At 47.0% G+C, this 71,313-nt stretch overlaps 3 protein-coding genes across 3 annotated transcripts in view; 2 read left to right on the top strand and 1 right to left on the bottom strand.

Annotated features, from left to right (window-relative positions):
• Positions 1–14,252: 14,252 nt before the first annotated feature.
• On the top strand, positions 14,253–38,919 carry LOC149346893 (mucin-6-like). The gene is made up of 6 exons (XM_089586754.1): positions 14,253–14,644; positions 18,451–18,663; positions 21,469–21,705; positions 28,916–29,152; positions 31,447–31,669; positions 38,780–38,919. The coding sequence occupies exons 1-5, from the start codon at positions 14,572–14,574 to the stop codon at positions 31,644–31,646; spliced, it is 960 nt and encodes a 319-aa protein (XP_089442880.1). The 5' UTR covers positions 14,253–14,571; the 3' UTR covers positions 31,647–31,669; positions 38,780–38,919.
• Positions 38,920–49,383: 10,464 nt separating this feature from the next.
• LOC149346892 (ixochymostatin-like) lies at positions 49,384–58,967 on the top strand. The gene is made up of 4 exons (XM_089586755.1): positions 49,384–49,594; positions 50,701–50,937; positions 53,909–54,131; positions 58,829–58,967. The coding sequence occupies exons 1-3, from the start codon at positions 49,537–49,539 to the stop codon at positions 54,106–54,108; spliced, it is 495 nt and encodes a 164-aa protein (XP_089442881.1). The 5' UTR covers positions 49,384–49,536; the 3' UTR covers positions 54,109–54,131; positions 58,829–58,967.
• A 5,962-nt stretch (positions 58,968–64,929) lies between these two features.
• The window catches only part of LOC149346891 (ixochymostatin-like), a 6,595-nt gene continuing 211 nt past the window's right edge, over positions 64,930–71,313 (bottom strand). Inside the window, exons 2-3 of the mRNA XM_089586744.1 lie at positions 67,328–67,561; positions 64,930–65,323 (exon numbers count right to left, since the gene is read on the bottom strand). Of these exons, the coding sequence (XP_089442870.1) occupies positions 65,124–65,323; positions 67,328–67,561 (434 nt within the window). The 3' untranslated portion in view covers positions 64,930–65,123. The remainder of the gene's footprint in view (positions 65,324–67,327; positions 67,562–71,313) is intronic.

The raw sequence follows: 71,313 nt of genomic DNA, 5'->3' as shown, positions 1-71,313 counted from the left end.
ACCCACAGTGTGATATCGTACGCGTAGATGGTGTGCCTGACGTCTTCGATGTCCGCAAGCTTCTCGGCCACTCCGATCATTACCAGGTTGAACAGCATCGGCGAAATGACCGATCCCTGCGGTGTGCCGGTGCTCCCGAGCTTCTTCTCTTGCGTTTGTAGGTCGCCTGCTCGTAGCTGGGCGGTCCTGTCAGTGAGGAAGTCATTGATGTAGTTGTAGGATCTTTCGCCCATGTTGAGCTTAGAGACTTGGGACAGAATCGCCGAGTGTTTCACATTATCAAAGGCGCTCTTTAGGTCGAGACCCAGGATTGCCTTGTTGTCGCGGGCGCTGCCGCCATTGTCTATGATTTGGTATTTGAGCTGCAGCATCGCGTCCTGCGTGCTGAGGTGCTGTCTAAAGCCGATCACCGTGGCCGGATACAGCCCTTCTCGTTCCAGGTAGTCTTGCCACCTGTTAAGCAGGACGTGCTCCAGCACCTTGCCCACGCAGGACGTGAGCGAGATGGGCCGAAGGTTGTCCGTGTCCGGTGGCTTCCCCGGCTTGGGTATCAGGATAGTCTTGGCTGTCTTCCACTGCTTTGGTAGCGCGGCCGCTCTCCAGCACTTGTTGAAGTATTTTGCGAGGTTCTCAATCGAGCTGTCGTCGAGGTTCTTGAGCGCCTTGTTCGTGACGAGGTCCGGGCCAGCTGCCGACCGGCTGTTGAGGGCGTGCAGGGCCGCGCGGACCTCCTCGACGTCGATGTCACGATCGAGCTTCGCGTTGGGTAGGCCGCCGTACGGCGCGTGTTGTTCGGTGGGCGTAGTGGGCAGGTATTTGTCATTGATGCGCCTGGTGACTGCATCGGCGCCCTGTACCGAGACAGCCCGATGTATGAGCTTGGCGAGTCTGTCCCTTTGGTGCGACTTGGTCTTGGTTTCGTCGAGCAGGTGCCGCAGCAGGTTCCACGTCTTCCCGCTATGCATCTGCCCGTCTGCCGCATTGCAGATCTCGATCCACTGTTGCGTGCATGGAGCGCGGCAGTGTTCCTCGATCGCTCGGTTGACCTCCGCCACCTTCCTTCTGAGTCTGCGGTTGAGCCGTTGGTTCTTCCAGCGACTGAGTATTGACTGCTTGGCTTCGATGAGATGCGCTAGCCGGCTGTCTACTTTATCAATCGCAGCGTCCGTTTCAATTTCTTTGGTCGCGTCGCGTACGCTCTTGGTGATTTCGGCCATCCACGTCTCTATGCCATCGATCTCGCCGTCAGCGTCTGTCTTCTGGCTTCTGGCGTCTCGGAAGGCATCCCAGTCTACCCATCTTTGTGTTTTGATGCTGGTGTCGTTGTGTTCCGGTATTTATTTATTTATTTATTTATTACCTCAAAGGCCCCGGTTGTGGGGCATTACATGAGGGATGGGCGGATTACATGCAGATTATATAAAGATTACAGAGTACATAAAGATCAGGATACATAAAGATTACAGGATACATAAAGATTACAGGATACATTAAGATTACAGGATACATAAAGATTACAGGATACATAAAGATTACAGGATACATAAAGATTGCTGATTACATAAGGATGGCCTCAATCTTTTTTTTTGAAGTTTTTTGAAGCTGATTTCCACGATGGTGTGGTCGCTGCCGAGGTCGGTTCCCATGTTTCGCCAGGTGATCGCGCCCCGGACGTCGTTCTTGACGAACGTGAGGTCCGGAGTGGTGTCCCGGGACACAGAGTTACCGATTCTCGTCGGGTGCGCCGGGTCCGTGATGAGGGTGAAGTCGAGTTCCATGGCGTCTTGGTACAGGTCGCGGCCCTTTGCTGTGTACTTGTTGTAGCCCCAGCGTTGAAGTCGCCGCAGACGATCAGCGTGTTGCGGCCTGCCGCGGTGCTGGCTCTAGTATTGCTTTGAATCTCTGTTTTCTCTGCGATGGGTTACTGTACATGTTGAGCAGAAAAATGCTTCTTTTTATGCGAAGCATACTAAAATAGCCCAACCCAGCTCCTCGAGCGCGGCGGTGTCGTTACCATTGACCTTTCGTGACCTCCATGTCATACCACATGATGCGTGACGTCACAGCAGATGAGAAACGGGGCCCCAGCTCGCGCCGTCGCGCGAGGCGTCGCGCCCAATGTGTTTCCTGCTTCTGCCGCTAGGTGCGCTGTAGTGAACACGTGATGCTGGAGCGGCGGTATACAAGGGGGTGCGCCTGCCTCTGCTAGGCGTACACGGGATAGAGATGCCTCCTGGAGACAGGGCTGCTCGTTGGAATGAGAAGCAAAAGTTGCGGCGTGTTACAGAGACTGATGAAGAGGGTGAAGAACGTCTAGCCAAGCGGCGTGCTCGATATGCAACTCGGCGACAATATGCTTCGCATCTGACTAGGCTTAACCTAAGCTAAGCCTCAGCCATTTTTTTTTCTCTTCTTGCCCGGGATGATTTCGGTGAGTGTGTGCTCGATCTTGATATTGCTTTGCAGCTCGTGCTCAACGAACGTGAGTCCTTTCCTGACCAGGGTGCACAGGCCTCTCCCATCGGGCTGGCCCTTGTGCACTCTGTAGCCGGGCAGGGACGGTGCGTCGGTGAGTGTTTCTTGTAATAGGATCGTCTGGTTTGCGCGCGGCATGTGCGATGTGCTGTTGGATGACTGCCTTCTTCCTTCCGAGGCCGCGACAGTTCCACTGCCACGCTGTTACGGCTGCTGCTGTTGTTGCGTTGGCAGCCATGGTTGCGTTGGTGTGTACGCGGTTCCCTGGTTGGGTGGATGTTGCGCGAAGAGGGGCGCAAACGTCGGGTGGCTCACTATCGGCTGTAGGGTCCTTTCGATGTAGGCGAATCTGTTCGTGTTCTCGACTTGGTAGGTCTCCATTGTTTGTTTCATTGCTGTCACTGCTGCGATGTTCGCCGTGATTAATTGTTCGAGTTTGGTGAACGTCGCTTCGAATTTGGCCTCGGGGTTGTCGATTCGATTGTTCTCTGTTTGCTTGCGCGTGGCCTCGACGGCTCGCTTCTTAGGTGCCGGTTCCTCTACGGCTGTCTCCTGGGTGTTCATGGTTGTTTCGTCGGTCGTGCTTGTGCTTGGCGTAAGTCTCTGTGGAGGCTCGTTGTTGCATAGCAGCAACTTACGGATCTCGGCGATCTCTCTCGTGAGGCTGTTGATGGTCGTGCGCAGCGCCGCGTTCTCTTGTCTTAATGTCTCGTTGGCTTCTCGCATCTTGTTTATATCGTCTTTCTTCGTGGCTTCGGTGATTTTATGCGCGTTCCTTATATTGTTCCCTTTAGCTGCGTCAGCCCAGCTGACTCGCTCACGTGATGGTGACCTTTTCCTACTGAGGCTTCTCTTGCAGCTGCTGTCTATGGAATTTGGCGCGCGGTTCTCTGATGGAGTCCTTGACTTTCCCGCAGCTGGCGGCTTGTCGAGTGGCGGGAAATCGCTCTCCGACAGAAGCTTGCGTTCGGCCTGTCGGCGCTCCCATTGTCGCTTGCGCACTACGTAGGGGATCTTGTATTTCGCCTTGCACGTTCGGTCTCCGGTCGGGTGTTCGTCCCCGCACAGCTTACATTTAGGGGTACAGCGATGGTCTTCTTTGGGGTTGGCGAGTCCGCAGGCCAGGCACGTCTTGATATTGGGGGTCGGGCACACGTCCTTTCGGTGTCCCACTCGGCCGCACTGCTTGCAAACGTCGATCTGTTTCCTGTAGAGGCGGCACGGTATCAGGGTGACTCCGTATCGGACGAAGTCCGGTACCTTGGGTCCCTAGAACACCACGATCGCGGTGGTCGTGCTGCCGATTCTCTTTGCGCCCACTGCTAGCGGGTTTCTCTCGTTGACGATGTTCCTATCTATCTCGTCGGTGCTCGCATCGATGGGGATGCCTCTGATGACGCCCTTTACGGTGTCGTGAGGAGCCGTGCGATATGCGCTGACTTCGTAGGAGTTGTCTTGAATATAGATTTCCTTGATTTTAGCGTACCTAGCCGCGTTGTCTTCGTTCGGTGTACTGAGGACGATGATGTTCTGTTGCGTGTTGGGGCAGATGGTGTCCGCGGCGCTTTCCTCGCTCGTGATCTTGGCCGCGGCGAGTATGGCCGCAGCGACGGTGGTGGTGCCCGTCTTGGCGATGTCCAGTCCCCCTCTGGGTCTGACGACTATCTTGCTCTCTTCCAGTGGCATGGCTGGCATGCGTGCTGCCTTGATGGCCGAGGCTCTGACGTTCTTGTGGAATTTCAAATTCGGGCTTGTTTGACTCCCGCCGGGTCCGTCAGGCTTGCCGCCGTCGGGGGTCCGCTGGCGCAGCCTCGACATGCGTTCCCCCGCGAGCGTCCATCCGGCGTTGTTGTGGTATTCCTCTGGTGATATCTCTTTGCCTTGAACTTGAACGCACATTTGGTTGTCCACGATCATTGTAGACGTAGCGGACGCCTCCCTCGTCGTAACGAACGCCTCCATCTCGGCCGCCGCCGAGGAGTACGGTTGAACTTGAACGCACATTTGGTTGTCCACGATCAATGTAGACGTAGCGGACGCCTCCCTCGTCGTAACGGACGCCTCCATCTCGGCCGCCGCCGAGGAGTGCGGCAGGCGGCGACCGGTGCGACGGTGCTCGGCCTAGCGTCCGCGGGACAAGCTTAGGCCTAGCACTCTTTCACACGGCAGCGGTAGAAAAAGTCAAAAAATTTGGCAAAGAAAAACACACCTCTAGGGTCAGCTGGTATCGGTCGATGCCGCTCGCCTTCACGGACACATTGGTGCAAGGAAAACTTTGTTTCGAGGCAATTAGCACTGCGTAATTGGTTAGCAGTGACAGAGCCGATGTGAACACGTCTGCTCCGGCGGCATGGAGCCAGCGTTCCCCCGCTTTGTGGAGAAATTGCAGACCTGTACTGCACGCTATGGGCCTGCCCGAAAAACAAGGCAATAACCCCCGTCCCTTCCCGAAACCTCCACCAGTGGGAGGCCTCCCTGCTCAACGAAGGCTAAGAGGGCTAGAAACGTTTCGTAAGTAGGGCCACCGTAGCAGCTTTAACCAATAGAATGAAATAGGGAACCGAACCACTGTGTTCATGCTCAGTTTGGTCCATAAAGCTTTTCAATAAAAGTGATAAAATTTTAGTGCCAGGCAAGCATAAGTAGAAATATTGGGCTGGTTTCGGATAACAATTTTAACATGTCAACTACTTTTGAAGTAGTCAACAGGAGTCAAATGGGAAGTAATGTGATAATTAGAAAGAGTAAATAAATCTACTGCGTTTGAGAATGCCACCAGGCGATCTTCAGGAGTCAAATGAGATGTAATGTGATAATTAGAAAGAGTAAATAAATCTACTGCGTTTGAGAATGCCACCATGCGAATTCTTAATCGTCATAATTTAAACTTTTCCATAGAACTGTATACCCTCTTAACCTCTGAGTTCAGCCTCCTAAATTGTGACTTAAACAGTTCTTATATGTTCTTAGCGTGTCCACACTCCGCACAATATGGGCTTCATCAACACATCAGCTGACTGCAATTTACATGCTTTGAAACATCAGGTCACGCATTATGCTGCGTTACATGGTTTCAAGGAGAGTCGCAGGTTGCTTGCAGAAATTCCTGCTGTATCAATGCTTGAAAATCCAGTTATGATGTTTAGGCACCACTTCGCGACCTAGGCAAGCGTAGCGTCAAATAATTTGTTACTGTATCGCAGCCACACGCAATTCTTATTCCATGATTTCTTTGTTATTCTTGCTGTTTATATCGTTGCTTCAGCTTTGTTCACTAGAATACTGGCGTCCATAACGTCCGGCCCTGCATGTCTTACATATTGTGTGGTAGTTATGCATAAGGTCTGTTTTATGAACCACCTGTGGTGCATAAAAGACAGCGCCGAAGGATCTTGGAACATTTTGGGCTGATAAATGCTTTATTTCTCGCACTTTCCTGTCACAGTTCTGATGAATTTGCTCAAATTAACGAGGAAAACAATAATTAAAAAGCAAAAACAAGACAACTGAAACTGAAACAGGGTTTAGACTGAAGTGAGACGTCACGATGTTATAAAGTATGACGTCACGGACACTGTAAAAAAAAAAAACCTTTCCCGTGGGCATCGATTGGCCAAGCTGGCGACTGTAATTGACAGCATCCATCTTTGCTAGTCTGAAATGACTAAAAACGAGCTTAATATCTTTTCTCTCCGCAAACTCAGAGCGCATACCAACGGGCATGTAGCTGTTGACTTTACACACGCATGGTTGCCTGTAGAAATCACCTCGACTGACACCACGGATGATTTAACATTAATTTGCGCCGAAACACATCGCCTCGCGGCTGCTACAGTTGGCACAATGAATGAGAAGACTTCTAAAACCTGTCGTGAAATTCTCAGTATAATGCTTAGAGCTAGGTAAACAACAAAGGCAGAGTTGACCCTCAACATGCTCGGACATCGTGGTGCTCAGAGGCGCTTCTGTTTCACACCTCCATTGCAGTGCAGCCGCTGCGGTTGTGATCATCTATTCGTCCTATCTGACTGTAGCAACTTTCTTCACGGAAGTCATGCTTCATTTCATTCGGGAATACACTGTTATGTCCAACATTCTGGCACAAAACATTTGAAATTGAGAAACTGTAAGGTACTGGTATAGAAATATTACACGTAAAGGTGCATTCTTCCGGTATGTTGCAAAAGGTTTCTTTTATGCGAAGCATATTAACGTAGGTTTCGGGCCTTCGCGCGACGCCCGGCGGTGGCCACCATTGACCTTGAAGTGAGATCACATGATGTGACGTCATGTGATGACGTCACACCGGCTGCAGATGGGGCCTCATATCGCGCCGTCGGACGTCGCCCGGCGGAGGCCTCCACGCTTCGGTTCGCGCCGTCGCGCGCGACGCGGCGGCGGCGCCACCATCGCTGCATCACGTGATATGTGACGTCACGCCAGGGATGAAGCGGCGCGCCCCGCCGTCGCGTGAGTCTCTGTGCCCGCAACCGCTCCAGCGTCTTTGCGCCGGGCGTGTATGCGGTCAAGATGCCTCCAAACGCTAAGGACGTTAATAATAAGAATGCAAAACGAAGGCTGCTGCGCATCCACTGGGCTTAACCTTGATAAGCCTCCAACTTTTATAGTGTTTCCATCGCTCGCGTCGAGCAGTTACTATTGCCTTAAAAGAACAATAACTGAGTGGAACCAGGTTCCTTTTCTGCACTGTTAAGCACTGAGAGCATTGTCAGTTTTTTATAACGACTTTTGTATGCTATACTTCCTGTTCTGCCGAGACATTGTGTTCAATTTGCCTATTTTTTTTTGTTCTAATCATGCATGTGTTGTCTTTGTTTTGTTTATCTTTTAGTTTGTGTGCTAAATGTTACTTTGTCTTGTATCTCACTGTATTACCTCTCTGGCCTGGGCCTACTAAGGCTGGCAGTATTGAATAAATAAAAATAAATAAATAATGGGGAACGCTTTTGACGATAGCAGTGACGTTAATCACAAAAAAAACTCAAGCCTGCTGACGGGAGATATGCGGACGTATTGTTGAGTGAAATCTTACAATGTATGAAAAAAATGCGCTCATAAACTGTTTCTCATTCAAAAATGCTTTTTTCCAGAATTGTTGGGTATGTACCAGCCGCATTCAATCTACTTTGGGCTTTGTTGCGTGTTACTTTTCGCCAAGCGAGGAGTGGTGTGCGTGGTCTTTCAGTTTTGTTGCAATAACCACCCTAACGGTTGCCAGCATAATGGGTACAGAATCCGACTGATATGCGACAGGTTCGGGCTTCAATCCGCAACGCCACCGGAACACTTCGGTTTTTCGATAGCTGCTATTTTTCTTCCGGTTTCTTAAGCTTTTCTAGGGTGGAATGCTTGTGAAAAAAAAAGGATCTTTTACACTACACCGTGCGCACCAAAAACTTTAACCGCATTCACTGTTCGGCGAAGCTGCCCTAGGGCAGTTAAAACGAAACAATGGCAAACCAATGGTTTGCCATGGATTGCCTGCGAAAACACCCTTATCGTAAAGAAGCTCGCTACATAGAGCTGCCATCGGGCTCTCAGTTGGTCACTGGAGAAAGACTTTCTTTCAACTGCAAGTTCATCTGCTCTGTGGTTTCTTACTTTTCTTGTACGGTAAGTAGTTTGGTTCTATAAGCTAAGCTTATGATTCGCTCTCGTTCCAGAGTGAAAACATCGCAGCCCCCCAGCTCCCATTTTTCTTCCTTGGGGGGCGAGAGGGTGGGGAGGGGGGAGCGTTCTGTGCCTCGTAGCGCTAACCCGGAGTTTTCAACCTGGACTTAAATGTAGCCTGCAAGCGGACATGGAAGAAGCAGTCGTTTGACGGCGATACAAAAATAGTTGACGAGGCTCCAGGCCACGAATAGGCTCGACCATATGCGAATAGAAGGAGGCACTCATATAGAGAAATTAATGTAGACCGGTCAGAAACAAATTTAAGATGCAGTACATTGTTGTACATAAAAAATTTAAAAATAAGCCCATTAGTATACGATATAGAAGGCCATACAAGCAAGGACAACGGTGGCAAAGGAGAGATCAGCATAATAGAAACATGCACATGCAATTCAACTCTCTTTGTTTCTTGCGACGCATTATGGCACGGGAATATCACTAAGTATGCAGATCAAGATATCTCCTGTGACTGCACTGTTCTGCTTTTGTTTTTTCCTATACTGCGATGCGCCCCTCCTTGGTGTTCGATGCAGTGGTAGCCGGCGTTTTGAGCGTTCGCTTCTTATGCAGGACATGTTCAATTTGGTGCCCAGTGCTCCGAGTACTTGCCGCTTCCCGACTTGGTGCAAGCTTTCCCCTGGCCTGGTGATCGGCTTCCTTGTGGTGAAATGTTTGGAAAACGTTTCTTTACCGCATCTCAAGTTAGGCTATGAGGGACGCTGTAGTGAAGGGGTCCGGAAATTTCACCCCAGGTGGTCGAAATTTCCGGAGCCCTTCACTACAGCGTCCCTCATAGCCTCAGCCACTTTGGGACGTTAAACCCCATAAACCAAAGCAAACCTGATCAACAACCGTTAGCCGTGCACGATCATTGGCCATGCTGCCCACGCGTGATTAAAATGAAATCATCCTTATCATCATAAAGATGGTCAGGGACATCATCATCATCATCATCATCAGCCTGACTACGCCCACTGCAGGGAAAAGGCCTCTCCCAAGTCTCTCCAATTAACCCTGTCCTTTGCCAGCTGCGGCCACTGTATCCCCGCAAACTTCTTAATCTCATCCGCCCACCTAACCTTCTGCCGCCCCCTGCTACGTTTTCTTTCTCTTGAAATCCACTCCGTTACCCTTAAGGACCAGTGGTTATCTTGCCTCCGCATTTCATGCCCTGCCCGAGCCCATTTTTTCCTCTTGATTTCAACTAGGACGTCATTAACCCGCGTTTGTTTCCTCACCCACTCTGTCCACTTCCGATCTCTTAACGTTACACCTATCATTTTTCTGTCCATCGCTCGCAGCGTTGTCCTTAACTTAAGCTGAACCCTCTTTGTTAGCCTCCATAGTGACATCACTATGTTTTAAATGCATAAGGAAATGATAAGTGCTGAGTCGCACATGTTTCTTTGACACACAGCGACGCAACATCTGGCTTCTACTAAGCAAGACCTCTGCGGAGTCATTCAATAGCTTGCCACGCCTCTTCCATGTTTGACAGGAGACGTCCTTGAAGCCAAAGCCGCATCAATATTTTTTTCTCCCGTACGAGTGTCCGTGGGCACGTGTGCGTATTTTCAAACTCTGCATAACCCTTCCCCTACGACTCGGAAAGCTTGCCCATCGTCCGGCGCAATTAATTCCGCTATTTGCGAATCACTTGTGGGGCTGTACGCGGCGGTTGCTGCTTGTCCTTCATTACGTGTGTGTATGTAAAACGACGCCTGGAGCGTTCATATGCGGAACCTGGATGATGGGAGCTGTAAATAACTTCCTACAGTTAGTAACTTTATTCTTTCATTGACGTGAGCAAACATATAGTCACGGTATCGCTTTCTATGTCTTCAAATCGTGGGGGCTGAGCCGTTGGGTTGCGTGTGGTAATACTTGGTCTCGCCTCGTACCTATCGCCACCACAAAATAGGAGTGCATTATACTTGTTGTTAATTTCCTGGCTCCGAAGGTCGTGAATTAATCGGACATAGTGCTTACCTGAAGTGCCGAGTCGGCTGATGCCTTATTGAAATTGTCCTTTCAGAAACACGAATAAAGGAAATAAAATTTGACGAAGTTCGCTCCAGCTGTGCTATATGAATAAAAAGATTAACAATAGCTCGGAAAGAATATCATGGGAAATATTTCGTAGAAACCAAATGGAAGGACGAGGTTCTTGCTAAGCCAGAAAAAGCAACTTTAATATTTAAAAAATATTAGGTTTAAAGATAAAAAAAAACACCAGCACCGTCTGAATACTGAGCTCCTGGCTTGCAGAAACGAAAAAATACCTCGAGGAAACCAACACATGATAGCCCAAAAAAGAAAAGCTGTTGCCACAGAAAAGAAAAAAGAGTAACTAATGCTGGAAAAATAAAAGAACGAAAGAATGAACAATAGCTGTCTCCTCAGTGATGTAGAATACTCTCCTAAAGAAACAGGGTTGGCGGTTATTTTGTGTATTTCCTCCACCGCTATGTACTCCAACGTCTTTGGGTGTTATTTTATATTATCTAAATAACTAACTGAAATAAAATAGAAATAAAATCAAATGTTTCGATCAGGTCAACAGGCTCCGGCACACTGGTTTTTTTAAAATTAAACAAAACGCTAAAAAATACCTACGACATTCATTTAAACCCTGTCCTCTTATTAGAACGGCGGTAGAGATTGCGTGCAGAAAAACGATAAGGCACCGCACTCGTGTTTTACAATTTGAGGAGAAGGAAGCATTTACTTTATCTTAGCATAAATTAAATATGTGAATTGATGATGATGTCTAGAACCTATAAACAAAATGACCAATGAAGAAAAAACTATATTGCAACAATTCAGTACTCAAAAAACGCGCGAGTGTCACGCCAAAACTAATTGCTGTGAAATAAAAAAAAAATCTAGGAGTTGGCAATTAGCTAGATTTTTATATTGAGGATATATGCCCACAAAAATATGAGAAAAAAATGTTTTTTTTTGTACGAAACGCCATAGCAGAGAGAGAGAGAGAAAAATGGACGGGAAGGCAGGGAGGTTAACCAGGCGATGCCCAGCAGGCTACCCTACACTTGGGGAGGGGAACAAAGAAAAAAGAGTGGCAACGAAATGAGTTTTTCAAGTGTCCATTGACCACTATGTCAAGGGGCAGAGGGTGCGCACTAAAAACTTAAAGATTATAGACGGGAATACAACCTCGAGTCACAACGCCATAGCAAGTGTTCAGAAAACACTGCAGCTTCGTTACTTTGTTGTTGAATTATCCGCATTTTGTCCTTCTAATTGTGGGCGAACTAGGCGTATGCACTACATGAAGGGACTGTGGGAAGTGCTTGCTTTCCATGCAGACCAGCGCCACATTTCCTATTGAGCTGAGGCATTCTGGCGGCACTAAACACACCTTTTTGTGCTTTTGTTTCCTGATCTTAACGGAATCTCTGAAACCAGAGTAGAATTCAGTTTGAAGCAGTTCCACCAAGATCTTCCACGCAGGGGTTTGCATCCACACTTGCCAGGATAGGAGTTTATGAATCGACCGCTGGAGAGGAAAATAACTAATATTTTTTTGGTACGTTTCCACAATAATAGCACGCTAAAAGCTTCACCAAATATAGAAGAGCGAAGATGAGAAGTCTTTTTCCTTGGATGGCAACTTTGCAAGCGATAACCGCCCTGTGGTTTGCACTCAAGGGCAAATTTTTTTTCTTATGAGAAGCATCACCGAGAGAGGATGATTCCTCAGTGCTTAGCGACGCAGTCCAGATTTTGCTATTCTGTGTCATAGTTAGGGAGAGACTCAAAGTTACGCATCCGCAATACAATCGTCCTGAAATTCAGCGTTCTTGGTTCTTTAGGCAACGAGACTTTCGTGTAATGCATCCAAGGATCCAAGTCTTTATTTGAGGTTGAAATAAACGAGCTTTAAGACCTCTACGCCTGCAACCAAGAATGGCGTCTCGTTAGGAAACTATCAGTGTCTCTAATCTACAGGAAATTAACTACAGCTAAATGTGTAACTTTTCAGCCACGCCGAGCTGGCATATTTTCGCTCAGCGAGCTCTGACCAAGTATTGTGTGCTGCATGTCACACTCAACGCGCGATTACAGGCTGTGCCAAAAGTGACCCAACCAAATGGTTCGTTTCTGAATTGAATTTTCTGGCTACTTATGCATAACCCGCGTTCCAAATCTGTTTACGTCGAGTGGATTTCTCGCCTTCACTGCTGCAAAACTTGTAGCTTACACGTACGCTACAAATGCCTCACTACATGTCTTAGAATGACTTACAAGAAAGCGGCTCTTTACTTTTGACCAGGTCTGCACATCCCTAACGTCTCTAGCTCATCAGATGTTGCTAAAAAGTGAACTGATCTTCCGACTGAAATGATACGAATGCTTCGAGATGAATTGCGCTCAGAACACTTGGAGTAAGCTTTAATGAACCCTTATCCTGGGACATCCACATTGATGAATAAAAAGTGAAGCTCTCAAAAGCGTGAGGAGTTATTAACAAGTTTAGGCACCTGTTGCCGCAGAATATTTAAGCTACAAATCTGTAATTCAACTTTAAACTGTCATGTAACCTACGCCCACATAGCTTGCGACACCCCAACATACAGCAATGCAAATCAGAACCAGATGTTGCAAAAAAAGCCATTCTATATATAAGCAACCCTGCATATGAGTATGCGGCTACACAGCTAACAAATTTATGCCAGCAAAACAATTGTATGAATATGTGTTGTACTACAGTGCCATTAGGAAACTAAGACGTAGCACAAAAACAGACTACTGAGTCACATTCCGCTGTTGTACATTCCTACCGGTCGAATGAGTAATTGTCAACGAAGAACTCAACATCACTTGCGCTACACTGTGAATAAAATACTTTCCGCAAACATTGGCCTCAGTTTCCTTTCAGCCAAAACATGGAAAGTGCGCCGCCTTGCATAGATGTCGCTCTACTGCGTTACTTCTTAGCTACTTCCTTCCTTCTTGTATTTTTATCCCTTGGCGCGGTTTGCCTCTTTATCGCCTATTTTTGCAAATTTTTGTGTATGCAACCAAAGCGTTATTTTTTGAATATATACGCTCCACGGGTGAGTGTCTGCATAGAATGTAGTTTATTACATCACATCCTTTGATTGTTCCGTATGCTTGAATTGTTCATTCTTATCCATTTTCTCGGACTACTGCAGTTCTGTGCAGTGTAAAAAATGCGAGGGTGCTGCCGCCGCCACTGATGTCTTTAACGGGGCCATGGTAATCGTGATGTCAATAACTTCGCTAGATTTTTTGACGTGCCCCAGTATCGAAAAAAAGGCATCAATTAAATTTTAAATGGAATAATGACAAAGATATTGCATCCCCACGCATGAAAACATCTGCTACTGGTACTTTTGCTTCTTTGCTGCGAAGAACGGTGGTCGTTCTGCGGTACCTGCGGCCATTCTCTAGCTACTCACCTGCGCTTTCTCCTAACCAAGTAAGAAGTTTATTGGCGAGACAGGCTCCAAGCCGCACTTTTTTCGCAATATCAGCATGAAAACAGATGGTTGAAATGCAGTCGAACTGAGTCAATCAAATGACCTTTCTTAATTTATCAAGGTCATGTACAAAGACTTTAGTTAGCGCACAGTTTCATTACCTGATCTATGCAATGAATATGACCTATTACCGGATAGGCTCTCCGAATACAAGCCTTTTCTCAGGGCTGACTTACTTCCGCTAGTGGCAGAATATGAAGAACGTTTCTTTTATAAAACGTATTCATGTAGGTGGATACGGTGGCCGCCGCTGGCAAAGGGCAGAGTTAATTGCTGAGACATGGGAGAGGCATTTGCCCTGCAGTGGGCGTAGTTCGGCTGATGATGATGATAATGATTTGCGTAGACGCACTACCTTGCGTTCAAAGGACATAAACACGAAATGCGCATCTCCTCGTGTGGCAACCCGTTTCATACGATGTGTCCCTTGGGCTGAAAGAGTGCCCTGCTACTAATTCAAGGCTGACCCCTCCCGGAGCTTGCGACACTCCCTTGCAATTCTTTTGATGCGGTGGCAGCAGCTAGGCCTTCGCCTTTTGTGCTGTTGGCTGAAGTTCGCGAGACATGCATCGTAGCCACGGTAGCAGCGATTGAAAAGACGCGTTTTGTCTTACTTCCTGGTAACTCTCCTCTCTAAGGAGTCAGACTGGCGAGACGTCCGACAGCCTTGGTACAAGCCACGCCCCCCCTCGGTGTTTGTATAAGCCGCCGTGTACATCGCCTTTTAAACAGAGAAGCACTAAGCGTGCAAAGGATTACGAGGAAGATATTTGCGCAAGCTGGAGTCACGGTCATCGGAAAGCCGTCGCGTCTGCTTGTGTAGCACCAGACCCGCAGATAGTGAGGCTTGGAAATCTGCGTGGTCGCGTCAGTCATGAAGTCACTGTGGTTCGTCGCAGTCGGCGCTGTGTGCTGCCTGGCCCTCTCCAGGGCTGAAGAGAAGACCGGTGAGTCTCTGCTTCGAGAACGGCTGCAAGGAAGCAGTTTACTTTATTGACTTCAGTTCGGCTAATACATCATAATTGCTCATTAGAGACCAAAAAAAAAATAACATGGAAGGCACTGGTAAACAATAGTTGTAAAGAGGTATTAAAGGAACACTGGGGACTAACTTAATTCGACCCGCATCGAAAGATTACGGCGTTATGATTGCAAAGCGGCTATCGCTAACTGAAAACGGAGACTTTATGCCTGGTTAACAGGCGCTAAAGAGACGACGACGGCAGAGAAGAAGACGACAACAAGGGCTTGTGTTGTGTTGTCGTCTTCTTCTCAGCCATCTTCGTCTTTTTCGCACTCGTTAACTGTGAATACGCACTAACTAGCCCAACTTCTCATGGAGATTTTATAATCTGGAAAATACCAAAAAATCGCATGCCGGTATTGGCATCGCCGTCACTTTTCGTAAACAAACTGCAGTGACCTCAAGACAGTTTTTAGCTCCCGAATCCCTGAGGCTAGTCTAAGCCGTCATTAACTTCTAAATGCTCATCATGGAGTCTCTCGTCGTTTTGACGTTGCGAGTTTGAACCGAGGAGTAGGAACAACATATTATGCGCTTAAATGTTGCTTTGTGAGCCATAAATGCGTGTTTTGCTGGCAAACGAACATCATCCTAGTACCACGAAAAAAGTGTCCTAGAATGTATCGTTACCAAGAGCGAAAATTGGATGTTGTTCTTAGTTTCCCTGGAAACGTATAACGCAGCAATACGGAGTATTGAATTAGAATAAGGCGCAACATTGACAACATCAAGAACGAGGCGACAACGATAAACACTATTTGCGACCTTAAACTGGCCCCATCAAAGCACGCATAGTTATAACCACAGAGACACGCCCAAATAGGCGCTCACAGAACTCTTTTTTTCTGCTTCTTCATTCGCAAGTAGCTGTATGGAACCAGTTATCGCCGCGCCACCTTATGACGTTTTTTTTTTCAAGTAATCAAACTGGGTGGTTCGGTTGCGTTCAAGTTTATCGAAGCATCGCATATGCATAAGTGCCTGGTCTTTATTTTGTGTGAGAGATAACACCATTTCTTGGTAGGAAACACACGATAAGGCGGTCCGGCGACAGGTGCTTGCATAGGAGTAATGGTAAAAAAAGAAAAAAAAAAGGAAGTGACTTAGGTATCTGTTCTGGCGTGTCTCTGTAGCTAGGAACATGTCCAACATTCTTGAACAAAAATTTTGACTATCGGAAAATTGTACGGTACTGTTATGGAAATATTGAAGGTAATGGTCCATTCTTCCGAGGTGTAGCACAGTCTTTTCTTTTTAAGTGTTTTAAGACTTCCATAGAAAACCAATGGGGAAAGCTTCTGACGATAACAAAAACGTTAATAGCAAAAAAAATGCAAGCTTGCCGATGTGAGATATGCGGACATATTTATTGTTATAGTGAAATCTTACAATATGTAAAAAACTGCGTTCATAAACTCTTTGAAGTTCAAAGATGTTTTTGTCCAGAATAGTTGAGTATGGAATGCTTCGGTGGGGCATCAATTGGCCCGGCCACGTACAGCCGCGGACATAAGCAAAATGAGCACGCGATTCCGTTCTAAATGCAATCAAGCCTTCCCTATCATAGATGATGAAATGTTGTTTGGTCATGATAAAGCGTACTGGAGTACCCCGCCTTCATAAAAACGCCGTAGCTGGCAATTTAAATTAGACAACGCGTGAAAGAATTTTAGAAGGCATTAGCATGCTTTGTTTACTTTTGTCCTCATCTGTACCTTACAAAAGAGTGTGTTGTCTGATACATTTCGCATGTGGCCATATGCTGACAACGTCCATACGCAACAATTCTGGTCAAAAGCATTTCTGAACGGGAGAAAGTTTATGAGCGCAAGTTTTTCATATATTGTAAGATTTCACTTAAAAAGCCAATACAATGCAGATCTCCATCAGCAGGCTTGAATTTTTTTTTTTGCTCTCGACCTTTTTTCTGTAGTCAAAAGCGTTCTTCATCGGCCTTTTATGGCAGTCTTTACTGCTAGATGCGAGTGATGGAAACATTAGAAAAGAAAGATTTTGCTACACATCGAAATAATGAACTATTACCTTCAATGTTCCTGTACCTTACAGTTTTCTGATATTCAAAACTTTCGTCCTCAGCTCTAAAGGTCAAGGTCCAAGGTCAAGGTCCAAGGTCAAGGCCAAAGGTTCAAGTCAAGTGACCGCTCTTCATCGCTCACGTTGTTGCTGGTCATTAGCTATGACCATACCGAACAGGCATATCGTTGCTATGCGCAGCAAGACACATAGTCATGCATTGTTAGTCGTCAGGATGTGTGCTTGATTTGACCTTGGTCATGGTTCAAGGTCAAACGCGCAAAGCCAGGCTAAGCTCTGAGTTGTACCTCGAGTACTAGAGCTATCACTGTAAAAACATTTTCTGCTGCACACCATATCAACGCCAGTTCAGAAACCCCGCGAGTCTAGGTGAATTTAAATGGTCTTATCGATTTGTTTCTTAGGTGAAACGAGTCGAGTTAAACACTAAGTTAAAGCTTAACATATGTCCCTTCCACCAAACAGCACAGGACTTTTGACAACGGTTTTATGAAGCAAAAAAAAAAAATATTATCCGGACACACGAAAAACGGTATGCACAGCGGATGAAAAAGATAAATTAGCACTGATTACCGATGAATGCGTGTGAATTTTGCTACGAGGATGACTTCGTAATCGTCTTCGTCTACTCCTTTAGAGATATCCTAGAACACATGGATAAACCATTCTGCAGCCGTATGGCTGTGCCTGGGGGGATGCCAATGAGCATTTACTCCCTTATTACAAATCTACTCTACCTTCGGGGATCCTTCTAAAGCATTTGATCTTTTACTTAAAGCGGCGATGCACGGTAACCACGGTTATAAAGACACTGGTAGGCTTTACTTTTTTTTAGCGGAGCTCTGGCAGTGCGGACGGTAAAGTGGCAGAACATATGCCGAGGGATGGGCAGAATGCACTTAAGCATTGAAATAGACATGAAAGTGCTGTGCGCCTGCAGACTGTACCAGCGTCCCAATTTCAAGCACAGATGTGGAGCGTATTGAAGAAAAAAATACACAATAAAGCACAAACAGCACACAAGCAGCGGTGCTCGAACAGCGGTATGCAAGAGGTGCGCAAAGAAAACAAGATGTGCAAAGATATACAAAACGTAAACAAAAATTGGAGGTGACACTATGAGGCAATAGCGTAAGTGAGTTAATGGCCATATATGCAGAATTCGTCATTCTAAACTTTACATTCATATGTCCCTGGGAGTCCTCATACCGGTCCTTGCGCAGTGGTGCAGAGGTTAAGGAATGCGTTACTGCCCTGCGATGGCAGGTGTTGCTACCGGCTGGACTTGTGCAACACATGCTGCTCTTCCCAAGCAACCTCTCGCTGTAAACCATTAATTTAACTGGCACCTGCCAGGGTGGTTAGGTCACGTGGTTAAGTCACGCATCCTAAGTCACGTGACCTAAGATGCGCATCTAGGTTGCTTCTTTTCGGGTGGCTGCCTGCGCCGCCCTATTCATCGCTCACAACGCTGATAACTCCAGGGTCAACATCGCCAGCGTCGATACGCCGACATCGACTAAGCCGACGCGGACAATTCCGACGCTGATGCCCGCTTTTCTGCGCAAGAGGGCCTTTTAATGCTATAGGACTAAAACACACACGTAAGATACACAATATAAACAGGAAAGATACACAGCTCCGTGGGGCTAAACTGCATTCCTTTCTTTCCAGGCGACCAGCCCGAGTCCCCGAAGAAGAAAGACTGCGGCGCCCACGAGGAGTACCGGGAGTGTCAGAGCAGCAGCTGCGCAGAACTGCGTTGCGGGGAAGTGCGCGACCCGCTCGGTCCGTGCACGGCCGACTGCCGGAGCGACTGCTTCTGCGCGCAGGGCTTCTTCCGGCACCCGGACGGCACGTGTGTCGCCCAGGAACAGTGCCCTAAAGGTGAACTGCTCTGCGGCCAACCACGACCCACACAGGAGGGATGAGCGAATGGGAACTACGGAAGGGAAAGCCTTGCGCGTATTATTAACAATCGGGAAGAGAGAACAGTGGGTCATGAAGAAACGCTAGTTAACGATGCCCTAGGTTAAATCAAGAAAAGGGGATTGGCTTGGGAATGACATCTAATGTGAAAGGAAGATAACTAACTATCTATAGGGGTTAGCCGTATGAATCACAAGAGAGGGTAAGTGTAGTCGGGTTCGGAAGAGTCAAGTGGGCGGTTGAGATTACGAAGTTTGCTGGGATACGGTGACCGGATCTGGCACAGGACAGAATTAAATGTAGGTCGGTGAGAGAGGCCTTTGTCCTGCAGTTTGCGTAGTTGCAGTTGGATAATGACGGTGAATGACTGTGCGATTGAAAAGCTTTACTTCGTATTCGAAACGAATAAAAGTATGCCAGGCGAAAAACTACAAGGCGGTATCCAGCAATTTTCAGGAACCTTCCGATGCGGGCCCAATAATTTATAGAACATTAGAAAAACAACAAAAGGTATGTGTACTGATGCTATCAGAATTAGAACAGCATAATATTTCGAGACCGCTTGTAGCACTTCCGAATGCGTGCATATACAAATCAAGCAATGCAGTAATACAAGGTTTGAAGGCCTGTAATTAGCAGGAGACGACTCACAGCGAAAGAACAAGATTAATCCAAGTCATGATAAAATGTGCTTTAAAACGCTTGTGATTGGGTGGTTGATGACCGGATCTCTTCACTGGCTGCCATTGGCTACGATATGCAGCCAATGATGAGGTGCATCGCATCGCTTTGTCAACAGCAGGCGACCAGACATTATCACTGGCTGTCAATGCGTGCGATGTGCAACCAAGGGTGAGGTCCGGCCGCCAAGCACCTAATGGGCAGGGTCGCTTACCACGGACGCTTGAAAGCTGCGGGTATATCTTAGTGACTAATGGCAGAGGCCTCGATGGACGGGAAATAGATAATGTAAAACGCACAGCTTATAAAATACGGTCTTTGGCCTCCAGTTGTTCATCCTGGAATGGCTTTGAAGCCTGCCATATGTTTTTAAAGGTGGATGTGCTCCGACTGTTTCTTGCAGGCACAGCTTTTGTTTCATACTAGGCGGCTGGTAAGAAAGGTTTGTCTGGTGACCCTACCTCAACATTTATCCACAGTATAAGGGGCCACTGAAATGAAACAGAGGAAGTGTCCGGCGAAGCGCCTTTGCACGCACGCTTTTGCCGAGGTATTAACGGCTAGACATATTGGAATGGTTATGTGTTCATGGTCGATAGTACCGCCACTTGGTCTTATCATTTTGTGACGTGACAAGCGACCAGATTTTTCTTTCATGGTTGTAGGCACACGCAGCTACTTCTGAGATAGTCGGGGCGGTCGTTCATACTTTCCATGCCTTATCTCGAATGTTGTCTGTGAACTTAAGTTTGAGCGCGGTTGAGAGCGGCGGTGGTTCAGACATTGGTTTGGTTTTAATGGTATTATTGGGGCTTAATGTCCCAAAGCAACTCAGGCTCTGAGGGATACCGTAGTGAAGGGCTCCGGATAATACCGACCTCCTGCGTTCTTTAACGTGCACTGACATCGCACAGTACACAGGCCTCTAGAATTTCGCCTCCATCGAAATTCGACCACCGCGGCAGGGATCGAACCCACATCTTTCGGGTCAGCAGCCGGGCACCATAACCACTGAGCCATATTCTGACATTCGGAGACTGCTAAGCGCAGTTTCCGCTAAAGCCGCTACCGAGTTTCTTCACTCCTTGTGGGCACACGACTGCCCAATAAACTGTTTGTAAGCCTATGGCTGCTTCCCTTCCTATTGGACCATCGTAACAACTAAGTGACATTATGAAGCACTTCCGTCCACCGCGTGAGCATGAGCATGACTACCGCGTGATTGTGTAAGGTAAGCTGACGGAACGAGTGAATGCACGACTAGGCGTGGGTTTGTCTCCAGTATATTTGCCCTTTCCGAGATAGCACCGTTGCGTGTTCTATTTACATTAAAAAAAAGTTGTTATAGGTGATGTTCCTTCAAAGAGAAATGATTTCACACTTGGGGAAATCTAAAGGCAAACGTATTCATTATCTTGCCTCCTGGCGGCGCATATAGCATATAACATTGAGTGAAATAAGGGTTCAACGAAACTGTATAAGGCTGGCATATACGCCTTTCGCCAAAGGTACAGAGCCCAAGGAATTTGCTTCTTGGTCATTCTACGGGTCTTGCTATGCATCGCCAGCATTCCAAAATTTTTAACCTGAGAGAAACTCTCGTCCTTACCTCTCTAAAATTAGGACTTCCATGGATGCTGCAAGAGAACCACTGCACGGCTTAGATGCCGCATACATGACCTTCTGATAAAGCCCTGAAAAAACGATGTATCAATACGTAAAAGTGAATCCACTGTTGCAAGCAGGAGAGAATTAATGTCATACTGCGTTGTCACGTGGTCTTAGTAGACTTTTGGCTACGTGGTCTTAGAAGGGAGGGCGGGGGTTTGTGTGTACAGCTTTTTACTTCTGACGAAGGTTGTATATGCATATGAATGAAGCTCCAGCAATTTTCATGGTAGTGACCAACTGCAAGCAAGAGTGGACTAACGTCATACTGATGATACCATTCAGTCTAACATTTAAACCATGGCATCTTCGCGAGTGAACGTTCAAATAAAAATTTGCAGAGCTTTAAGGAAATCCAGCAAGAAAAGGGGTGCGGTATTCAATGTAAGCTCCTGGGCGACCAAATGCACGCAGATGGCGACGCGGTGGTGTTCAAGTTCCCGCCCGATCCCCAGCCTTGCGCCGCCAACGAGGTGTGGAAGGAGTGTGTGGGCAGCAGCTGTGCCGAGACGACCTGCAAGAAGCGCACAATCGGACCGGGCTGCACGTATGACTGCCGCTACGGCTGCTATTGCGCCGACGGGTTCTACCGAAACGACGCGGGCAACTGCGTTACGCTGGACCAGTGCCCGCCCGAAGAGGAACCTGTGGGTACGTCTCGATGATGATGATTTGAATTTAATGGTGCGTAGACAGCTTTGCCACAGGTCACCACGGCTTACATGTTTGGTGTGCTTGAGGTGGGATCAGATGCACATTTTGCCAAGCCCTTCAGTTCAGTCAAGAGGAGGACAAGGCCAGTGGAAAATTTGAGTGTGCAGTGCTGAATAAAAAAGATTAACACAAGTGACCGAGGACCTGAGCAGCGGAGGAAAAGGCCATCGCCGTCTGGAAGATGTTAAGTAACGAGCATTAACTATGCCGGCATTTCGTTCCCTGATTCCTTACTCACATAGTTCCACCTCTATCCACTATATTGAACCGTGACGTCATCAGTGGCATGCGAAAGGTGGTTGTTTCTGCAATGTTATTGTAGATGGCGCTACAAGTGTCATTGCGAGATGTGCTGTTTTCTAGCTGCCGCCACAGGTGGCGCTGTGATCTCAGGGTGGTAGCAGACCCCACGGAATCTCGAAAAGGGGCGGGTAAGAGCTAACGCTCTTGAAAGAAAAAATAATAATATTAATGCTACAGCGTTAAAGGTCTGGTGACGCAGAAAATCAGGCGTCGGCGTTGTGAGAGACCTGTCACTTGCCAGTATCCTGCTACTTGTCGGTGCGACAAAAAAGCAAGGTCGTTAACTTTAGGAGGAGAAAGGTGCAGTGGAGTCCGTACATATGGCGCACGCAACTATCTTGCTGAACTGCGAACAAACAAAAGCAGAACTGAGCGCAAGCCGACATGTGCAGATGCGGACATGAGTAAATGGCGCGTACTGCTCTGTTCTATAGCTGCGAATACACGTTTCTTATTAGAAAGGAAGAACCATGGTGTATTCGTTGGAAACCGCACCAGCTATGAATACCAGCCTGGATGTGTCATGTCTCTCTCTCTGCATTACACATTGGGTAATTAGGGTTCGAATGCTATAGTGCACTTAGCTTATTTTTGCCCCCACCTATACAAAACAGAGGAAGTGTCAAGGCAACGCATATGCCACAAAAGGAAAAAGAAAAGAAGTGCCTTTATCACTTCTGCCATTCGTTGAGAAATGCGAAACGTTTCTGACTTTCCAAAGCATATTTTGCCTTGCCGAAACACTGTAATGCGGTCCAACCAGATAACATTGAATATAGCAGGTAGTTGCGAATGTGAAAGTTCCTGCACTACGAGAACAGCGTAAACGCTTGACCAGGAAGAATTCGCCGATACGGACCTGGCAGCCTGCAGAATTTCTTCACGACTAACATCTTGTTCAACAGCCAGAAACTTGGAAATGTCCCCTACGTGCCCACAAATCGCAGTTATGCCGCAGACAACCTCCGGTTCAAACTCCCTCACAACTATCTTTCTGTTTGAGACAACAATCGATTCCACAAGCCCCGAACTCACTCGCATCCCCTCAGAAAGCTTGCCTCCCCCTTGTTCTTTTTCAGGCACCATCTTCCTCCATCGCGATTTCATGTACGTGTCGGTGGTGTCCACCTGCAAAATACTCTGCTTTCGCGCACTATTTCGTGCTTCGCAATGCTAAACCAGTTGCCATTTTTTTTATGCCGCCGTTATTTCTTCATTGTTGCTTGTTTTTTATCGACATTGATTGCGCAAATTGTAGATTTTAGTTTCATACTGCTGTCCTCAAGATATGTAAATGTAAGAATAAAGAAATATCCATTGATAGAAAGAAGATGTTGCAGGATGATTTCAACTTGAACGCGGCTCTATCATTATAAAAGCTTAATAAATTTTACTGAAAGCAAAATATGCAGATTAAACGCTAGCCTTCAGAATCTCGCCGTGTTTTCTTCTTGATATGCAGTATGGAGTCTGGCCGGCTAATTGGTTCGATAACAAACTTCCTTTGCAGGCGTTCAAACCTAATTGTCTTCTGCCTGGAGCAGGCCAACGCCTCCTACTGTTTTCTTGAAGGCACGTCTGGCTTGAGACCTCGCACTAAAGCAGGAAGGCCACAGCTCGCCGCTAGATTGTAAGAAGGGCATGCTTCCTGAGTGAACGACACATTTTGTAAGGGGCTAGAGAAATCACCTAAAGGCAGTACTCCGACGCAACGCCTTGCTGCATGAGATCTTGCCAGGGTACAGTGTACTTCCGTTGCGAGCAATTACGATGCCAGAAACTATGCGAAGGAGAGATTAGAAAGTTCTTTCTTTTTTCCGCTGGAGACTCAGTTCCTTCAGTGGTGCCTTCGAGAGTTAAAAAGGCGTGACCTTCAAGCGAGACACGCCACTTGCCTCCAGAAGTTTGAGACAGCTAGGGCAGTGAAGACAGGTTTAAACAATGAAGTGCCTTCTCGTACTGCTGGCCGTAGCGGCTACTGCCTGCGCCGCCTACCCGGGTGAGAAACGTTCGAGTTCTATGAGCAGTGCGGCTTTCATGCGAGTACACTTAAGAGGATGCAAGCGAGGATGCATGAGTGTGTTGGTTTAAGGGAACTCCTATCGCGTTTCTGCGCACGCTTTACGGCTTCAGGTCGTAAGAAGGGCGGGTTACACTTACTGTTCAAGCGATGTACCGACTTGAACTATTTATTTGAGCAACGTAGTGCACTGAATACAACAGGGGACTCGCATGCGTAGTGATTTGTTTTTGTCGCGACAGTGTGCCTTGTGGCATAGTAGTAGTAGTAGTAGTAGTAGAAGACCTTTATTCGACCATAATATACAGGTCGAGCGTGTCGACCGCCTGGGCGACCAGATGTCGCTGTTCTTCCTGCCCTTCAGCGCCAAGCCAGTCGCATAAATCACGATTTACATATATAGATACACGCCGGATTTCCACTGGAAGTCCAGCAAGATCCGGTGGATCCGTCCGAATATCTAGTGCCCTTTAATTTCTGAACAGGAGCTTAGAGAAAGTGGAAAGCAGATGGAAGGTAGGTCTGCAACCACTGGTTGGAGGAGTAGCGAAGCGCATTTTCTTTTTTTCTCGAGCTTCCTGTCATTGCCAGCTAGCGCTAACACTGGGTGGGGAACTTTTACGGAAATGCGCCTTCGTGCCTGGGCAACACAAGTTCACAGAACGAATGCCGGCACCGTTGAACGACGGCTCACAACCCTTTGCCGTTGCTTATTCTTGGCCTCAGGAGAACTCCTCTCAAACCTATAGGTTACCCGGAGTAAGAGTAGAACCGAATACAGGATGCACTCATCGAATTGCAGTGGCTAACTAGTTGAACAAATCGTAATAATAAAGACGTGTATAACGTAACTGAAACAAAGCGCTAAAGAAAACGTCTAAAAATATTTGTCACATAGCGCTAAAAAGACACGGACACGAGGGAGACACACAGGACGGGCGCTGACTTACCACTGAAGTTTATTGCATAAGACCAGGCAGTATAACAGAGAAGAGGAGATAAAAACATTTGAAGAAAGGAAGCAATCAAACAGCGTTATCGTCAGACAGGATTTAAAGATTAGCCGACATGAAAAGCATTTCCTTGTCAGAAAGAAACACTGAGGCAGCACTGACGCACATATCTTCCTTTTGTGAATGTATATTGAAGTTAGCGCCCGTTCTGTGTGTCTCCCTTGTGTCCGTGTCTTTTTAGCGCTATGTGGCAAGTGAACCATCACCAACTCGCCCAAGCTCTAACTCTGTCTAAAAATACTACATGTAGCGCAAACGAAGCGAAAAACGCAATTCATGTCAAGGTAGAGAGAGAGAGAGAGAGAAGGAAAGGCAGGGATGTTAACCAGAAAGGATTCCGGTTGGCTACCCTGCACAGGGGAAGAGAATGAGGGGAATTAAAGAGGAAAGAGAGAAGTAACGGGAAATAATCACAGTCTGTCAATTAAGGCAGTCGCTCTCAAAAAGCGAAAGAGTGCCTTGTAAGCCTTGATGGCAGTTGACTGTTGTGGCCACGGACCGAGGATCTTGGCCTCTGTGAAAGGACGAGGGTCCAGGCGGTCCAAAGCACATCGCAGCCTATGTATTTCGGCTACAAAGGCAGGGCACTCACACAAGATATGGGCGATTGTCTCATCACAGGCGCAGTTCACACAAGAAGGGCTGTCGGCCATCGCGATCCGTAAAGCATACTTATTCGTGAAGGCAACACCGAGCCATAGACGACACAGTAGTGTTGCTTCACGACGCGCTACATTACACGGAAGACGGAGGCGCAGTCCAGGGTCCAAAGTCCTGAGGCGACGGTTGCACAACTCACCAGAGTTCCACGCTGAAAGTGTGAGCTCCAGCCTCAAAGAACGAAGACCACACGCTGCGTCAGCTCTCGTTACGGGGATATTAACGGGGATTCCATCATTGTGGGCAGAACGGGCAGCTTCGTCAGCCTGGTGATTGCCATGAATGCCGCAGTGGCCCGGCAGCCACTGGAAAATTATGTTATGTCCTTTCAATGTGGCGTCATGGTAGAGCTTGCGGATTTCGGCAACGAGTTGTTCGTGTGACCCACGGCGTAGTGCAGTTTGCAGGCCTTGAAGGGCTGCTTTAGAGTCGGTGAAAACTGTCAAGTCATCTGCGGATTCCTGACTAATGAACTGAACTGCAGCCCGTAGGGCAGCTAGTTCTGCACCAGTTGAAGAGGAAAGATAGGTAGTCTTCACCTTCATTAAAATAGACCTGGCCGGTATCACCACAGACCCAGCAGAGCTTGTTGAAGTCACTGAGCCATCTGTGTAGACATGTATGCGGTGTTTATGGTTAAAATGCAAATGATGCAGTGTCAGTTGCTTGAGAGCAGGCAATGATAAATCAGATTTCTTATTAATTCCAGGAATAGATAGGTGCACCCGGGGTTCATGGAGACTCCATACGGGTGAGCATGATCTTGATGGGTGGGCGAACTGCGAAGGAAGATAGGCACGGTGAGCTTGAATTACATTTGCAAATGCAGTATGTGGTCTGAGTACGGGAAGAGCTGCAAGATGATGACTCGGAACTCGCGTGAGGTGCCGAATGTGTGTTCTCATGGTTTCAACAGCAATGTATGAAGTAACAGGATGCTCCCCAGCGACAAGAATAGTGGCTGCCGTGGAGGCACATTTAGGTAGCCCAAGGCAGATTCGTAGAGCTTGCGCTTGAACACTTTGAAGTGTCTGAAGGTTTGTCTTTCTGATATTGTTTAAAATGGGAAAGCTATATCGCATGTATCCCAGGAACAGCGAACGCTACAGTTGAAGCATCGAGCGTACAGATGCACCCCAGGACTTTCCCCCGAGGAAGGAGAGAATATGAACAATCGCTGTCAGTTTCTTTCGCATGTCGTAAAGATGGGGACTCCACGAGAGGTTCCTATCGATAACAACGCCAAGGAAGCGATGGTTTTTCTCATAGGGAATGGCGTTGCCATTAATATATATGGGGTACCTTGTCATTTTTTTTCGCGTGAACGCCACGAGGGAACACTTCTCGGTTGAAATATTTAGGCCCTGCTGACGAAGGTATAACGTCAGTATCGTTGCCGCTTTTTGTAGTCTCGCACGAACTTGGGGACGGGTCACGCTTGATGCCCAAATACAGATATCATCGGCGTATATTGAGATCTGGACTGATTGTGGCAATGAGTCAACCAGGCCGACGAGAGCTATGTTGAAAAGAGTTGGGCTCAGCACTCCACCCTGCGGGACTCAGCGCGAATTTAGATGCGAAGAGGTTGGTCCGTCTTCAGTCTGGACAAAACACGACCTCCCTGACAAATAGCTGCGTATCCAGCTGAACATGCGCCCTCCAATCTGAGCAGCTTCTAATGCGTCCAAAATGGCCTGATGCGTTACGTTGTCGTAGGCGCCCTTGATGTCCAAGAATAGTGCCGCAGTCAATCTTTTCAAGTTTTTTTGGTGCTGGACGGACGATACAAGGTCAACCACATTGTCATTGGAAGAGCGGCCACGTCGAAACCCAGACATAAATGCAGGGTAAATTCGGTATCGCTCCAGGTACCATTCCACGCGTGTTAACAGCATTCTTTCCATGACTTTCCCGACGCTGCTGGAGAGTGCAATTGGTCGTTATGCTGAAATGTCGAGTGGTGATTTTCCCGGTTTAAGGAGTGGTACGAGACGACTGGTCTTCCATGCATTAGGAACTATGCCCTCGCACCATGACTTGTTGTATGTGTCCAGAAGAACCCGTCGAGCCTCTTGGCCAAGGTTGGCGAGCGCGGAGTATGTCACACCATCGGGCCCCGGCGATGACGACCTTCTGCAACAAGCCAGCGCAGCGTCAAGTTCCTCCATGGAGAACAAGTTATCCATTCGTGAATCCCGCGAGGGTGGAACATCACTGCAGTGCAGCGTTGTGGATGGGTTCGGTTGGCCTGTTATCCTTGCGCAAAATTCTTCGGCTACCGCGACCTCGCTGCGTCTTTGGTGGAGCGCGAGGGATTTAAACGGGTGGCGCTGTTGAGGGGACGTACGAAGGCCACGGATCACATTCCAAACGCGTGACAAAGGCTTTCGTGGGTCAAGTGTCTCGCAAAATGTTCTCCAACGTTGTGTCTGCAGGGCTTGAATTCTGCGCTGGATTTTCTTCTGCAGGCGTCTTGCATCTCTGAGGTCTAAGCGCGACTTTGTGCGTCGGTATCTGCGCTCTTCCCTGCGCCGTAGTGCCCGCAGTTGTTGTAATGCAATATCAAAGTCGGTGTACTTTGCGACGGGGTTGTAGCAACACGTTGCGCTCTCCATGACCTCCTTAATTTTTTGTTCAAGACCTGTCGAGAATCCTTCCATGCATGCATCCTCCATACGCGCTTTAAAAACTGTCCAATCAATGCGCTGCATACGTGTGGCAGAACGGGACGTGCAATGGCCGGTAAAAATCAGGTAGGTTGGGATGTGGTCACTGCCATGGGTTTCTACATCCAAAAACCACTGGACGTTGTTAGTTAGGCATCGCGAAACGAAAGTCAAATCTAGGTAATATGTTGCAAGCTGCTATGAGGTGTCTTCACAATGATGATACAGTAACGTCTTGTTATTTCGAACTTCCAGTTTATTCGAAGAAATGCATTCGCTCCGTCAACGTCAAGTGCACTAGAAAGGCACTCCGTAATCCTGCCTCTTCTGGTTCGAATCGACGAAATTCGGGAGACTAATGCCATAACCACTGCGTAGGCATGGGAAAACTTTGAAGCAGTTATTTGTAGACAAGATAGGGTGAGCAGTGAGGAAAGGGAACCACACTCGACGAGGGCGTCTCAACCACCGATTCCACGCAGATGGCGACTCGACGCAGTTCAAGTTCCCGCCCGAACCTCAGCCTTGCGGAACCAACGAAGTGTGGAAGCAGTGCGTCAGCGGCAGCTGCGCCGAGACCACGTGCAAGAAGCGTGTCCTAGGTCCCGCCTGCACTGCCGACTGCCGCTACGGCTGCTACTGCTCGGAAGGATTCTACCGGAACGGCGAAGGGAACTGCGTCACGCTGGACCTGTGCCCGCCCGAAGAAGGACCTGTGGGTACGTTTCGGGAAGTACTGGGCTGGCCTTGTGCGGTCTTAACGAATGACTTCGTCCGATGATATCTGGGGTTGGTGGGATAGCGCTCTCGGAGATCCGCTGGAACAAACAGCGAGAAAAAACACAGACTAAAGAAAGGACAACACAGGAAAAAACGCTGGGCGCTCTTTCTGTGTTGTCGTTCTTCAGTCTTTGTTTTTTTTCGCGCTGTTTGTCGCAATCCCTCGTTACCAACTCACCCAACTCGTTCTACTTCTTCGGCTCTCCAAGAGGTAGGCGGCGTTGGCGTAACGGTACACTCCAAGCCAGAAACAGCTGAAAGGGATGTCTGGATTATCCTTGTAGGGGCTTGCTGCATTGCCAGAAACATGAGGTGCTCGAAGAACAGCTATTACTGCTCAAGAGGCGAGATGTAACGCGGTCGTAAGCTGCAGTTACTACCCACATCGTTTTTCCGTTCGGCATAAAAACTACATGTGCAGTTAATCTGATATTATAGATTAAAGAAAGCATTCCATGATTCACGAGAGTGTTGTACTGGTGTCCCCTGGATATGGCGCCTTTATTAAGAGTGGTGCTGGTGTAGGCATTTAGTTGGAAGTACAACTGGTCAACATTGGAGTTCGCTCTTTTAAAGTGATATCGACGCTGTTATGCAGCTGTCGGCATAAATTTTCCGCCGGGAGATCGACTGGTGAAAAAGTCTGATTCAGAGAGCTTTGAGGCCGAAAATGCCATCGGTTGTGCTTGAATGCGAATTAGGTGGAAAAAAATTAGAGCCCGGATTCTCAACAAACAATGCAGGTGGACCTTAGACGAAGAAATTAATCGAATTTGTGGCAGTCGCAGTAGTTACCTGACGACCTAAAAACGGATCCCGTTTCTGCTGGCTGTCCTTAGATTACGCCTCACGTTCTTTGCCGCGCTGCTTTTGTACGAGAGAGGACATAAGAGAACATGCCCTCGGCCTGCCCAGAGAGACGAATAACCCGATAGATTCGGGGCACCTAACGGTCTAGTCTGATGCATGCGATAGCGTACGCTTACGGCCTGAATGCGTTTTTTTCATAAATAACAAAAGCAGCATAAAGCATGCTTCGCTACTGCCTCCGGCCATCTCTTTGGATGTATTTCAATGTTCGCAATAAATTTCAGAACATTTAAATGCCACAGTCTTTCAAAGTTAATGTACGCATTTATAACAACGCGACCACGAAACTCGTTATGGACGTTTTTGCTCTTTACCGTAAGTGTTATTGTAATCAGAAAGTCTGCGAAAAGAAAAATGAAAATGAAGGCGATGCGTGTCTGACCGTGGCCCACTCTTTGAATGCTGTGAAGCACTTGGAAAGCATTTGTTGGTTCTTTATCTCTAAGCTAAGGGATGCATGGAGTGATTGCTTTGTTTTAGGCGTAGGACCTCCAACGCAGAGCTGCGCTTAGCACAGAGCCTTAACACTTTAACTCTGAGGCTGCAGCGGGCACTGGAAAGTAACCGATAACATTGCAGGCACTGCTCATAGCGAATCTTTGCGTTCGCGCATTGCGAACGTGAAACAGGCCTGAATAGGCTCTTTGAATAGGTGGCGGGCTGTTTAAGGCTGCGCCGCAGTGCACATGCTGATAGGGATTACGGAAGGTATAAAAGAGAGGCTTGAGTGGTCTTGCGTCGAATTATTTGTTGGTCACTCGCTGATCGCCAGATTACTACCTAGTGGGTTCAGGAACGCCCCGCTTGTGGGGTTAGTATTTCGTTTCTAAGTGACAGCACTTATGGCGATGACTATCCTTATGGGCAGCACCACACCGCCTTCTCCTGCCATTTCTTTACCAGCCATCTCGGCTCATTTGGTGTAAGACTGCGCTTGATGAAATCAGCCTCCACCCTCGAACCAGGCCGGATATGTTGGAACAAGGATTTGAGTACCTAAATTAACAGCGCTACGAATAAGAGGAAGGATGAAGGGAAGGACAGACATAGTATCATCTAGCCCGACACTTTGCTCTTGTGAAAGATTTGAGGTGTAACGGGATTTTCGCAATGCCCATGTAGGTGCATAGAGCAGGGCGTTAATACAGTTGTTATCTAGTTATCTGACGACACTTCGCCTCCGGAATTACACATCCTGCTGTAGGGTGTCTAGCTGCACATATTCATGACCTCAGAGAGCATGCCACGCGATTGAGACTGGCATTAAGGACATTATGTGAGGCCGAATATGTCTTACGAACTATTTGTTGAGTAGTGGTAAAAACGAAGTATTTCCATGTCTCTATCTCTCCTTTCTGTGCAGATGAGCCCCACCCACCGTGTGGCGCCCACGAGGAGTGGAAGGTGTGCGTGAGCAGCTCCTGCGCCGAGACCACCTGCGAGAAGCGGACCATCGGCCCCGCCTGCACGGCTGACTGCCAGCGCGGATGCTACTGCTCTGACGGTTTCTTCCGCAACGCCCAGGGCAACTGCGTTACCGTCGACCAGTGCCCTGCGGCATAATGCCCGCGCCGCGTGGTCCATCGGTGAGCACCAAAAAAGAACCATAGTCGGGGTGTCCACGCGGGTACAGTGGGCAACACGGGGTTTTCAGTGTCATTGCATTACAATCGTCGTCACACCAAAACCCCGCCGATGGCCGGTGACATGAAATTCGTTCATTGGTCGAGAGATGTCACGTGACCTTGAGGCGTCTTCCCAACCTGGCCACCGGATTGGCGCAACCTGCCCACCGTGGGAGGCAGAAAGTAAATGACTAGATGAGAAATGTCCCCTGACCTAATGAAGTCTCTATAACCTGCCCACCGGGATGTGAGCAGCCTAGTTTCGGGACCGCTGCCTAGGTACAGAATAAAAAATAAGGAAGTAGAAAAAAGCTGTGATATATCAAAAAGGTCGCTACCGTTACTGCATAGGGGATACCTGATACTGCAGTTAGCAGCCCGAATATAGTGGTTGGCGATCCAATAACTGCCAAGAAACGAACGCAAATGCGGAAAGAAATTCCAACAGAAGCTGCGAAAGATGCGAAATATAATGCGGCAGCGGTCCCCGATTCGAGCGTCTCATAGGTTTTCAGACGCGAGAAAACGACCCCGCGGAAGCTCCAGAGGGAGCTTGAGAGATATAGGTCAAGGAACAAATGAACTTAAAGTGGCAGCAACTTGGAACGAAAAGAGAAGAGACATTATTTGTTGGTAAGAGAGGTGATTGCCTGGTAATGTATTTGACTAGGCACTGGCAATGAAGATTATCAGACCTGAAGTGAAGTATAATAGCGGTAACCGTCATAAAACGGTTACTGATTTGTTAGGTAAGATTGAATGACAACCGTTGAGATATGTTCATTTCACATTGTATTGAGGAAATGATTTGGTTTGGTTTGGTTTATTGGGGTTTAATGTCCCAAAGCAACTAGGCTATGAGGAACGCCGTAGTGAAGGGCTCCGGAAATTTCGACCACCTGGGGTTCTTTAACGTGCACAGACATCGCACAGTACACGGGCCTCTAGAATTTCGCCTTCATCGAAATTCAGCCGCCGCGGCCGGGATCGAACCCGTGTCTTTCGCGTCAGCAGCCGAGGGCCGTAACCACTGAGTCACCGCAGCGGGGCTGAGGAAATGATTTCGAGAGCGACATGCATATATGCATAGGTATAGAGCGCTTTTTTAAATTTTCCACACATCCTCGTACTTCGGTTAGCGATGCTCTCCAGACAGCCATTCTAGGTTCAGGTTTCGCAGGAACCACCGCGGACAGACCGTGCTTCATTTCTCTCCTTCCACCAAACCCTCTTCCTTCCGGGGTAACCATCCTCTGGTTGGGGATTCCCCTGCTCTCGCCTTGCCCGCCTTGCGAATTCATCCGCTCCCCCCCACCTCTCCGGTTACGCACTTTTACGCTCTCTCCATACCCACCTCCTTCCGCGGTAATAACCCTTCGGATGGTTCCGTTGGCAACCACACTTCCGCTACGCGTTGCCCTCCGAGTGGTTGCCAAGGCAGCGCACCCACCGGTTACGTGTACTACTAGTACTAGCACTACAACTACTACACAGATGTGAAACCCAGTAACTGGTATCAGTGGCTTAGCCAGAAATTTTGTTCGGGGGGGGGGGGGGGGGGGGGGGGCTCATGTTGTAGCGCGGTGACCTCACAGAATTTTTGGAGGGATCAAACGCAAGAATAATAACTGCATTGCCATATTGGCAATGTCATTGTGTATTAGATAACGCTACGCACTGTGTAGACAAGCGAAATATGTATTTTTTTAAAATAAAAGAATGTGTTCGTATGTCGTAAAAACTGTGGCAGACATAACTGATGCCAATACTTTCATGCTTTTGCGTATTTAATAAGTAAAGAAAATATCACCCGAATTCTCGAACTATATCAATCCGAAACCAGCAAAGCAGTGCATGCCGCTGATATGAAAAGCGTAAAGGCCATGAAATTAGCAATTATAGGGGACAAATATTTTAATGAATCTTTGTCGTTCAAGATCGCTTACATTTTTGTACATACGCAACGGCCAGGAAAAAATCTCAACGAAGCTGTCCTTCGTTCCGGTGTACTGCGCAGCAGCAGCTGTCACCGGTCATGTATTGCGAGTAATTGCACCGAAATTTTAGTCGCAACAACGAGCACATGTATAAATGAGGAGTTCTGCAAAATATGCGTTAGAAGTTCGAAGATAAAGTGGGGTATTAGAAATGCGAAGATACAACTTGATAAAGGACAAAAAAGTGTCAACGGAAACAAAGTCACTGTATGTATACACGGAACCTCGCAACAAGATATTTAAACACTCGTATGTCCATTAAATCTACGTATCTAAGCAAAAGTCACTCTATATAATGCGTCAAACAAGGCAAATAAACATCCTGCGCAATCACAGATAGTAAACTTTACACACGGAAAGACAGACAATCTAGGCAAGAACAAAACTATGATAGCAGAAGTCGCGATATGTACTTGGGCCATGCTGCAGTCGCGACAGCACCATATGGTTAGAATAATGGAGGAACAATGCAGAAATCAATACGAAAGTACGCATTTTTTAACTGCCTGCACAGCGACAATTATTCTGCACTTATAATTTATGGGGGTCTATTCTTGTGATAACGCTCAAAGGGCTAGAAGCAGTTGTCGCTTTCTAGCACCAGCGTGCCAGCCCTAGCAGTCAGAGCTGTGACCCCCAACCCGCGGTGCGGTGAGTCGCAACCACGGCGGGTTCGGGCCAGAGGGGACAAACACGAGTATGCTACTCGGAGGAGCGTTTATTGCTCCCGAGCAATACAGTGCAGCAGCAACAATACAACCGCCGTAACGAGCGAGGATGTTCCGCTCGCGTACGGGGGTGGAAAACACAAAGGGCAGAACGCACGCAAAAATGTGGGGGAAGTAGGTTCCGCTCACCTCGCGTGGTTCCTCGCTCACGGCCCGCGGCGGTCAAGTCACACACGGTGGCCGGGCGATAAGGGCAGCGGTCTCCGTGGCAGATCTCCGATCCGTGCGTGTGCACGGCTCCCGCCAGAAGACAAGCGAGCCTCGGGAGAAACGCGTCTCCTTCCCGGGCTGTGGAGAGGAGGTCTCTCCGTTGTGAAAGGGGAAAGAGGGAAAGTCCCTGCAGCGGCGTCGCGGCGGGGCGAGTAAGGAAGCGGGGGCGGCGTGAGTGCCCTCCCTCGCAAACCTTCCGAACGGCGCGCGCATAGCATCGCGTGATAATTACGCGCGGCCGTTACAATGGGGCAGGGGATTCATGTGTATCCCCACATCCCCCCCTCCTTAAAACTGCCCTACGGCCAAGAAGAGACCGCGTTCACCGAAGGGGTGTACCGAGTGGGGCCGGCGAAACGCCGTTTAACTTTAAAGACCAATAAAGAAAAGATTCAGCTCACAGCCAGCAGTGCAGTCGTCGAAGGCCGTGGACGCCAGGGCAGGAAGGCAGTGTAGACGACCGCCATGGACGACCGTGGAGCCCAGGATTGAAGGGGGTCGATGGCCGCAGGTCCCGTGAGTCGGCCAGGGCAGCTTTGCCGGGACGCACGGGCGGCAGGCAGGCTCGGGGCAATTACGCATAGCGTGTCGTCCCTCTGCACAGCGTACGGCAGGCCTCCCCTCAGCTGGTCGAACGCTCGCTCTTGGCTCGATGGCCCTCTTTTCCTTTCGTTGGAGGGTGACAAAGGCGCGCCGACCCATTTTCCCTCTGCCGCAGAGGACTTGCGAGGCGGGCCCAGCGGGGCACCAAGCTTTTCTTGCGGGCGAAGCCGCTGCCGCGGGGACAGGGGGACTCCAAGGCGGCCTCTCTGCTGCAGTTTTCGCCATGGTAGACACAGGCCCCGGTTTCCCCGAATTCCCGCTCGCTCGTCCCGCGGCCGACCGGAAGCTGTTCTTCTTCTGTGCAACTCGGTGGTGACAGCGGGCTCTTGGCTTCGGAATGCGGCCGCCTTCCAAACGGCCTGGCTCTTGGTGCTCGAAGCCGCAACGGTCGTTGCGGCGTCCGCTGGCTCTCCTCCGGGCACGCTGTGAAGGCTGGCCTGCGGCTGCAAGGCTATCTTTTCTTTCTAGTTACATTACCAATTTACACATTTTTTTTTTGAGCTAGTCTAACCCCGCTCGGTCTTTTCCGACGAGAAAGCGTGTGCTTGCTCCGGAAGCCGTGGTGCGAAATATGGAAGGGGTGTTCCGTCCATATTAAGCAGGAGAAATTACTCCCTGCGCGTTGGTCAGAGCTGGTTCTGCCGTGGGCGCAAGTTGTAACGAGGCGCCGGGCTCTGTTGTCGAGCCTTGCCTCTCGGTGCGGCTGCCTGCTGGCGGGGGAGGGTGTTCTCCACAGGCCACTCGTTCCCTCTGGCACACGTCGCACGAGCGGGCGTAGCGTATCGCATCCCGCTTCATGCCAGGCCAGGTAGCGAGGCGGCACAACTTGAGGTAAGTCTTAGGGCCACTCGCATGCCCAGCGATGCACGTGTCATGAAAGTAGCGTAAAAGTGCTCCTCTCAACGTGCGTGGAATCACCACCTTGAAGGACTCGTGTGTATCCTTCTCGGAGGGGATATATCTCAGCAGGATGCCATCGGAGTCGAGCAGATAGGAATCCAACGCGCTCACAGCATTACCAGCTGTGTTCGAGCGCCCCGCACGGACAACAATACCAGTTGCCTCCATGTGCGCCGCGGCCGCGCCGCCCGGCTCCCTGAGCCCGTCGAACACTTTTCGACAAAATGGATCCTCCCGCTGTGCCTCCAATAGCTCCCTTCTGCTGAAAACGCTCACCACGGAACTGACGCCTTCCAAGTGGTTCACGCTTTCGCCCTGGGAAGGCGGGGTGTCCCTTCCCTCGGGGCGTTGTGTGAGCTGCGCGGCAGTCGCGCTGCTCTGGCTGTCGGGCGCGGCGGAGTGGGCAGTGTTGTTACTTCCCAAGCCGTCAACGGGCGCGCGCGAAAGTGCGTCCGCCACCACGTTGTTCTTGCCCCTCCTGTAGCGCACGGTAAAGTCGTAACGCTGGAGGAGTAGCGCCCATCGCGCTAGGCGTCCGGACGGCTCGCCTAGGCGTCTCAGCCAAGTGAGTGCCGTGACCAGGATGTTGCTGCTGAGAAGCCGTATTGGACAACCACAGCAGGGACTGGATGTCAATCCCGCTCGCCGCCATGGCTAGTCTATGTGTCGGCAGTCGCTCACACAGACACTCGGTTTGTCACACCTCTGGCCCCACGTTGGGCGCCAAGAATATGGGGGTCTATTCTTGTGATAACGCTCAAAGGGCTAGAAGCAGTTGTCGCTTTCTAGCACCAGCGTGCCAGCCCTAGCAGTCAGAGCTGTGACCCCCAACCCGCGGTGCGGTGAGTCGCAACCACGGCGGGTTCGGGCCAGAGGGGACAAACACGAGTATGCTACTCGGAGGAGCGTTTATTGCTCCCGAGCAATACAGTGCAGCAGCAACAATACAACCGCCGTAACGAGCGAGGATGTTCCGCTCGCGTACGGGGGTGGAAAACACAAAGGGCAGAACGCACGCAAAAATGTGGGGGAAGTAGGTTCCGCTCACCTCGCGTGGTTCCTCGCTCACGGCCCGCGGCGGTCAAGTCACACACGGTGGCCGGGCGATAAGGGCAGCGGTCTCCGTGGCAGATCTCCGATCCGTGCGTGTGCACGGCTCCCGCCAGAAGACAAGCGAGCCTCGGGAGAAACGCGTCTCCTTCCCGGGCTGTGGAGAGGAGGTCTCTCCGTTGTGAAAGGGGAAAGAGGGAAAGTCCCTGCAGCGGCGTCGCGGCGGGGCGAGTAAGGAAGCGGGGGCGGCGTGAGTGCCCTCCCTCGCAAACCTTCCGAACGGCGCGCGCATAGCATCGCGTGATAATTACGCGCGGCCGTTACAATGGGGCAGGGGATTCATGTGTATCCCCACAAATTACAGAAGGGTATTCCTTTGGTTCAAAGAAAAAATAAAAGCAGTTAGATAAAAAGGAAAGAGAAGGACAAATGAAAGCCACAAATAATGCCGCAGGTTGAAATAACCAATATCCGAGTGTGTTTGTTGGGAAACGCCGCATGGGCAGGGCTTTCAATAAGCAAGGTCAATCAAGATCGGCTATTGATGTCCTCAAAATTTTCGTATTCGCATGGTAATTATGATCATGATGCTAACTGATGCTTGCTTTACGTGACTCCGGGTGCATGGGCGTTGCCACAAAATCCGACGCGAGTTAGCAATGTTCGCGCCAAAATGTCTTTTATAGTCTGAAAAAGGTATTTTAGGTGACAAAATACAGAATGACTTCCGGCGCCGGTGGTTGTTTTGGTCAGCGGTGCATGACAGTTCGAAAAAATTTCGGGGCGGGGGGGGGAGGCTGAAGCCCCATAAGCACCCCCTCTCCCCCCTGGCTGCGCCCCTGACTGCTATATAATAGCTGCCGCTATAAAATGTCACGCGTACACACGTAAAAAGAAATCTTAAGTCGCCTTTAAAAAATGCGATAATACCTGAGCCTCTGAGGAAAGTCACTGTCGCTTTGATGGCAGGCATCGCAGAGTCCGTAGTACTTTATGCTAACGTTCCGCAGGGACCAAACGTGAGTTCATGAGAGATATGATGAGCAAGGTTTTCCGATTTCGCTTCAGCCTCGATGTAAGCAGCCGCTGCACACTCCAGCGCGTTAATGAAATACGTGCTGCATGGACTGTGTCTACTCATTGGCGCCCTGACCGATTATTAATGTTTTGTGATTACAATGCCACTTAACGCGCACAGAACTGAATGAAGATGATTTTAGATTATTCTCGTACTGAAATGCGGGGAGCGCATGCGCAATGAATGAAAATGAATTTGGAAAAATTTTGAGCTTTTTATATCTTCTGAAACTTCTTTTCATGCGCATATAGGCAAGCTCTCCTAAGCGCACTTGGTCAGCGGCCCACAGAAATAAACTAGAGGAACAGAAAGCATATTTAGTCTTCAATATTTTGTTTTTGTTTTTGTTCTTTGTTTGCGAAGTGCACAAAGGAGCGAAAAGATGAATTTAATGCAGTGGTGCATTCCCAAGATTTCTGTTTTGCTTTCCCAAATTTTGCTAAAAACCCTGACACTTGGTGCGTTTGGTTACACTTGGTGCCTCTTGGTTGTATTTCATGCCCAGGATATCACCTTGCGATGAGTGCCCTGGAAAGACAGCATGGCTGGCTCAACGGAAGACGGAGACTAGGAAAGACGACCCCCCTTCATGTATCGCAAAATGCACAAGTTACTTGGTTCAATAAACAGCAATGCAATACATAAGTGCTACCAATGGCCACTTTTAGAAAACAAGTTTATGAACAGCTTCTGTGACGCAGCGGATTGCAATTAGTATGAGTGCTATCTTACATGGTAAATAGATACAAGTACCTATGCGCGCCTTTAAGGGCTAACACACGTCCAACAATTCTGGACAGAAGCATTTTTGAACGGGAACCAGTTTATGGAAGCAATTTCTTGGTATATTTTATTTTATTTATTTATTTATTTACAGAAGACTGCTGGCTTTATTGCAAAGCCTTAAGCAGGAGTGGGTGTAAAATACACTTTGACAAAAAGAAAAACCTCCTTGAGGCACACGCAACTCAGCACACAATACCGAAAAAAAATGAACGACGAAAAGAAACAACATTACACAATATTAGACGAATCTCGCGTCAAAATGAGCACTGGGGGAAAGAAAAAAAAGGAAATGTTGAATGCTGCAAAATTGTTACAAATTCCTAAGCGACGCCGTAAACGACTCCACAGTAGAAGCCTCTACAATATTCGCTTTGAGGACATTCCATTCCCGCACAGTACGGGGGAAGAAAGAATTCTTGTATGTTTCAGTGTGGCATGAGTATTCCTTCACTTTTAAAGAATGGTAGGATCGTGTCGAACGACCCGGGACGAGCTCAATGTACTTGCTGCTGTTAATTCCTAATTTGTTGTGAACAATCATGAACATATATTTAAGCCTCTCGCGGTATCTCCTGAGCTGCAAAGACTCCAAATTTGCTTTCTCAAGTAGCATGGTAGGGGACGTCTGCCAGCTGTATGACTTACAAATAAATCGCACTGACTTTCTTTGAATACTTTCGAGTGTTTTAATGTTTTCTTTTGTATAAGGGTCCCACACAACAGAGGCGTATTCTAAAACAGGTCGGATAAAAGTTTTGTAAGCTAGTAACCTAATTTCCGGCGTGGAGTACCGGAGAGATCTTCTTAAAAAGCCAAGTTTTTTCATAGCTTTATTTTTAATATTAGAAATGTGTTTGTTCCACCGTAGGTCAGAGCTAATCGTTAATCCCAAGTACTTGTAGCTGTCCACGGTAGACAGGGGATGGTTATTAATAGTATAGGCAAAACTTAATGGCTGCTTCTTCCGCGTGATAGACATTGAAACTGTTTTTTTAGTATTAATACTCATCTGCCACGTTGAGCACCAATAATGAATTTTAGCCAAGGCGTCATTAAGAAAAAGCTGGTCAGCAGGAGTTCGTATTTCATGATATAATACACAATCGTCGGCAAACAGCTTGATTTTGACAGGAATTTCTTTAACAATGTCATTTATAAAAATTAAAAAGAACAATGGCCCAAGTACTGAGCCTTGTGGGATACCGGAGCTTACTAAAGCTGGGCTCGAACATGCATTGCCGATTGATATGGACTGAGATCGAGACGATAGATATGCCTGTACCCACGCCAACAGTAGATCGTTTTTCAAGATAGTCTTTAGCTTTAGCAAGAACTTTCTGTGTGAGACGCGGTCAAATGCTTTTTCAAAATCTAAAAAAATGACATCAATTTGACACCGGTTATCAATGGCTGCGGCAAAATCCTGAATCGTCTCCAGAAGTTGGGTCACTGTAGAGAAGCCTTTGCGAAAACCGTGTTGCCGATCGTCAATTACGTGATTGGTTTCCAGGAAGGCAGATATATGCCCAAAAAGTATATGTTCAAGTATTTTTGAAGAAGTACACAATAAAGATATTGGCCTATATGAGCTAAGTAGAGATGAATTTTCAGTTTTGGGAATGGGAATAATTTTGCCGTGCTTCCAGTCCTCCGGGAGCTCTGCACTTAACAGAGACCTCTTAAATATGAGCGTTAAGTACTTGGAACACCATTCGGCATATCTCACAAGAAACGTATTTGGTATGTCATCAATTCCCGGCGTCTTTTCTGCGTCACAACTGAGAAGCAGAGAGAAAACACCTTCTTCAGTTATAGAAACATCAGTAATAGGCGGACAATCTGAGTTAAAGTGGGGCTTTCTGCCATCATCGTGCGTAAACACAGTACAAAAGAAACAGTTGAAAGACGAAGCAATCTGTGTCGCATCAGTAATCAGTTCGCCGTCAACGACGACGCTGTACACAGGTTTCTTTTTCTTTGATAACTGCCGCCAGAACTTTGCAGGGGACGAAACAAGAAAGTTTTTCATGGATACGCTAAAGTGATACTCTTTTGCTTTTTTGATACTTTGTTTTAAGTTCAAGCGCATATCAGATAGTTTAGCTGCATCAACTGCCGACTGGCTTCGCCGAAGTTTTTTGCGAACTCTCTTAATCTTTCGTCCCATGCGTACAAGTTCCCTCGTCATCCAAGGGCTGCTGGCGCGTAGGGTAATTACCCGGGTAGGCACAAAACGTGAAATACAATTCAGAGCAAGGTTCTTAAAGAAAACCCAGAGATTTTCTACTGAGCAGTCGCAGGATTCGTAAAGAACCACAAAATCTGAGAATGAAATATCAAGTAAGTCTAAGACTGCAACATCATCAGCACGCGAGAAGTTTGGCACAACACGTACCTCTTTCTTTTTATTTTTGGGATGAAGTAATGGAATGTTTAAAGATACCATAACATGGTCTGATATGCCTTCGAAATACTGAAGCAGAGGACCGCGACGAAAGACACCGTTACTAACGAAAAAAAGATCAAGAATGGATTTCTTATCGTTTTGTATACGCGTTGCTTGCTTTACTAATTGAGTTAAATCGTGATCAAGTACGATGTCTACCAGAAGTTCGGCTGATGTGCAGAGCGGCTCTGGAAACTGCTTGTCCCAATTGACGAGCGGCACGTTAAAGTCTCCAGCCAGCAGTACATTACTTGATTGTGATTTCGTAGTACATAAGAATTCATTGAGTTTCTCAAAGAAAACACCGTCACTTCGTGGCGGGCGGTAAAACGCGCCGATAACAAGACTAAGTTCATTTAGAATTAGTTTACAAATGACGCATTCAATTCCTTGTACGTCAGGTTGCCTGATTACTTGGAAAGATTCTTGAAAAAGAATTGCAACACCACCACCGCGAGAAGTCCTGTCTTTGCGCATAATTCTGTATCCTGGTGGTGTAATTTCTTCGTCCGAGATATCGGAGTGCAGCCAGGTTTCGGTGATTATAATGATATGCGGTTTATGCGCCACTGCTATACTTTCCAAATCCTCAGACTTGTTCACAATGCTCCGGGCGTTAAACTGAATACATTTTAGCGATTTAGTTTGACTGTTCTCGATTCATTGGCCACTTTGTTTTCGATTCCGGCTGCCATGTTCTAGGACTCTTTCTTTGCTAGTGTCATCCCAAACAAACAGATCGTCACCAATTTTTATCTTGTAGATTAGCTTAACCTTCTGACCGGCTTTTCGAATCTCTGCGGTGCTTTCCCAGAGATTCTTCCGTATCTGCCGCGTGGTATACGAAAAGTCTTCTGAAATAGAGTAGTCGGTGTCTTTTAGTTTCGAGCAGTTTTTCATTATGTTAACTTTCTCACGATGATCCATCAGCTTGATAATAACAGGTCGATGCTTGTTAGGTTGCTTGCGACCGATTCTATGAATTCTCTCGGCTGAAACAACTTTCGTGTCCATTTTGTCACAGAACACGCCTTTCAACACACTCTGTGACAGTTCTTCGTTTCATTCAGTTTTTCAGGAATTCCAAACACGATTACATTATTTCGCCTGCCCCGGTCTTCCAGGTCGACAAGCTTCCTTTCTAAGCCTGCAACTCGTGATTCTAGTTCCCGGCTTAAATCTCTGAATTCATTTATAGCTGATGTGAATTCTTCCACTTTGTGCAATTTGGCCTCAATTTCGCCCAGTCTCCGCTGAATATCTTTCTGGCCTTCAAGGAGCTGGGTCAGTAGCTGTTCAGTGGGTGGCCCAGGGTTGGACTCAACGTCGCCACACAGCATAAGAAGAGACAGTACGAAGTCACGACCAATAAAATAAACTTCAAGCACTCTACGTGGGCATGTCAGCTGGATAAGGCACACATTATTGGATCTGATTGTAGAAACATTGCTACTAACCTGCATGAAAAACAGGAATGGATTTGACATGGTGTCGACTGGACGCCAGCTGACATGCCCACTGAAGAAGGACGATGGCAGGAGGGCTTTTATATCGCGGTTCGTCGATGACGTCGATGAGGTTGCACGTGGCGATCCCCAGCAGTCGCTCAGATTCGGAAATTCTTTTTCTTTTGCGCAGTCTCCGTGCTGGCGTAGGCGTTCAGCGAGGATGAATTCCGTGTTCACAGCGCCGGCTTCCGCAGTCGAGGCGATTAGGGCAAACTGCATGAAAAACAGGAATGGATTTGACATGGTGTCGACTGGACGCCAGCTGACATGCCCACTGAAGAAGGACGATGGCAGGAGGGCTTTTATATCGCGGTTCGTCGATGACGTCGATGAGGTTGCACGTGGCGATCCCCAGCAGTCGCTCAGATTCGGAAATTCTTTTTCTTTTGCGCAGTCTCCGTGCTGGCGTAGGCGTTCAGCGAGGACGAATTCCGTGTTCACAGCGCCGGCTTCCGCAGTCGAGGCGATTAGGGCAAACTGCATGAAAAACAGGAGTGGATTTGACATGGTGTCGACTGGACGCCAGCTGACATGCCCACATTGTAGGATCTCACTATCACAATCAATATGATTGCAGATACTCCGTCGGCGGGCTTCCATTTCTTTTTTGTATGCACGTTTTTGATATCGTGAAAAGCATTTCCCTTTGGTTTTCTATGACAGTTCTAATTGCTCGATGCGAGAGATGGAAAACTGTTAAAGAAAGATGTTGCTACACAGCGGAAGAGTAGAATATTACCTTCAATATTTCCGTAACACTACCATACAATTTTCCAATATTCAAAATTTTTGCCCGGGAATGCTGAACATGTTCTGTAGAAAGAAGCACTCCTATTCCGGTAACTCCGTTGTGGAGCAGGACGCGTTACTGGTTGCTGTCACAGGAACAGGAGGTAAAGGAACAGCTGCTCACTATTAACCGCCTTAAACAATGCTGAAGTAGTTCATCGCTGACCATAACCCTAGGCACAGAACAAAGGGGAACGCGGGTACCACCGATTCTTAAGCGTTTTCGGAAGAGAACACCTTCCGCGTAAAAACACCTTCCGCGCCTTTTCCCGCGTCATTGGTGCAGCGTCGAGACTCCGGCTCAGGCTCCGGTGCACGATTGGCACTGGCAGTTATTCCCCAGGTGTTTCCAGGAAAGAAAAAAAGTACCAGCATTCAACAGATGCGGCCTTTCGACCCACTGCAAAATCTCAATGACCGCCATTGCTTCACGGAAATGGCCGAAATTCTCCTTCTAGAAAACGTGGTCGTAGTGTGTGTGGAAAGAACCACGGGGTACTGTCACGAATTTTGCAGTTGAACCAGCACGGCACCTCCTGCATTTTCGGCGCTGGCTAAAGGAACGAGTTTGACTTCCTGGTGTTTTAAAGTAGCCATTGCGGTCGGTATTTCAAAACAAAGCTATGTCCGAAGGCAGAAATGAAATGGCAGTAGAGATAGAGAACTATCTTTTAACGTTGTGAACAGGTGACCGCACACAAAATGAATAACATAAAGCACTGAAACTGGGAACAGCTGCAAAAACAGCCACTGTACGCTGTACGCATTGGTGTGTGGATGGCTACTTCTGTCGCCTTCATCCTCGCTCCATACGTAATAACCCATTGGGCTCACAGCTGGGGAGGCGGGTGCCGAAGGTCCTCATTATACACGCGCCGGATGGTCACCTCAAAAACTTGCAGCTCCCTGGCCAGTCACCTCACCGACTTTCCAGGGTGCTCATGGATGGCAGCTTGAACAAGACTCACGAATTCCGCCTTTCTGACAATTAAAGAGCGCCAACAATTTCGCTTGGTGTGGAAAATGGTGGCCATACTATCCCTGGCAGCCCGCAGTTCTCTCTGTACTTTGAAAATTATTCACCGGCGACTTTCAGCAATGCAGCGATCTCTGCATCAACCAGAGTAGCCTACAGCAAAGAAAACAATGACAGCTTGCCTCCCCATCTACATAGTTGTCCTAGGGTATGCCACGTTTACTTGCAACAAAAAAGCAATTGTAACTACGATGTACCGGATAGTGTGCCACCTGCAATGTGTGCTTTCAAATACCTGCCACACCCGTATACTCCCTCAAAATCATACGTTTATATAATAATTATGCTTCCTGTGTCATTGTTGTTAGGCTGTTAAGGCGTACACATTGCATACTTTTTTTTGAGTAGCCTTGCCATCTGCCGTCGTGAGCACTTCCACAGTGTCGCTGCAACAGAAAGCAAGCACGTTAACTATAGGGCGGAGAAAGGTGGGACGAATTCGGATGCTTTTCGCAACCGGTTCTTACTGCATTGCAAAGAAACAAACAATTAAAGCAGATCCGTATGCACGCCGACAAGTACAGATGGGGCATGCGTTCCTGACCGACCTCTCGTTCGTCTGCGTGAAACTTGGAAATGTCCTCTATGTGCAGAAGGTTGACCTTTATATGTGCACCCTTCGTAAAAAGTTCAGTGCCGCGGGTGTTTGTTTCTGTGTTTTGCCATGTGGCTTTCTTCAATGTTAGAAGAACACTGCTCCTGCCCCTTCCGTTAAGGAGGAGTTTCGCGAATGCTACAAGGTGCCTTTTGACCAGCTTACAAGTCAACCCAGTGGGCTATTAACTTTAGACAAAGGCTGTACCTTGCAGAACCTCGGATTCAATCTTACTTTCTGCTGAGTTTTCTGTGCGAGACAACCAAACCTTACACGGTGATCGAACTAACTCTCTTTCATCAAAGAGCTTGCCTCCTCCGTCACTCATTTCATGTATACTCTTTGCCCAAAAATAGCCGGGTAGCTGCGCCAATGGCCGGAGCAGGCTGGCAGCCAATCGGTGGCTTTTCAGTCTTCGGACCTGCCCGTTGCTGCCCGGTTACGAGTGTAAACTGGCTGATATGTGCCCGCGCCCTTGAACAAAGCTGCGCTTGCTGTGCTAAAGCTCACCCTCACCGCCATGTATGTCAAGATGAAGTGACCAGATTACATAAATGCTCAACTAAAGAGCACTTACCCAAATTGAAAGTTCTTATGTGGATATTATTTCGTCAACATCGTTTTTTTCTTTCTCGGCATTGATTGCACACATTGCAGGTTTTATTTTTTTAAAGCTGTCTTTAAAATAAGTAAATGAAAGAATAAAGAAATAATCCAGAGACGAAATCTTGTGCGCACAGGATGCATGAAAGTTTTAAGGAGCAGATCAAGAGGCTGACTGATGCTGGGTACCCCGCCGATGTCCTGGTGTCTGTTGCCGAGAAGCTTCTAAGAAAACTGAATGAAGATAAATGTCAACAGGCGCCGATGCACGGTGAAAGGAAGGCTTTTATTGTATTGCCATATCTAAACAACATTTCTGATAATCTGAAAAGAATTGGACAGCGGGCAAACGCAACTGTCGTATGTTCGGCACCTAAGAAACTTACCTCGTTGTGCAAGATTGGGAAAAGCAACAGTAACAGAACGTTCCAGAAGAATATGTGAAGTTATGATGCATTGTTTTTCTTTTTGTGAGGATGTGTGTATTGTGTACGCTTGCTTTTGTTAATCTCTAAATTGTTGAGAATGTGACTTTTACTTTATGAACGCTACGTGTCGTCTTCGCGTGCCGCATTTAAAATGTGCAATATTGTGATGGACCCGAAACTAGTCTCTGGCTATGGGTCCTAAAGCATTGTGCGTATTGTACCCTTGTGAATGGATTTTCGTTTGAAAAAAAAAAAAAAACACGTGGATGCACGACTCGTCATCGGAAGCCGTACGTGTCATGCATTGAAGGTGTCGTGTATAAAACACCGTTATCATGCGGGGGCCATTACATCGGCAAGACGGGGAGATGCCTCAATCAGCGATTGATGGAACACGCACGCGACGTCAGGAACGGGGAAGAGAAATCACTTGTTGAACCCATTCGCTCATGCGAATATAAATCGTGCAAAGCATTTTTTGAAAAAACTGCTGAGCTTGCAAAAATTATGGACATGACCACGTGATTAATAATGGAAGCTGAAAGGATAAATTCTTCGGCAGAGACATGTGTAGGCGCTCTCTCTATCTTTTTATGCGATAAAGAACTCTCGTTTCTCAGGCAACGTTACTGTTATCACAGGTGATGACGTGTTTTCGGTGTATAAATATGTTGCATGTGTGAAATAAAATTTGTTGGAAGTTAGCGTTCGTGTTGTTCCTGTCTTACTCTGCGCTAGAATTTCCCCTCTATGACGAAATATGCTGCAATACGAGAAAATCATCTGCTACATAGCAAATATCGAACCACTTTCCACCACTAAGCATGCATTCCATTTTTTAAAAATATCATTAGGGTAGAGAAGACATACAAATGCCGATTATTGCAAGCGGTCCAGTTCTCTTCTACTGACTTTCAAACTTTTGTCATCTCTGGCATCTTTAACACCACATTCTACTAACTCACACACCAGAAGTCCAGATAAATGGGAAATCCCACATTCACGCGCATATTCGAAAAGCAGTCATTAGCACATAACCGGCCATTAGTGCTTAATACATTCAAAAACACAGGCAGTCTTAGACCAAACGAATCGCCAGTACTTTGTAACATTATGAACCTTGCCCTATTTTATTTCTTTTCCTTTCTTCTTTGTTTTTCTTTTTTTCTGAATCAAGCGTTTAAAGTGGGACATTTCGTTTACTTGTGTCATGATCAGTACGTGTTCATATTTCACTGTGACGAACATGATTTATAGAGTAATTTTTTCTTATCGAAATAAATGGTGTATTTCAATTTTTTTTAAATTCATACTTTGCGCATGTGGTGTACACTGTTGTGATGACACACGTGCGTATTTATTTTTCTCCTTCGCAACCCTGCCATATAACGGTCTCCTGTACCCTGTCAAGCTGCTTACTCAGCTTTTAGCCCAGCAGACCATCCAGCTGTTCTGGAAAAATAAAGAATGAATGAATTAATTTCGCCTGGAACGCGGCTAAGTCACTCAGGACATGAACTGCAAAACATGATTAATGAATTATGCAGAACCGAGCGGTATGTCTAAAATCTAACGTGCAGAAAACCAAAGTAATGTTCAACAGTATCTGTTCTTACCATAAATTTATTTATATACCCTTCCTTAAAATTCCCATAAGGAAGGGTGTTAGGCAGGAAGACACGATCCCGCCAAAGCTATCCACCTCCTGTTTACAAGAGGCATTCAGGGGCTTGGATTGCGAACAATTCAGGATAGGACTTAACGGAGAATACCTTAGTAATCGCCGATTCGCTGCTGACTTTGCCTTGCTAAGTCACTCAGGGAATGAATTACAAAGCCTGATCAATGGTTTAGAAAGGCAGAGCAGAACGGTGGGTCTAAAAATTAACCTGCAGAAAACCAAGGCAATGTTCAAGTCTCGGAAAGGGAACAACTGTTTACAATTGGTAGCGAAGCTCTGGAATTTCTAAGCGAATAAGTCTACTTAAGGCAGATAGTGACTGCGGATTCGAATCATGAGACGGAAATAACTAGAAGGATAAGAATGGTGTGGAGCGCATATATGGCAGGTTCTCTCAGATCATGAATATCAGCGTACCAATATCCCTCAAGAGAAAAGCGTACAACTGTATCTTGCCGGTACTCACCTATGGGGCAGAAACGTGGAGGCTAACGAAGGGGGTTCAGTTTAGGTTACGGACAACGCAGCGAGCTATGGAAAAAAAAAAGAGGTGTAACGTTAAGAGATCAGAAGCGGGCGGAGACGGTGAGGGAAAAAACGTGGGGTAATGATATTCTAGTCGAAATCAAGAGGAAGAAGTGGGCTTGGGCAGGGTATGCAATGCGAAGGCAAGATAACCGCTGGCCCTTAAAGGTAACGGAGTGGATTCGAAAATAAGGCAAGCGTAGCAGGCGGCGGGAGAAAGTTAGGTGCGCGGATGAGATTAAGTCGCCGCAGATACGGTGGCCGCAACTGGTGAAGGACAGGGTTAACTAGAGGAGCATGGCAGAGGCCTTTGCCCGGCAGTGAGCGTATTAAGGCTGCTGCTGCTGATGATGATGACGATGACATATGCAGAAACATTTGCGTCGAGATTCTCGCTGAGTTTTCTCGGCGACATGCAGCAGTCTGGCCGGCTAATTGGTTCGATAACAAACTTCCTTCGGCGCTGTTGGAACATAATTGTCTTCTGTCTGGAACGGGCCAAGTTCTCTGACAGTTTTCTTCCCTGCATATGCAGCTTCCGCCGTCGCACTAATGCAGGAAGGTTGTGTCTCGCCGTAAGATTACAGGGGCAGCATGCTTCCTTAGTGAGCGACACATTTTTTTTAAGGGGCTACAGAAAGGAAAGAAAGGCAGTCGCTCAGATACACGATACTTCCGCTTGCACTGCCAGCAATTACGATGTCGCATTCTGTGCGAAGGAGAGATTGGAAAGCTCGTTTCCTCTAAGGACTCGGTTGCCTCAGTGGGGTCTTCGGGACCGAAGAAAAGCGTGACTTCTGAGCAAGTCGCGTCACTTGCTTCCAAGAGTTTGAGACAGCCAGGGCAGTGAAGACAAGTTGAGACAATGAAGTGCCTTCTCGTACTGCTGGCCGTAGCGGCTACTGCCTGCGTCGCCTACCCGGGTGAGAAACGTTCGAGTTCAATGAGCAGTGCGCCTTTCATGCCAGTACAACTAAGAGACGATGTTAGCGAGGACAGAATGAAGCTCGAGTTTTTTGCTTTCGGGAAATTCCTGTCGTGTTTCTTGCGGGGCTTAAGAACTTTAGACCATATGAAGACATGGTGCCATCACTGTCCGAACGATGTACGGGCCTGATCAGCTTATGTTTAGCTGTTTTAATGGTTCAAATAAAATTTTTCTCCAAGGAACGAAGTACAGTGAATGCAACAGCTGGCTCGAGTACTTCGTAATGACATTTTAGATAACAGAGAAGTTGTCTTGAAATTCTCATAAGCAGCCTCCAAGATGTGGAAATTATATGGCAAGGTAGGTCTGCAGCCACTGATTCGAGGCGTAGCGAATAGCATTTGTTGTAATTATCGTGCTTTTCCGGACCTATAAGCTGGCGCTCGTAACTGCCACGCAATAAAGCTAACATGTTCTTGTTTGGGTGAAGAACTTATACGGAGAGGTGCCTTCGTGACTACGCGGCGTTAAAAACGGAACAAACGAGAAGACGGAGAAGCGAAGGCTGAAAACGCGTTATCGTTCCTTATGCTTGGCCTGCTCGGGATAACACCTCTCTATCCAGCAGGTTATAACAAAAAAAATAAATAGAACCGGTTGTACACGCGTCGGAGATGACTAGTTGAGCAAATTGTAATATTAAAGGCGTGTCTCACATAATATAAACAAGGCTTTAAACAGAAAGGTAAAACGATGCTACCAGTAGTGCGAATGAAGTATAAAGATGGTTTTCGTGATGCGGTCATGTTTTGTGAGTATGAATCAGTTACCTTCACACTGATGCTACCCTTGAATATCGTCCATTCGAACTTCTAGGATCCGTGAGCCCCAATTGTATAAGAAAGCTTCTGCTCAACTCGAACTCCGATTAACGCGAACGAATTTTATTTCCTGTTTAGTCTGCAATCATCAAAATCCGAGTGGCCAATTTTCAAACCACTGAATAGCCGCTAGTAATATTTTTTTCAGAGCTTTGAGGGAAAGCAGTAAGGAAAGGGAACCAAACTCAGTGAGGCCGTTTCAACCCTCAATTCCATGCAGATGGCGACTCGACTCAGTTCAAGTTCCCGCCCGAACCCCAGCCCTGCGCCGCCAACGAGGTGTGGAAGGAGTGTGTGGGAAGCAGCTGTGCCGAGACCACTTGCAAGAAGCGCACAATCGGACCGGGCTGCACGTACGACTGCCGCTACGGCTGCTACTGTGCAGACGGGTTCTACCGGAACGCCGAGGGTAACTGCGTCACACTGAACCAGTGCCCACCCGAAGAGGAGTCTGTGGGTACGTCTAGCGAAGGACTCGGCTGGCCGTGCGGTGTCGAAATGAAGGCCCCCGGCCTGATGATAGTTGGGATTGGTGGTCAGGGCTTGCCCAGGGCTAGGCGACATTATTGTTGCCATATCTAACAATTCTGGACAAAAGAATTTTCGAACGGGAAAGAGTTTACGAGGTCAGTTTTTTCATATATTGTAAGATTTCACTATGACTATCAATATATCCACAGATCTGCCGCCGGTCGGCTTTAATTTTCCATTAACGTTCTTGCTATCGTCAGAAGAGTTTCCCATTGTTTTTTTATGGCAGTCTTAATTGCTCGGTGCAAGGAATGGAAATATTATCAAAAAATGATTTTGCTACATATTGGAAGAATGAACCAGCAGTTTAAATATTTCTGTACCAGTGCCTTACAGTTTTTCAATATTCAAAATTCCTGCCCAAGAATGTTGCAGATAGGTACACTCGAAGCCGGAAATGACTAAGAAGGTTTTCTGGGTTAGTACAGTAGGGATTAACTGTGTTGCCTGAAAGGGGACATCCTTGTATAGGAATTATTGCTGCTCAGAAAGGCCAGGTGTAAGGCGGCCGTCAGAAATAGTTGTTACTTACTGGATTAGTCATTCGTCACAAAGACCACGTGCTCCAGTTAGTCCCCTATTATCGATTTAATCAATCCCTACATGATCCATGATAGTGCTGTCCTGGTGCACAATGGATATGGCGCCTTTAAGAATGCTGTTTATTTCACTTCTTCACTTTACTTTATTCACCTTAAAGACCCCCTTCAGGGGGTATTACATAAGGGGTGGGTTAATATATTCAACAATAATAAATACATGCCATTGCACTATGATACAAGTGGTTACAGCGGATAAGAATGAAGATGGGCACGTGGACGTGGTATAAGCAGACCTGGCTCATGTCAGAGTAGACGCTTTCACAAAATAGTGGTGCTGTTTCGCTGTCGCTACCAGCTTTTTGCCTTGAGGAGATCGACAGGTGAGGCAGTGTTCTACGGCCACGTCGGCTCGTACTTGTCATTTTAAAAGTACGCCTATAGGGCGACTGCATTTTAGACAGCTTTGAGGCAAAATACGCAGTCTATTGTGTTCGAATGCCAATTCGTTGGCAAAAAATTACCGGCTACTTGATATTGCCGCGTATTGTAAACCGGAAATACAAAGAAGCATGACGAAGAATTTAGGTGCATTTCTCGCTATGGCAGAAGTAACCTGGCGACCTCGAAACGGCTCCCCTTGGTGCTGATGCCCTTAGATTACGTTGCACGTTCATTACCGCAAAGTTTCTGCGAGGGAAAGATACTGAAGACAACGTGCCCTCTCGCTACCCAGACAGGAATTATTCGATGGGTTCGCAGCTCCTAATCGTCAACTCGGTTGCCTCCGATACGCTTTCGCTGCGACCTCAGCCTGAACGTATTTTTTTTCGTATTTAACAAAATCAGAGAAACGAATGCTTCGCTGCTGTCTCTAGCCCTCCTTTCAAATGTCTTAATGTCCTCAGAGAACTTGCAGAGCATCTAAATACCACCACCTCTGAATGGTTATAGAAGGTTGTATAAATAGCGCGACCTGAAGCTCTGGGTGTGTGTTCTGTTCTTCATCGTCAATGCTACTGCAGTTAGAATGTTTGCACACGCAAGAAAAGCAGCGACCACATGTCCGACCGTTGAACACATCTGTCAATAAGGGAAACCCCTGGCACACGTTTGTTGCTCCTTTAGCTCTAAAGCAACGACATGGGCAGTTCTTTCTCTCTCAGTCGGAGAGAAGCACTTAGCACAGTCTCCGCACCTCGTCTCTGAAGCTGCAGCTGGCACTGGAATTGACCGATAGCGTTGCAGAAGCTGCCCACAGAGTTAATTCTTGTACGCCCGTGGCGAACGCGAACCAGGCATGGTCTCGAGCTGGCTCTTTGAGCTAGCTGCACCATAGTGCATCTTCTGCTGTATAATTAGAAAGGTTCCAAAAAGAGGCCTGAATGGTCTTACACCGAATCAGTTGGCGGTCACCTGCTCACTTCAAGATGAGAGCCGAGTTAGTTCAGGGAAATCGCGCTATGTGTGGTAGGTGGTTCCTGAGAGGCAGCAGTAACAGCGGTGAACATGCCTCTCGGTAACTGCTTACGGCCATTTCCAACGGAACGGTTTGGTCCAGGACCCTTTTGCCAAGCGTTTCACCGCAGAAAAGCTGAGCACCAGCCAAATGCGAGGCGGATGCTCTACCACAAGGCTGGGCTCGTTTCATGCAGCATCCGTTTTGCAAATGGCGGGGTACCACCATTTTGCTTAATAATCAGTCCGGGCCATTTGGCATAAAGTTGCGCTAATGCAGCGGTACGTGGAATCAGCTTCTGCTCTTGAACATTGAACCAGGAGGGTATTTTTCAGCAAAGATATGAGCTTGACTTTCGGCGTCACCATGAAACTGCACTCAGCTGAACGTTAATACAGTTGTTATTTCTTTATCTGATGAAAATGCGGAGCTAGGCCCCTCCGCCTCCGGGACTACAAACCCTGGTTCAGAGCCTCCAACTGCACGTATCCATGACGTGGTAGAGCCTAAATTAAGATGTGATTTGATTTGATGTATTGGGGTTTAACGTCCCAAAGCGACTCAGGCTATGAGGGACGTCGTAGTGAAGGGCTCCGGAAATTTCGACCACCTGGGGTTCTTTAACGTGCAGTGAATTCATCGCACAGTACACGGGCCTCTAGAACTTCACCTCCATCGAAATTCGACCGCCGCGGCCGGGATCGAACCCGCGTCTTTCGGGCCAGCAGCCGAGCGCCGTAACCACTGAGCCACCGCGGCGGGTAGATTAAGATGTAATAGAGAATGCATTAAGACTGGCATCACGAAACCGTGTAAGGCAGAATATGCAGCATGCTCTACTTGTTCATTAGTCGTTCAAACAAAGCTTTTCCCTGTCTCTATCTCTTCTCTCCGTGCAGGTGAGCCTCATCCACCGTGCGGTGCCCACGAGGAGTGGAAGGTCTGCGTGAGCAGCTCCTGCGCTGAGACCACCTGCGAGCACCGGACCATCGGCCCCGCCTGCACGGCTGACTGTCAGCGCGGGTGCTACTGCTCCCACGGTTTCTTCCGCAACGCCCAGGGCAACTGTGTCCGCGAGGACCAGTGCCCGACGGCATAATGCCCGCGCTGCGTCGTCCACCGGTGAGCACCAAAGAGGAACCACCGTCGGGATGTCCACGCGGGTACAGCGGGCAACACGGGGTTTTTAAGATGCGAGGAAACGAGTCTGTGGGAGCTGCAGAGACGGCTTGAGAGAACTAGGCCATGAAACAAATCAAATGGAAGCAGCAGCTTGAATTAAGAGAGCAGGTGACATTCTTCGGGGACTGGAGATGCATGCCTGGCAGTTTATTTAAAGGCCGATGGAGATAAAGGTGACCAAACGTGAAGAGAAGAATCATGGGTTCAGGGAAAAACAAAGAAAGGGAGTGGGGAGATTTAAATATATTTCTAGATTTTGTTACAGGAATCTTCATCCTACTCCACGGAAACAAAGGGAAAAAGGAACAAATCACAAACAGCAGACGTACTGAAGCCCGATGTCGGCAACATCTCCTATGTATAAATATATTTATTTCAGTGGTCAGCCCAGCAGTAATACAGTTATTATTCACTACTACATTTTTTTCTTGCCTATTCCCTTTGAGTTCCACCCCTCAACTGTTTTTATCTCCAGTTATCTACAGTTCCTTTCTTTCTTATTTTTTCTGTGAACGACGATTTTCTTCTAAGAAAAACTGCCTTGTATTGAGCTATCCCGCCTTTTTTAATTGGTTTCAACCCTTTAAAATTAAGTGGTGTGGGCCGAAACGATTTATTTTTTAACGCGGTCCTGTTAAAGTCCTCATTGTCCAGGAAACCGGGTATCAGAGTTGTCGGCGTCGGTGTTGGCGTTGTGGGCGAAAAATCATGATTATGACTCCGGCATCGAACCAGCCCACAGGATAGCGAGCGAACTGCCCACCGTGGCATGTGGCACTTAAATTAATGGTTGGTCGCTCGGGAAGAGCAACCTTTGTCACACAAGGCCCATCGCTGGGTGCACCTGCCATCGCAGGGCAGCGGCGCATTGCTTAACCGCTGAACCACTGCATATGGAGGGGTATGAGTACTCCCAGAGATCTATGAATGTAAAGTAGAAAACGACCTTCTGCATATCTGGGAATTGACCCATGTCGCATTATGCCCTTAAGGCGGAGCTCAAGTGTTTCCTCCAATTTTTATAAAGTCTGACAAACAAATTCAAATTCTTTATTTCTTTATTTCTGCCTTGTAAACATACAGACAGCGGAGGCGCAGAAAAAGCTGAGAAACAGCTTGACTAAGCCGCAGCCCCCTTTCGCTTGGCAGCAGCTTGACAGCAAGGCTTTTAATACAAAAGGCAGTTGCAAAGCGTGATAACAAGTATACAATACAAGAGAAAACGAAAGAACATTATACAATATTGACACAATATTCACATTGGGTAGACACAGGTAATGGCAGCAAAGGAGAAAAAAAAAGAGAAAGAAGAAAAAAAAAACAAAACAAAAATCCTACATGCTAGCATACAAAGCACGCAAAGACCTGTTTGACGAACTGAAAAGGTCAAAATTATTATATATATACGCGTTTAGCAGGGACGGAAGAGTGAACTGCAGGCGTTCTCTACCCGAGTTTAACCGTGGGGTCGGGACTATCCATGTCTCCGCATGCCTTGTTGTGTAGCTTGCATCTCGGGTATGTAGTTCAGCAAGTTTACGTATGTGGTTTACATTTCTACGTGTTTCGAGTTTAAACCGGACACTCAAGCGATATTTATACAAGTTGTGTATTTTTAGCACACCACTTTGGAGAAAGAGATCTTTGCTTGGCGAGTCCCAGGGGACATTGTAAACATGACGAAGAAACTTTTTCTGAAAAATGTAGATACGCTGAAGACAGCTAACCGTAGCTGTGCCCCACACTAGATGACAGTAGTTTAAATAGGAGTAGAAAAGTGAATTGTAGAGGAGTAACTTTACTGTTCTTGGAATGACGTATCTGAGCCGACTTATGACTCCGGTTATTTGAGCCAGTTTCGTGACAATATGGTCCGTGTGGTGTTCCCAAGACATGCTGGAAGAAAAAACTACTCCAAGGCATTTAAATTGTTCAACTATGTCTATACGTCGCGAGTTTAGTTTAATCTCGATGGGGGAAGGAAGTACTTTGTTTTTAGGACGAAATATGACAGCTTTTGTTTTCTTCTCATTTATACGCATGTATCTGGATTCGGACCACTTTTGTAATTCACTCAAGGTGTCATTGCATTCCCGAACAAGGAGATCAAGATCATTTCCAGTAAAAAAGATGCTAGTGTCGTCAGCGTAGATAATAAATTTTGCGGCGGAGTTAATGTTGGAGATATCATTTAGGTACATATTAAAAAGTAATGGTCCCAATATACTACCCTGGGGAACGCCAGAAGTAACAAGTTTTAGTTCAGATGTCACATTGTCTATGCTTACAGCCTGTTTTCTATGCGAAAGATATGATTTCAGGATCATTTGAGCCAGTCCACGAATACCACAACGCTCCAAGTTTTTCAGGAGTACACTGTGGTTTACTAAATCGAATGCCTTCGAGAAGTCCACGAAGACACCAATAACAAAGGCCTTATTTTCAAACTGTGTTAGTATATATTCCTTTTGTTCGAGTAGTGCTAACTCGGAAGATTTATTTTTACAAAACCCAAATTGATTAGGTGACAAAAGGTCATGTTTATCAATAAAATCAGACAACCGCGTATAGAGAACTTTTTCAAAAGCTTTCGAGAATATTGGGAGTATCGATACTGGTCTATAATTTCCTAAATCATTGCGGTCTCCTTTCTTATACAAAACCGTTACTTTGGCTATTTGCATTTTTTTAGGAAATGTGCCCGTAGTAAAGCATAAGTTAAATATATCTGCAAGAACAGGGGCAATAACTCTTATAACATGCTTGACAGGCCTCACTTGAATGCCGTCAATGTCACAGCTATGGCTGTTATTTAGGCTTTGTACGACTGATATAACCTCCTCTGTCGTAACTGGGTTCAGAAATATTGTGTCCCTATTGTAAGAGCTAAAATAGGTGTTGAAATCACTTGACGGGGTGTTATGGGCAAGGGTGGCAAAAAAGTTGTTGAAGGCATCTGCCAACTCTCTGCCGGATACATCTTTGTTATCAAGCTTTAAAGCCCGCGGGGCAGCCTGTGGTTGCTCACGCCTCAGTAAGAAATTCAACCTTGACCACAACAGATCGTGGCGACCATTTTTAATTTCAAGAAATGTCGCGAAGTATTCCGCACGAGCGAGACGTAGCTTTTTTGTTAATCTATTTCTGTATTTCTTAAAAATGCTTAGGTCATCTGTTGAACGTGTGTTTAAAAAGATTTTGTACAGTTTGTCTTTCGTTTTAATTTCTTGGCGCAACTCAGAAGATATCCAAGGTTTGCGAGTTTTACGCTTTATTGCACGCACTTTTAGCGGGAAAGAGGAATGGTAGAGCTGTTTAAATACTCGGAGGAACTCATCGTAAGCCTCATTTGCGTCACTGGTAACGTCAATACTATCCCACTCAACTTGTTCTAGTGAACTGTGAAATGAATTGAGGAACAAACAAACAAACAAACAAACAAACAAACAAACAAACAAACAAACAAACAAACAAACAAACAAACAAACAAACAAACAAACAAACAAACATACAAACAAACAAACAAACAAACAAACAAACAAACAAACAAACAAACAAACAAACGAACAAACAAACAAACAAACAAACAAACAAACAAACGAACGAACGAACGAACGAACGAACGAACAAACGAACAAACGAACGAACAAACAAACAAACAAACAAACAAACAAACAAACAAACAAACGAACGAACGAACGAACGAACGAACAAACAAACAAACAAACAAGCAAATAAACAAACAAACAAACAGACAGACACACAGACAGACAAACAAACAAACGGCGTCTCTCATAGCCTTAGTCGCTTTGGGACGTTAAACCCCATAAACCAACCAACCAAACAAACAAACAACCAAACAAACAAACCAACAACCAAGCAAGCAAGCAAAGAAACAAACAAACAAAAACAGATACATTAGGGTGCCGTTAGGGATCAGGTAATTGCTGAGGCCGTTAGAAAAGTCAGAGACACCTTGATTGTACGGATCACAGAGTCTGCATTACCTTACACTAATTTTATGCAGTGACGAAACGTGAGTTCATCAGAAATACGGTCAGCAAGCTTAACCGCTTTCGCTTTAGCCTTGATGTCAGCAACCACTCCGACGCATTAGTGAGATATGTACTACGTGAACTGTTCCTATAAAGTGGTACTCTGTGTCACCTTCCACCCGCAGTGTGTTTTTTTTTGCGATTTCTGCGGCACTCAACTCGTGTAGAATTCAATGAAAACATTTGTAACGCGTTTGCAGTAGACGGCAGGAGCTCATGCGTAACTGATGAAAACGAATTTTGATGATTGCAGTCGAATGAAAAGCGCAGCGGTCAAGTAATCTTTTTTGCCTGCTAGAACTTGTTTATGAAGTGTATATCGGTTTGGAACGGACACTGGATATAGGCCAGCTCTCCCGGGCGCACTTCTTCAGCCACCCATGGAAACAAATCAGAAGAAGAGAAAACATATTTACCCTGCAATATTTTATTGTTTTTATATTGTTAGGGATATGCACGAAGGAATGGAAATATGAACTTGAAGCCACGGTTCATTCAGAAAACTGCAATTTCGCTTCAACAAATGTTGATAAAAAAACCTTCATTTCCAACTAACTCATCTTGGTTGCATTTCATGCCCAGGGTATAATCTTAGAAACAAGCTCCTGGAACCACAGCACGGCCGATTCAACGGAAGACGGAGACTTGGAAAGACGACCTCTCTCGTGTATCACATAATGTACGAATTACTTGGTTCAATAAACAGCAATGCAATACACAAGTGCTATCAAGGACTACTTTTAGAAAAAAAATCATAAATAGCTTCTGTGACGCAGCGGACTTGCAATTAGTCTGAATATCATCTTACTTGGTAAATAGGTACAAGTATCTATTCGTGCAGTTGAAGGGTTAAACATTTCATCAAAGCGAGCAATTCCATCATGTGAATTCTGTTGTGGAGCAGGACGCCGCGCGTTACTTTGTTGGTGCCGCAGGAACGGGTGGTAAGAGAATGGATGCGCAAAATTAAAAGTTATAAAGAATTCCTAAAAGATTTCACCACTGGCTGTCACCCTTGGCACAGAGGAAAAGGGAATGCGTGCATGACCGTATCGTAAACGTTTCCCGAAGAAAACAAATTGAAAAGCTCGTCGTACCGCCGCGTCACTATTTCAGCGTCGAGGCTCCGGCCCGGCTGCGCGATTTGCACAAAAAGTTATTCCCTTGTTGTTTCGTGTAGAGCGAATAATCTTCCAGCCGTAAACAGATGCTAATTCAGACATTTTAAAAGGAAAACTAGGGTAGGTTTAGCGCTTGTTAAGCCTAGTGATACGAGCGAAAGCTCTGTTGAGCATGGTTACGCATGGTTTGGCGCCGGAGTCGGTCCGGCGCACGCCTCATCCATGGCGAGACTTAGCGACTGAGCGCCAGCGAAAAAGCTGTTATGCCCCCCCCCCCCCCCCCCCCGCTAGTCACGTGGTACAACAGTGGCGAGGCTCCGAGCGAGCGCAGATGCGGTGCCTCTCCACAGTGAGTCACGTGGTACGGCGCAACTTGCAACACCTCCGCTCTGCCGGCTCAAGGTCAAACGCGCGCCAAACGAACTTGGAAGTCGTAGTGCGATGATTACAACTTTTGTTCTGAAAATGTGTCATAATGCCCTTTGATCACGACCGGAGCTCTTAACCCCTCCATATCCATGACTCGGAGCAGAAAACAGACACCACTGCCCGCTGTCGCGAGCGCTCTTTGCTTTTAGTTTTGATCATTTCTCACAAGCGTTTACCTGGATTACACTGCAGCGCGTTCTGACCTTTTATATTGACTAATTTTCTGCTACTCTCATTTCTCTCGTCCCCCCCCCCCCCCCCTGCCCAATCCCCCCCCCCCCTCCGTGTAGGGTAGCAAACCGTATATTGTTGTTGTTGTTGTTGCCTTGGTGGCATGGCACATACCCACGACGGGGGATTGGCCAGGGTTCAGTATATTCTTCCGGTTAACCTCCCTGCCTTTCCTCTTCTTCCTCCTCCTCCTCTTCCACAGCAACGCATACACCTCTGATTGCTGCGCACTTGGGAGAGGACTGGGTGAAAATGAATAAAACAGTGGTCCCGACGATTGTGGCAGAAGCACGAGGAAGCGAAATAGGAACGTTAAATTTAATAACGTTAAGTTAGCTGGGCATTTGACTCGGAAGTGATTTCATTTCATCCTTGAGTCATCGAGGAAACTCTCTTCAAGGACAAGAAAAAATGCTTTCCTCTGCTGCGTATCCCAAATTCTCCAGAGCTGCTACCCACTGCAGCGTTGAATTTTTCGCAGAGCTAAAGTCCTCACTAATAACTCACAGTACCGTTGTCTATGGTGCACAATCTGGAGGCACATTGTCATCGCCAGCATAACTACGCCAGAACTCACAGTACCGTTGTCTATGGTGCACAATCTGGAGGCACATTGTCATCGCCAGCATAACTACGCCAGAACTCACAGTACCGTTGTCTATGGTGCACAATCTGGAGGCACATTGTCATCGCCAGCATAACTACGCCTACTCTGTCATATCCCACCAACTAATTATATCCTGTGCCAGCTGCGGCCATCTTATTCAAGCAAACTCTCTAATTTCATCTGCCTGTCTCACTCTCTGCCAACCCCTGCTATCATTGACATTGCTTGAAATACAATGATTTATTCTAAATACTGATTACCTTGCCTCCCCATTACATGTCTTGCCCAAGCATATGCCTTTTGATTTCGAGCAGGATATAATTATTAAGGCGTAAGCATTTTAATGCCTCAACATTGTCGACAGAAGGTTGTCCGCCGAGGTGTCACACTTTTTCTATCCAGACCAGAAAAAAAAAATCTTTGTGCACGATGGGATCCGAACCACCATCCTTCCGTTCCGCAGCCGAGCATGGCTACGCTATCTCCCGCCAACGCATATGTAGTTCTCCTTTCCTAGGAAGCTGGAGTGTGTTTGCAGAAAGGCGTCGAATCAGACGGATGCCTCCCAAATGCCCTCCAGTGTCTCCAGCATTTAAGATTCACAAACAATTGTGTACTTAATTCACATATTAACCACACGTCAGTGACACAAGCAGCAACACCGCGCAAAACGCTATCGCCTCACCGCACTTAAGGCCAACAAAGTGCCCGCCTGAATTATTCGCGTTTGTTCCTTGATCCATTCCTCTCCCTTTCAATCTCTTAACGTTAGACTTATCCCTTTTCTTTCCATAGCTCTTTCTGCCATCCTCAACTTAATATCAATCCTTTTTGTTAACCAGTGAGGTTTTGTTCCATTTGTGAGCACTGGCCTGACACAACTGTCATATAGTTTATTCACGAGAGATACTGGCTGTTCATGACCTGAGAGTACCTGCGAAATGCACTAAACGCCCTTGTTATTCGCCCACTTATTTCACCCCTGGCTTCCGGGTCGCGGTTACTACCTGCCCTATGTAGCTGTATTCTCAGCAAATTCCAGTGCTTCACTGCCAATTGTTAACTGTTGTGTCCTTCCGAGGCTGTTTAGCCTTCATCTTTGTGCTTTGCCCGTCTTGGTTCTCGATAATGTCTTGAAATTTTAACCCCTGAACTACTTAGAACGGGAATGTCATCAACGGATTGGAGGTTGCTAAGGTATGCTTCATGACCTTTTATGCCCAGTTCTTCCAAGTGCTATTCTATCAGTATACTTCCTGTAAAGAGAGAGTGGATAGTACTGGAGAGTTCGCGTTTTCTTTCCTGACACCCTTACTTATCGGGATTTCCTAAAACCTGATATGAAGGAGTATCGGGGCTGTACAGACGCGGTAGATATTTTCCAGTTCCCTTATACATGCCTCCTCTGCACCATGATACGACAATAACTTGATCACTGATGAGGCTTCGACCGAGTCTGATGCGTTGTCATAATATATGAAAGTTATAAAAGGCGATTTATTATTATTTGCATACTTTAGTCTCACAATTGGGGAGATGCGTCAGTGCGGTTTGTGCAGGTGGATTGTACAGCAAGGCGGCCATTATAGACATCACTGAGTTCAATAAATAGAAGATTAAATGACTAAAATTATTGAATAAACGCTCCTATTTTTGACTTCAGGGGGCATGATTAATATGCGAAATTGAAGGCCGTCAACGCTGAAGGTGTACCTAGTTTTTAAATTTTCTTTATGCACAATATGGTTCAAGTTATCGAACGTCAAATCTAAGCATGCATTGAATAACGGTCCTCTTGAGCGCTAGGCGTATGCTCTACATCATTGCCCCACACATATTTGTGGGTTATACATGTTTAAAATGTAAAATTTTCAGCATGTCGGAGTGTTCTATGTAAATATTTGAAGATATCTACAATGACTGCAAAGCTACCATAGTCCTACATAAAGTCAGCAGTAAAATTCCGTTAAGGAAGGGTGTCAGGCAGGGAGACACGATCTGGCCAATGCCATTCACCGCCAGTTTACAGGAGGTATTCCGAGGCCTGAATTGGGAGCACTTCGGGATAAGAGTGAATGGAAAATACCTAGGTAATCTGCGATTCGCTGATGACATTGCCGTGCTAAGTCACTCAGGGCATGAACTGCAAAGCATCAGAAATGAGTTAAAGAGACAGAGCAATGCGGTGGGTCTAAAAATTAACATGCAAAAAACCAAAGTAATGTTCAACAGTCTAGCAATAGAAAAGCACATCGCAATGGGTATTGAGGGGCTGGAAGTAGTAAGGGAAGATGCCTACTTAGGGCAGGTAGTGACCGCTGATCCGGGTCATGAGAGGAAATCATGGCGTCTTAGTCGAAATGAAGAGGAAGAAATGGGCTTGGGCAGGGCATGTAATGCGAAGGCAAGATAACCGCTGGTCCTCAAGGGTAACGGAGCAGATTCCAAGAGAAGGCAAGCTTACGAGGGTGAGGCAGAAGGTTAGCTGGGCGGATGAGATTAAAAGTTTGCGGGGATACGGTGGCCGCAAACTGGCAAAGGAGAGGGTTAACTGAAGAGACATGGGAGAGGCTTTTGCCCTGTAGGGGACGTTGTCAGGTTGATGTTGATGATTACAAGAACCCACGAAAAACAAAATGCTATTACGAAGTTGTTTTTTTTTTGGTCACACTTTCACTGTTTCGACGGCCAGTTTTATGCATGTCTACTGGCAGTTGCTGGCGCACTGATTTCGAAGGGTACCGTTCGCGCGAGCAGCCCTTAAAACGAAAATAATGCATGCTGCTGATCATAGGCGTACCTAATTGTTGTAAAGTATGTACTGCTGGCAGCTTCACCCCGCAGAGGGGAGAACTGTAAAACATATTCTGCAAAAAAATGGACGAGAAGTTTCAGATTAAAGCAGCGCTAACTCCACTGTACACTTCTTGGGACAAACCCAATATACATGTTCCTATAAATCTGCCCTGCGCACTATGCGCCAGCTGCATACAATTTAGAAAAGGTTTTTCTTAGACGCAGTTGAGCCCCGCAGACTATACGCACCCGGCGCGGACTGCACCACGGATAACGGTACTCTTTGGAACATTCTTATGAAGCACAGTGCCTACGGAAAACAAGTTAATGAAATCCGTTCAAGACTGCAATATCCATCGTACTGGATCACCGAACTAGACCGTTTTCATTTAGCGGGTCATTTTAGACAACTAAACATCTTGGGCACTATATGAAATCACAAACTTATGTTTCGTGCGCAGTCAGCTTTGACAATAACGATGTTTTATTATGCTTCCATAAGAAGAACAAGGTCTAGGGGCCGTAAAATTACTTTCCACATAGGCAGCAGCGTCACTCCCAGACACAGGGCAAACTGCGGACCCGTAGTTCTGGGAGCGCTCTGGTCGTTCGTACGCTGCCGTCACTTCCGGTTATTTATCGGTACAGTTTTGAGACTTAATGAGACTTTTGAGGAGTAATGCAAGATGATGAGCGGACGGTTACCAAATCGAACGTGCTATAGAGCAGCCTCCGGCGTTACGCTCAGTGAATTAATTTCGGCCGTTGAGAGGAGACAAAGGACCAATTTTTTGTTGCGAAAGCAACACTACGCGAGTCGCCGAGCCATTTCGTGGAGCCGAGGAAAGGCCATACTGCGCATGGGCGAGGAGCAGTGACGTCACACGGCGCACAGCTGGCGCGCCGCCGCCGTCGCTGCGCAGGTGACTCAGAGGTGCCGAGACCGCGCTCGCCAGTTGCGCATGCGCAGTAGCGGCGTATAGCTAGCGTTCCGGGGCTGCCGCCGCAGCCGCGCGCTCTCCATCCATCTCCTCGTTGCTTTGGCAATCCTCTAGGTTTAACCGGAGTTAAACCACTGCCAATTTTTTGGTTCCAGTGGATTACTTTTACGTCCGTTAGATTTGTGGGCTTTCAATAGTTTCGTTTTGTATCGCCAAACCACGTTGTGTTTTTCTAGCTTAGGAAAAGATCATTAGAAGGATTTGATAAAGAATACACGGCTACTGGAAATAGCAAACAAGTAGGCTATAAGTTTCTTATTTTCAACTGAGCAAAACTGAAAATGTTGTGTTATATTAAGGGAACAGAATACTCTGTACATCCTCTTGAACTCATATCGTCTCTTTCAAGCTGATCTTTGTCAGCTGTGTCGCACATCTCGTATTCCTCTCTCGATTGAGTAGAATGTCTGTGGTGATGCGGCAAGAGACCCCCATAGCACATCGTGACCAATAACCATGCAGAGTGTGCATGAAGTTCTTTTCAGACTGCTCAACATGACGATTTTAACACTGAACTTTATTTGCAAGTGCCGCTTAGCGCATGTTACAAAATGGGGCCAAAGGTGCCGTGCCATGTACTGACCAGACAGTCTAGCGACTTTGTGCGGCATGCAACCGGTGGCTTGTTATTCTAGCGGTGGTAGACTTTGACATTCTCGCTGAGGTCACCAAATGGCGTACCGCCGCCGGTCTTAAGCCGTCGGGCACTGGTCCTCGCGGACACAGTTGCCCTGGGCGTTGCGGAAGAAACCGTGGGAGCAGTAGCAACCGCGCTGGCAGTCGGGAGTGCACCCGGGGCCGATAGTCCGGTGCTCGCAGGTGGTCTCGGCGCAGGAGCTGCTCACGCAGACCTTCCACTCCTCGTGGGCGCCACACGGTGGGTGGGGCTCATCTGAACAAGAGGCAAGAGAGAGAGGAAACAAAGGGTGAGAAGCCGATTTTAGAATGGACGAAGTGCGGGATACATGATCGAATAGTGACATGGACGAGTCCTGTGTTCATTTTAACTCTGGCACTTCTCTCTCTGACACTTGCTGTGACAGTTGGCTCTGACAGTTAAAATTGAAGTGATAATCTGGCTAGACAGCAAAAGCTGCTTTATTTGGGTCCTTTGATGTCATGCTTTGTAGGAAAAAATCATTTATATTCGTTTTGGTCCAGAGAGAAGTTACTCAAATTTTGGCTTATTAATTTCTTGAGATAAGGCAGTGGAAGTTGCATTAAAATATGTTTTTTAAAAATAATTTTTGGCAGTTGCTTTGTAGAGTGTATACCATGTAATATGTACAAATCACCGCACGGCAACGACAGTCTATAAACAACGTTCTTTCTACATTTGATGAAAGGCGACACATGTTTTGTTGTACAGGTGCTCCAGTTCTGGTGGGTACCGGCCGTTAATTTTCACTCCATGTGGAGGCAAATCGCCGCCAGCTTCATCGCAGCCACCCCGAAACTCAATCCGTCGCATCTGTTGGCCTAGCTCTTTAGACCATGGGAGAGCCTGTGAGCGTAAGGGATGACAGCCGCCCCACGACGTTAGCTTGGCCATCCTGGCCCGGTGAGTTGGCACGTGGATTAAACCACCACTTAACCGCATACTCAATGTGGTGTCCTTTTTTGCTATTGCGTCCAGTTGGCGCTCTTTTTTTTTTACCACGAACATTCCCCAACTAGCCCAAACTTCGGCTCGGCTACAGTTCATTCCGCTATTTCGCGAGGCTGCTCGCCGCACCTAGGGCTTGGATCATTCCGTTGAAGCTCCGAAATCTGAACTCGCTGTAAGGGCAGGGATGGCAGACAAGGCGATGATCGGCTACATTCAACACGTTAATCTTTCTTCGGCCGTGCTGGCTAAGGGGCGGGGTTGGGGGTCTGTGGCTCCGGAGCCTGTACAGGCGGGGTGGGAATGTACTGGCGACCGGCGGCGGTAGCGAACTATGCGCGACGAATGCATACGTCATCAATAGTTTTGGAAAAGTGTCCACGGAGCATTGCGGAAAGAATGCGGCTTGCCCTTCTTTTCGCACAGCCTGCGTTGAAAAGTGGGCACTCATCATGCGAAAGCAACTTTTTCAGTTGCTCACGCAGAACGTCGCCACCGGTAGACTGGTGCAGTTGGGAAATGATAAGTATGAGACTTGAAGAGCCACAAACACTAGAAAGTCGAAGATAACGATGAGCTATAGTCGCCAGTGGTCCTTCAATATCTTTGACTACCTCGACCATTTTGATCGGAAAATGATAAGACCATCAAAGATGGCATTCTTCACTCCTCGCATCAGAGCGCGCACCTTCTTTTTTCTGGTTGGACTGAGGGCCGGCACAGGCACGCAGTCAGAGTAGCTCTTTGACAAAAATTTTCGTTCTCATTTGTAGCCTCCTTTATGTCTCCTTTATGAAGACAAATTATCCTTTGCAGTAACATAGCAAAATCAAATCTCCGTGATAAAAGAGGTTGAGGGTATAGCGGCTGAGGATAAACGAAGTTGTAAGATCAAAGAGCGTAAAATGTTCCGCAAGTGACTCACAGTCGTTGCTAATAGTTAAATATATTGGGCGCAATCCTGATTCATTTATGAACCGGTTCGCAGGAATACGAACCTGCAGACAAATAACAAATGCACCTTCCTGGGTGGTAAGGTGGTCGTTCATGCACGCACTCATGGTAGCGCAACAGAATTTTAAACTACATGCATTGTACACGGGTCGTCAAATGGTTGCATGAGATAAAAAATTAGCTGGAATAGCTCTTACTATTCGGTTCCCGATATCCTGACAAAATCGGTACGCTCCGGGTTCACTGTTATACTATAACTGCGACACACAGTATACGAGTACTGAATAGGCCGAAGTTGACCGTGTGAATCGGTTTGTACCGTGTGCGGCTTCATACCTGCACCGCCTTGTTCTGGTGGGCACTGGTCCAGCGTGACGCAGTTTCCTTCGCTGTTCCGGTAGAATCCTTCGGAGCAGTAGCAGCCGTAGCGGCAGTCATCCGTGCAGGCGGGGCCTATGACGCGCTTCTTGCACGTGGTCTCGGCGCAGCTGCCACTGACGCACTGCTTCCATTCCTCGTTGGTTCCACACGGCTGGGGATCGGGCGGGAACTTGAAGACCGACTTATCACCTGTATTAAGGTTTGCGTTAGTTGGGGGCGTGGGAGCCTCGCGAGTGAGGAACATCTCAACATAGTTGCTGGGTGGAGACCAAAAAAAAAAAAAAGGTTTTGTAGCGAAAACTACATTGGCCACGAACTTGCGATTTCTCTGTGGCGGTGCTCCGGGGAGCCTCAGAGACCGACCTTGAGCCGTTGCCTAGCAACCGCCGCAGCTGGCGGACGCCGTGCGCTCGCCACGCCATCTGGCATGACGTCACACCGCGCGCCTCGTCGTTGCGCTCGCCTCCGCTCGCTTGGCCAGCTGTGTCGCATGCCTGGTAACAAGCTTTTGCTACGTATATCCTGGCATAGCCGAGCTAAGACACTGCCAATTTTTATTGCGGTAGGGGGAGAAAGAGAGCGTAAAAGAAAGCAAGTGGAGTGCAAGCGTTCAGCGTATGATGCCTAGTCAGAGGGAATGGGGAATGCGTCTATCGGCAGGGCCGTTGGGGTCTGGTGTCGTCGGGGGAGACGTCAGTTAGTTTTCGTGGAAGCCGCCGGCCCGTGCTAGTTCCTTGGAAGCGGCCGGCTTGTATGCGCGAAGGAGGCAAGGCCTGCTGGAGCGGCCTTGCGTCGCTTGGTCAGCGAACACGACAATCGGCACAGCCCATTCATGATTTCGGGCTTGTTTTTGTACCCTGCAGTGTGCGGTTACCTAATCTGAGATTGAACCTGATACAGGAGCTGCATTCTTTGCTCCGTTTTACGTAATGCTGCATTTCTCTGTAGCTCCTTCCTGTTTAATGAAATTAAGGAGAGTGTGTATTAACCAAAGGTCGAAGGATACCCAGCGGCAAGGAAGAAGAGCCCAAGAAATGCTAAATGAGGCACGGGGCCCCTTTAATGCACCGTGGGGAAAACCCGGGATAGTTACAAGAGGTGGGCGATTTGAAGTCAGAACTCTATCGGGAACAAAAGTCACACAAATAAACGGCGCAAAAGGATAATAGGCATCAAAGGCAGAAAAAAAATCAACACATAATTTGTCTGTACGCTATAATAAGGAAGGTTCTCAATACGTACGTGACGTGAGAAATAGAGAACCACATACTACAAGCATCACAAAAGTACACAGTTAGCGGAAAACAACATCGAGCTAAAGTTATTTCCAATAACTTGTCACTCAAGAATTCCGATGAAAAATTAGCCTCGGTTTGATCCCATCCGGACATTTTGGCCAGGATAAAAGGTAAGCAGATTTTCAGAATACCTTTCTCATTATTTGTGCTCCCTATTTGAACCTTACCCTTTTCGGTATATTGTTTACAGAATGGTTCTGTTCAAGCCCCGCCAGTGCAGAGGCAGTTCTAATTTATTTATTGCTCACTTAATATATTGAGCCAAGCTAGTAGAGCTCAGGGAATTTGTAATTATATCGGTAAAATCTTTGCGCAACATAGATGCGCGCGAATGCTAATATTGCGAATTGGGCGAGTCAACCCTTTATATCATCAGAAACTATTTTTACTTTTCAACTTGTTTTACCAAGGAACCCAACAAGCCTAACTTGCAACGCTCGAGCAAGCGCTGCATATCTCTCAGGGAAGGAAAATGATCAGACAAAAAGGCACTCAGTGAAATAGAAAAAGACGAACAGTAGCGGCGCAAAGAACGGGACGTGCACGGCAGTTTTGGGACGTTGCAATGCACGCGCTCGTTCCGGGATAAAATTTGGAAAAAATATACTCCTGACGCTTTGAAATAAAGGACAACTATGACTGCGGCATTTTTCACTCGAAGATAGGACATGAACTGCGAAATTGCTCCAAAATAAATTCAGAACAAATACAATATGAGCTGTCGTTTGGGAATACAAGCAGTGGTTTAAACTGAGTACAGCTTTAAACGCTGCTTGCCACTCTCCAGCTCGCTACCATCATTTTTTAGGAGCGTCTATTTTTTCGCGTGCTTAAGGGCAGCTTATGGAATATTGGTTAAAACTTCTGCATTCCCCGATTCTGGAAGATATTGTCAAAATATTTTGCTAGGGATTGCACTGAATTGAAGTAAGTTGTTGGGCGAGTTGATGATAATAATAATAATAATAATCTCTTTATTTGTGTCGTAGGGTACACAGTCGACACTAGAGGCCGGCAGTAAAAGCTGTCAGAAACGATAGCTTGACAGAGCCGCAGGCCCCCATGCACTTGGCAGCAGTACAGTGGCAATTCTTATATGAAAAAAAAGATGCTATACACAGTACAGCTCACAGTACACCCTGATAAATAAATTATATTTTCTTTACAGAATACAACATAAAATTTTGTGATATACGGCATAAATTAATAGAAAGAACATAGAATAGAACATACAACATGATGGATAGAACATAAAGTTACCGTGGCTTAAGGCATGAAACAATGACAGATCAGTTCTATGAACTCATAAGAACAAAATACACAGGCGGTTGTAGGCAAGAAAAGATAGTCAAGATTACAGTTCACTCGACAGGAGCAAATAGCATGGATACAATACGATAAAAATAAAAATCCGGTAGGTAAACATGGTCACTCAGTGTAAGGAGGAATTATTCAGTTGAAAAGGATATGGGTGTAGAAACAAACTCAAGTATTAAGAAACAGAAAAAGAAGTGTAATTGCGGATTGTCAGGGACAATCAGGCATGATCATTCGGACATGTAGTATTTTCTGATTTCTTTAAATGGATATATTTGTAATTGTACATTTTCTTTATTTAATTTATTCAATAACCTCGGCAACTGATTTTGCAATGTTTGATGACCATATGTTGTGCGGTATGTTTTTACCATCCAGTGTTCGCTGTAACGGGTGGCATGACTTGGGGTGTTGTTTTGTAGATTCGCCAGCTGTTTTAAGAATGTACCACCTTGTGGCACCAGATCACGATGTATTATATCTACAGCGCGATAAACGGGACAAGATGAGGAGAAACATGTAGCTGTGTTGGCCTTTGCATGTTTCTTTTCATCTTGTCCCGTTTATCGGACTGTAGATATGATATCAAAAGAAGAATAAAAACAATGCATTTTCGCGTAAATGAATGCGAACTAAAAAAATTATCTGTAGTGCTAGTTGGTGTCTTACATCGAATTTTGGAAACGGAGCTAGAGACAAATGACGCCAGATCTGGACACGACAAGCACTACGTGCAACTAGGTTTATTCAGGAACTTTTTGTTGAACAGATTGTACGCTAGCGAATTTTTTGCTTCTTTTATTCTGGATTTGGCGATTAAACTGTGGAAGTCGCTAGTAATTACGACTGCACAAGCGGGTTGTACACCGAAAAAGGTTCAGAAGACACATAGCTGCGAGGAGCGTTTGTCGCGTCAAGCTCTCTCTTTCTTTGTCTTTAAATGCGCTTTAAAAATACGCGCTGCACGGTGCGTGGTAGTTCCGGTGCCACAAGTTTTGCTGGTCGCTTACAGTACAGGCCTTAATGCGAAAACGCCTGTCTGATAAGATTTTAGTGCACGTTAAGGAACTCCAGACCAACGCAGTTAATCTGCAGCCATCTACAACACTATTGCTTTGGGATCCGATACCCAATAAGCGCATAAACCACATACACACTTGCACGTGCCCATCGAATTAAACTGAACATATTTCACTCCCATTTAGAAACAATAAGAGAGTGCGTATATTTAATACAGCAATAAAATATGACTGCACCAAGCATTGCACTGACGACCGGACATGCTTCTTTCATCCGAATACCAAAGCAACTTTCAGCGGAGAACTA

This window comes from Amblyomma mixtum, chromosome 4, assembly GCF_055824585.1.
Source record: "Amblyomma mixtum isolate Tamu chromosome 4, ASM5582458v1, whole genome shotgun sequence".
Taxonomy (NCBI): domain Eukaryota; kingdom Metazoa; phylum Arthropoda; class Arachnida; order Ixodida; family Ixodidae; genus Amblyomma; species Amblyomma mixtum.
This window is presented reverse-complemented; position numbering and strand designations above follow the sequence as displayed.

Bases quoted from the DNA above. Each gene is read 5' to 3' on its own strand.
- LOC149346893 (XM_089586754.1), top strand. From the start codon at position 14,572: ATGAAGTCACTGTGGTTCGTCGCAGTCGGCGCTGTGTGCTGCCTGGCC. The intron at 14,645-18,450 runs GTGAGTCTCTGC...CTTTCTTTCCAG, and splicing joins CAGGGCTGAAGAGAAGACCG to GCGACCAGCCCGAGTCCCCG. The intron at 29,153-31,446 runs GTACGTTTCGGG...CTTTCTGTGCAG, and splicing joins GCCCGAAGAAGGACCTGTGG to ATGAGCCCCACCCACCGTGT.
- LOC149346892 (XM_089586755.1), top strand. From the start codon at position 49,537: ATGAAGTGCCTTCTCGTACTGCTGGCCGTAGCGGCTACTGCCTGCGTC. The intron at 49,595-50,700 runs GTGAGAAACGTT...AATTCCATGCAG, and splicing joins TGCCTGCGTCGCCTACCCGG to ATGGCGACTCGACTCAGTTC. The intron at 50,938-53,908 runs GTACGTCTAGCG...CTCTCCGTGCAG, and splicing joins ACCCGAAGAGGAGTCTGTGG to GTGAGCCTCATCCACCGTGC.